This window comes from Pelophylax lessonae (assembly GCF_965119305.1).
Source record: "Pelophylax lessonae genome assembly, chromosome: 12".
Lineage (NCBI taxonomy): Eukaryota > Metazoa > Chordata > Amphibia > Anura > Ranidae > Pelophylax > Pelophylax lessonae.
In genome coordinates, this window is record NC_138779.1 from 162,205,741 (window position 1) to 162,277,829 (window position 72,089).

Genomic DNA, 72,089 nt, shown 5'->3' on the forward strand with positions numbered 1-72,089 from the left:
TCAACTTCGTACTCCATGTCGCCATCCACCATTACTGGTTCCGGAGGTCCAGGGCTTCTGCCGGGGAAGGCGTCGGGAACCGCGGGTTTTAAAAAAGAGTGACATGGAACACAGGATGGATCCGTAGGGTATCAGGTAAGGATAACTCATAGGACACGGCATTGAGTCTTATTTTAATGGGGAATGGGCCGATAAACCTGGAAGCCAACTTCTTGGATGGGCAGGCCAAGCGCAGGTTAGCTGTGGATAAAAAGACCTGGTCACCTGGTTGGAGAACAGTTCTCCCCTCTTTTTCCCATCAAAGATTCTTTTGGACGCTATCTGAGCCTTGGCCAAGGTGTCCTGCAGAAGTTTGTTATTACTCGTGAAGAAGTCAATGGTGACCTGAACTGCGGGCACTCTGGAATCAGATGGGACGTCGGGCAGAACGAAGGATGAAAACCATAATTGGCAAAGAAGGGAGATTGCCCGGTAACGGAATGTCGTGAATTATTAAAGGCAAATTCCGCAAATGGTAGTAATGCTACCCAGTCGTCCTGGACGAAGGTGGTAAAGCACCGGAGATATTGTTCCAGGGTCTGGTTTGTCCTCTCTGTTTGCCCGTTCGTCTGCGGGTGGTAAGCTGAGGACATAGATAATTCAATTTTTAGTAGCTTACACAAGGCCCTCCAAAAGCGGGACGTGAAATGTACCCCTCTGTCTGAGATAATGTTCGTGGGTACCCCGTGGAGTCGCACGATCTCCCTAATGAAGACTTCTGCAGTTTCTTTTGCAGAGGGGGTACCTTTGAGGGGTAGAAAGTGGGCCATCTTAGTAAGCCGGTCTACAACCACAAAAATGGCAGAGCACCCAGCCGAAGGTGGAAGTTCCAGGATAAAGTCCATGGCGATAGTTTGCCAGGGCCAGTCAGGGATTGGGAGTGGTCTGAGGAGACCCCACGCCTTACTTCTGGTGGTTTTACTCCTGGAGCAAGAAACACATGAAGACACATAACTTCTGCAGTCTTTTCCCATCTCAGGCTACCAGAAGGTGCATTGCATGAGGTCAAGGGTCCTATGAACACCAAAATGGCCAGCCAGAGGGTGGTCATGGCAGGCAGCTAGAACCGAAACTCTGACTCCCTCCGGGACAAATATTTTGTCCTTAGCCCACAACAAACCATCCTTGCGTGACAGGGGTATCCCAGGTGGACCGGAAATTTTGGCAGAGGCTTGCTCAAGATGGGATTTCAGGCTAGTGAGCAGGAAGTTTTTCTCTGACAGGATAGTGTCAGGTACCAACTCTTCTTTAGTATTATCAAACATCCGGGACAGGGAATCCGGTTTGACATTTTTCGACCCGGGCCGATAGGTGATATGGAACGAGAATCTGGAGAAGAAGAGTGCCCATCGGGCCTGGCGGGGTCTAAGTCGCTTTGCAGATCTTAAGTACTCAAGGTTCTTATGATCGGTAAATATAAGAATCGGGTGTGATGCTCCTTCTAGTAGATATCTCCACTCTTAGAGAGCGGCTTTGATAACCAGGAGTTCCCGGTCCCCGACATCAGTTTTTCTCCGCGGGAGAGAGTTTCCGGGAAAAGAAGGCTATTGGGTGAGTTAAGTCTCTAGTTCCCTGTCTTTGGGAGATGACTGCCCCGACCGCAACGTCCAATGCGTCTACCTCCAGGAGATAGGGTAAGGCAGGATCCGGGTGACTTAGGATAGGGGCAGAGGTAAAATGTTTTTTAAGAACCGAGAAGGCGGACTGAGCTTCTGGGGTCCACTGGAAGTGGACGTTCTTCTTAGTAAGGTGAGTAATAGGGGCTATGATGTTAGAGAACCCCTTAATGAACCTCCTATAAAAATTTGTGAAGCCAGCGAAGCGCTGTACTCCCTTTTTGTCTGATGGAGGTGGCCAGTCCAGAATTGCAGAGACCTTCTGAGGATCCATCTCTATTCCTTCTGTGGAAATTATTAACCCCAGTAACGGGATACTGTTCTGCTCAAAAACGCACTTCTCGGCCTTGGCGTAGAGACCATGCTGGCGAAGGCGACCGAGGACATTTTGAACGTGCTCGCGATGCTGCTCTAGGGATGTTGAGAAGATTAGGATGTCATCCAAGTGTACGATGATGAAGATATCCAACCAATCCCTGAAGATGTCGTTCACAAAGTGTTGGAACGTGGCAGGAGCATTACAAAGGCCAAATGGCATTACCAGGTATTCGAAATGTCCGAATCTAGTGCGGAAAGCAGTCTTCCATTCGTCACCCTCTCGGATGCGCACCAAGTTGTACGCCCCACGAAGATCCAGCTTAGTAAACAGGATGGCAGATATGAGTCTCTGAAAGAGTTCGGGGACTAGAGGAAGGGGATAACGGTTTTTAATAGTAACTTTATTTAAATCCCTATAATCGATGCAGGGTCGGAGGGTGTGATCCTTCTTCTCTACGAAGAAGATACCTGCCCCTGCTGGAGAGGTAGAGGGACAGATGAACCCCTTCTTCAGACTTTCGTCTACATAGTCCTTTAAGACGTCCAGCTCACGTTCAGAAAGTGGGTAAATCTGGCCGAACGGGATTTCGGCTCCTGGGAGCAAGTCGATGGGGCAGTCATATGGACGGTGGGGGGGCAAGGTCTCTGCTCCCCGTTTGCTGAATACGTCCAGGAAATCATGGTATGCTTTGGGCACCACAGAACATACATCAGGTTCGGATTCAAGACAGAACAGAGTCTTGGGGAATTCAGGAGGAGCGGGTAGACAGGAATTCTTGCAGTAAAGAGATGGGAACTGGATGATGCCTGTGATCCAATTGACTTGCGGGTTATGTGCTTGCAACCACGGTAATCCCAGGATAATGGGAAATAAGGAGGATGTGATAACATCCAGGCTAATCAGTTCCTTATGGCCGGAGGAGGAGACCATAGGAAGGGGAAAAGTTTCTTGGGTCACGGGCCCGGATTTGATGTGGGAGCCATCAGCCAGGAAGATGGTGAGGTCCTGAGTCTTGAGCCGGAGAGGTACGCCATGTTGCAGGGCGAACGAGCGATCAATGAAACAACGGCAGGCTCCCAAGTCAATGATTGCGGTAACTGGGACGAGTCCTTCCGGAAGCTGTAATGACACAGGAAAGGCTAGGTGGGAGGAACTGGCAACAGATGGTGAGGCCGGCATGAACTTATGGTATTTTGCCGGGCAGGAGCGCACATAGTGTCCAGCTTCACCGCAATACAGGCACAGGTTACCCAACTGGCGACGGCGTCTCTCCTCCGGGGACAAAGCAGGCCGTATGATCCCAAGTTGTATAGGTTCAGGCGTATCTGAGGCGACTCCAGCGGGAGCGGGGTTGGTAAGAGCTGACCCAGCAGAAGAAAAGTATGCAGGATGAGCAACTCGTGGTAGCGTCCAGGCTGGTCTGAACGGCTGCGGAGATCATTCTACTCTGCGCTCCCTTAGCCACCAGTCGATTTGAATGGCCTGGGAAATCAAATCTTCCAAGGCATTGGGGACACCTACCCACGCCAGCTCGTCCTTCAGTCCTTCTGACAAGCCGAGACGGAACTGATACCGGAGTGCTGCTTCGTTCCAGGACGTATCGGAACTGAGGCGGCGGAAGTCAGTGACGTAGTGTTCTACGGGCCTGCGACCCTGCTGAAGAACATGAAGCGCAGCTTCTGCGGTGGAGGATCGCTGCGGGTCATCATAGAGCTGTGCCATGGCCTCAAAAAATTACCGTAAGGAGTTTAATGGGGGCTGCCCTCTTCAAGGAGCCGATGAACCCAGGACTGGGGTTCGCCTAGGAGCAGGGAGATAACAAACCCCACCTTGGTGGTCTCCAAAGAAAAGGTTCGAGGTTGCAGGGAGAAATACAGCTGGCAGGCGTTGCGAAAGGCGCGGAATTTACCGCGATCCCCGGAATATTTTTCAGGAGCAGGAACTCGAGGTTCTGGTGGCAGCATCACTACGGTAGGGCCAGAAGCAGGTGCAGAGAGTGCTGCAGCAGGAGAGGAAGCAGATAATACAGGAGGATCCCCCTGAAGTGTCGTAGAGAGCAGCCTTTCCTCTAGCTCTGTGTAGCCGTCTTGAAGCGACTTTACGGTTTGAGATAGGGCTGCGAGGTGTTGGCAGATCTCTTCCAACGGTGAGGCTTCTCTTGCAGGCTCCGTCATGGCTGACTTGTACTGTTAGGGATACAAGTGGTAGCCTGATGGCAGAGGAAGGCCCCACGTGTGCCAGAGGGCGGAGCTTAGACGGGAACCCCCAAGGTAAGTGACACAGGCTAACCTGAGGTGCGGAATCTAAGTATCCACTGGTTTTCGCCAGAGTCTCTAGTGGGGAGGATGGATTTTGCTGCGTGTGGATACCAGGTCGCAAGTCTTCAGGGTCGCCCCACCAAGGGAGAAGCCGGTCATGATCCGAAGGCAGATAAGCAGACAAGGGAGATCCAAGAGAATGGTCAAACAAGCCGGGGGTCAGGACGGGCAGCAGGTCAACAAGGTCAGGAACAAGCCAAAGGTCAAAACGGATATCAAACAGGTAACAGGAAGCAGGCTTCTGGAACACAGGAAGAGCTGCAGACAAGTCAGCAAAGACACAGTGCTTCTGAGCTGTTTAAATAAGGCAGCCTGTTTGCCAATTACTGCAATTAGTCTGCTCTAGGTTAACCCTTTAGATTGCAGATTCATGACAGCACATGACAGCACATCAGTGTGCTCAGGAAGCATTCCTAACAGCGGCCAATACGGAAGGCTTCGTTATATACCCGCAGCAGCACGGGCACCAACTATTCAGCGTATCGGCTGTAAACCTCCGACGGGATACCATCAGCCCCCGGAGATTTACCAGGCTTAGTAGATTTCAAGGCCGCATAAAGTTCATTTTCAGTAAGGGGGGCCCCAAGCACAGCCACGTCCAAGGCAGATAGAGAAGGCAAATCGCAGGAAGCCAAAAAAATCGTCAATTTCTCGTGAGTCAGCCGAGATCTTAGAGGAGTAAAGATCAGCATAAAACTTCCCAAGTACTCTCCGTATGTCAGCCGTGGCGTGCCAGAGCACCCCCTGAGGATCCTTAATCTGGGGTATAAATGCCGCAGGCTGCTGCGAGCGAACCAGCATGGCCAACATATGACCCGTGTTTTCTCCCTTCTCAAAATACCTCTGCTGCAAGAAGAAGTGCTTGTTTTCAGCCTTTTGAATCGAGACCGACTTGGCCATAGATTGGGCAGCCAGCCACGACCTCTGAGTATCATCTGAAGGGTCCCTAACATAAGTTTCCTCCGCTCTAGTCACTACGTCCAACACAGTATTATCCCATTGCCTGGTGTCCGTTTTAATGGCATTAACCGTACGTATAAACTGACCTCCCATGAATGCCTAGACAATCCCGAGTGTGACGCAGAGAAGCACGAAAACTTTCATACCTTACGGTGGCCCATCCACCAGACATCTGTCAGTCCGAGTTCACCCACCAACCGAGCAAGGGGCGTAGCCCCCCCGGCCAGCATAGGTCCACCGGAGTGAGAGGAAAACCTATCCCAGGCAGTAAAGTCCCCCAACATCAGCAGGGGCACATCAGGAAGTTGAGCAATATGTGGCACGATAAGTTTAAGTACCCCTGCAGAATACGGGGGGGGGGGCACAAGTACACACCTAAGGCTTGCTAGTTGGCAGGATAAAACAAACCGGCCCTCAGGGTCAATCACAGACTTTGAGCATAGAAACCGTACCCCCTTCCTAATCAAAATACACACCCCTCTCGAATAAGTGGAGTAAACAGAGTGGAACTGGTGACTAAATATGCTAGGAGCTAGACACGGGGAAGTGGAAGGAGACATATGGGTCTCCTGCAGGCAAACCACATCTGCCTGCAGGCGTTTGATGGTGCGGAGCACCGCCGTCCTCTTTACCGGGTTGCTGAGGCCCCGCACATTCCAGGACATCACACAAATATTATCAGCCATAGTCAAAATGTAGCCATACACGGAGCGTCAGGCAACCCGGCCAGGGAGGCGAAAGAGGGCACCCAGAAAGGGTGAACCCACTACACCCCATCAGCACAGCCCAGCTATATAGAGAGAGCAACAGGAGTAGTCGCCCAGCCCACACAGTACCGGTGCAGCCCCAGCATAGAGAACAGTCAATAGGAACATCCACAGCATAGGGTAAAATAATAGCAGTAGAGCGACAAAGTACATGCAGGAAAAGCAAAAATCGAACCAAAGTCCAGGACCAGAAAAAAAGGCAAAAAGGGGGGAACAAAAAGGCAATACACGTCTGCCACGTGTGAGGGAAGGGACGAGTCAATAAGGCATGTCCAGTCACGACCAAGGGGGGGAAACCGAAGAGGGACCACCGATGCCAGTGTAGTCTCCTCAAAATTAGCAACCATGTGAGAGGTAGCAACCATTAGTGCAGCAGAAGAGCTCCCATCATAACAGGAAAAGTGTGTGTAACATCAAGTGCCAGGTATAGGCAGGAGAACCGAAAGGATCCATGACCGGCCGAAAAGAGTACAAAAGTTCCAAAAAGTGGAAACGATCCTCAAAGGTCTTCTCGCCTGGGGGAAGTGGCCGCCCGCAGGGCCCCACCATTAGCATCCAGCCATTGAACAGCAGCAGAAGGCTTGTCAAAGAACAACACCTCATCCCGGGCCACCACCCAGAGCCTGGAAGGGTACAGCATAGCGTATTGAACATTCAAGTCCCGCAATCTCCTCTTGACCTCTACGAATTTCGCACGCTGTTTCTGCACCACCACAGAGTAATCGGGGAACAGGGAGATCCTTGAGTTGTCAATCTTGAGCCTCCCCTGCATTCCCCTGGCTTTAGTAATTGAGGAATTTGAAGATGAAAGTGCGCGGGGGGGGGCTCCAGGAGGAAGAGGTCACATAGGCACCCTATGAGCACATTCCACCGAAAACATGGAAGTAAAGGATTCTTGCCCAAAAGTAGAGAGCAGCCATTGTTCAATGAAAGCCACAGGATCTTTACCTTCCGCCCGCTCAGGGATCCCAATTGCTCTGATATTACTCCATCTTATCCTATTCTCCAAGTCATCCAGACGAGCAGCTTGCTGGGCTGAGAGCAGGGCAGTATGTTTCACTTTCCTTTGCAAAGGCGCCATGTCATCCTCCAGGGAGCTGACCCTGCCTTCCACTGCCGCTGTCCTCTCCCTCAATTTCTGCATATCATGTCTCATGAACGATATCTCAGCCTTGACCCCCTTTAACTCCGCTGTCAGGGCCGTAATTGAGGTGGTACAGGTGGTAACCGCAGCCATAATGTCCCGCAACGTGGGTTCTGTGTCCGGGGTAGGAGATGATTGCCTCGGGGCCTGGTCTGCATCTGCTGCCTCCCAATCAGCAATCTGGCCGGAGAGATCCCCAAAGGGAACAGTGTAATTCGTGTCTGCATGCGACCCCGATGAGCCGGATCGATGGTCCTCAGATAGAGTTTGGGGGTCCCGGGCAGCAGGCTTAGCAAAAAGCTTTTGAGCAGCCTCCAGATATGTGGCCTTCTGTGCTGCACGCTGCGAGGCGCCGCCATCTTGGATCGGGCCGGCCTGTGCGGATTTCCCTCTTTACCCTTCTTAGACATCACGGAGAGAAGATGGAGGACTCACCGGGTGATCACCGCACTCCAGGGAACACAGGGCACCGAGTGACGGTAGAAATCGGAGCAGGATAAGGAGTTACACAGGATAACTACCAGGATCAACAGCGGAGCTCACAGCATGCACGTCCGCTCACACCCGCAGCTCGGCCACGCCCCCCTGAAAAAAAATTTAGTCAAAATGACTGTATTTTTGTCTTTTAGAGTCTTAAAAGGCTTGTAGGCTTTTTAGACACTTAAAAACCAAAATAGAGTCATTTTGACCCAAAAAATTTTTTGTCAGGCTATTGGTTACCACATGCAGTTATCTTGTCTAAAAAGCGGCTGTTTAAGACTCTAAAAGACGAAAAGATGAAAATTTTGACAAAGAAAAGTCAGACCTTTGGTGACCAAATGTAGTTATTTTGACTAAAAAATGCTTTTTAGACACTTGGAGAACAAAATAATTTAACTTTGACCCAAAAAATTTTTTCAGGCCATTGGTTTACCAAATGCAGTTATCTGGTCTAAAACCGGCGTTTTAAGACTCTAAAAGCCGAAAATACAGTCATTTTGACTAAAACATTTTTTCCAGATCTTTGGTGATCAAATGCAGTTATTTTGACTAAAAAAGGCTTTTTTGGAGACAAAAATAGAGTCATTTTGACCCCAAAAAATTATTTTCAGGCCATTGGTTTACCAAATGCAGTTATCTTGTCTAAAACAAGCGTTTTAAGACTCTAAAAGACGAAAATAGTCATTTTGACCAAAAACATTTTTTCAGGCTATTGGTTACCACATGCTGTTATCTTGAAAGCCAACGAATAAAGGAAAAGCCAAAAGCCTACAGCACCTGGTATTCCCAGCTGGTCTCCCATGCAGGTACTAACCAGGCCCGACCCTGCTTAGCTTCCGAGATCAGACAGGATCGGGCGTGTTCAGGGTGATGTGGCCGTAGGCAATCACCACAGCCACCATCGACCCCTTTGAACTTGGCAATGGCAAGATGGCACCTCAGGAGAAACAAAAAAAAAGCCAACGAATAAAGGAAAAGCCTAAAGCCTACAGCACCTGGTATTCCCAGGTGGTCTCCCATCCAGGTACTAACCCGTATAGATGATCGAACGGTTCGGGTAGACCATCGGTTCGACCCGAACATTGGGTGTTCGAAATTCGGCCGAATTCCGAACTTTTTGCGGTAAAAGTTCGGAATTCGGCCACCAGAACCGCCCAAAATGCACTGGTACAGGAACTGGGCTTTAAAAGAACGTGATTGGCCCAGAAACATCAGCAAAAGCCAATGAGAGGGCAGGAGTCTTCTGGGAACGTGATTGGAGTGACTACGGAGACCAGGTTCCAATCAGAAGTGAATACGCCCACAGTATATAAGATAGCCCCGCCTAACCCCTAGCACAGTGATACAGAGTCTGTTGAAGAGAGTTGAAGCATTTCTCTTACTCCTGCTCTGCTACACTATGTTTTCTGCATTGGCGAGTGCTTCTAAAGCTCCATATAGCAGAATTGCATTCAGCTTACAGCCAGTCAGTGTAGTTAGAAATACAGCAATTGTGCTGGTTTTTTGAGTTAGAAATGAGGAAAGGGATATCTAGTGTAGTTAGGGAACTTTGTACCACAGTAGTTAGATGTAATAATCTAGTTTCTGTAGGGAAAGTGAAATTGAAAGTGTGAGGGTTCTGTGTAGTGAGCACGTTCCACAGTGCTGATATATCTACAGCAGGTATACGTGCTTGCTAGTCAGCAAAATACATTGCCTCAGTGACAACTTAACGCCTGTTCTTGAAAGCATTAGGTCCACTGTGCAAAAGGCTTTGCAACTGTGCGTGACACGCATCTGCTGTGCTGCATTCAGCGACAACTGTGGGTCGCATAGCAGTGTGCGTTTTTCACCGCACAGAGTTGCCAACGCCTCAGTGACAAATATGCCAGGTAGACCAAGAAAAGGCATACGTGGCCCTGCTGCGGAAAGGGGCACAGCTTCTAGGGTGTCTAGAGGCAGGGGTGGACGTAGTGGTCAGTCCTCAGCCAGGCCACCATTTGCATTGTTCTCCGGCAGTGGCCAAGCTATACGTCCACAGTACGTACAGGAGGTGGTGGACTATATTACCAAACCCTCATCATCGGCATCATCTGCAACTACAGTGACCCAGGCAGAGAAAAGTGGTCAGTCTTCTGCAGTTGGCAGAACAAATAGAGATGAATCCATGTCCACCTCACGTCCTCCCTTAGACCCAACTTCAGACATGGCAGAGGAGTCAGCTGAGCTGTTTGACCACAGTGTCGGCCATCTACTCCAGCCTGATGCTCAGTCCTTTATGGAGTCTGATGTTGGGTCTGAGGTTGAGAAGGAGGCAGAGCAAGCAAGAGGGGAGAGCAGACAGCCCGCTCCATCTAAGGCCGCACCTGTTGTCTCCTGGGCCACGCCTGATGCTCAGTCCTTTATAGAGTCTGATGTTGGGTCTGAGGTTGAGGAGGAGGCAGAGCAAGCAAGAGGGGAGAGCAGACGGCCCGCTCCATCTAAGGCCGCACCTGTTGTCTCCTGGGCCACTATACACACCTTAATGGAGGAAAGCTGCGCACAGAGAACAATGAGCTAAAAAGGCTGCTAGTACAAAGTATATCAAACCAAAAAGACAATGTGAAGATGGTACAGCGCCACTAGATAAATTAACTAACTAAAGGAAAAGAGGTGAACCAATGTCCATAAGTCCATATAGAGGAAAAGGAATCAAATGCTGAAAATGTAGCCACAGATCCAACAAAATTCTTGCAAAGGAAGTTTCTTGGCTGAGATCACACAAAAAAGAGGATGTACCCTTACCAGATAGTTGGACCCCCTATTACGGAAGGTCAAACAGGCGTGCGAAATCAGTCACCAGAATTCCTCTCCGAACAACCACAGAACCTCCGGATAAGGACCATGGAACCGGTAGACCTCAATGGACTCCAGGTGTACAAAGGGGATGACCTCCAGAATTTTAGACCCCCCTGTTAAGGAAGGTCCACCAAGCATGAGGTATAGAAACGATCACCAGTGAAGGGTCCACTCCAAATCAGCATCCAATCCACCATGGAATGTTCATACAGGACAGTATAACTTTGTAAACTTCATAAACCCCAAATGCTGGACATTTCCTCTCCTGGCAGCCATGACTCTTCTGGATATTTTGGCCAATTTGTATTGCATCACCCACCAAAATATCCAGAAGAGTCATGGCTGCCAGGAGAGGAAATGTCCAGCATTTGGGGTTTATGAAGTTTACAAAGTTATACTGTCCTGTATGAACATTCGATGGTGGATTGGATGCTGATTTGGAGTGGACCCTTCACTGGTGATCGTTTCTATACCTCATGCTTGGTGGACCTTCCTTAACAGGGGGGTCTAAAATTCTGGAGGTCATCCCCTTTGTACACCTGGAGTCCATTGAGGTCTACCGGTTCCATGGTCCTTATCCGGAGGTTCTGTGGTTGTTCGGAGAGGAATTCTGGTGACTGATTTCGCACGCCTGTTTGACCTTCCGTAATAGGGGGGTCCAACTATCTGGTAAGGGTACATCCTCTTTTTTGTGTGATCTCAGCCAAGAAACTTCCTTTGCAAGAATTTTGTTGGATCTGTGGCTACATTTTCAGCATTTGATTCCTTTTCCTCTATATGGACTTATGGACATTGGTTCACCTCTTTTCCTTTAGTTAGTTAATTTATCTAGTGGCGCTGTACCATCTTCACACTATACACACCTCTTCTTGATGGGCCTTTTTTGAGACATCCCATGCAGACCGAACAGTTGCGATCTGCAAGATTTGTCAGAAGGGTATAAAACGTGGCAAAAATGTCAACCACCTGGGTACAAGCTGCCTAAACAGGCATTTGACAACCCACCACTTGGCCTGTTGGCAGGAGCATTTGAAGAACCCACAAAAGGGCCAAAGATCAGTCAGTCGGCCTCCTAGTCCTCCTCGCGCTGCTCCTCGTGCTCCACCTGCACATCAGTCTGTTCCTGGCCCTGCTATAGTCACTCGTCACCTGTTGGCAGCCTCCATTGACAGGGATGATGATATAGCAGGCAGTGTCGCATCTACCTCCAGCACACCACCAGCTGTAACATCTAGACGCCAAATTTCGATTCCACACATGCTGGAACGAAAACAAATGTATACTCCCCGCCACCCACATACCCAGCATCTAAACAGTAGTTTGGCAAAACTACTGGCTCTGCAACTGTTACCATTTAACCTGGTAGAGTCTGCTCCCTTCCGTGCCTTTGCAAAATGTGCAGTTCCACAGTGGCAGGTGCCAAATCGGCATTACTTTGCCCGTAAGGCCCTGCCATCCCTATACCAACATGTGGAAGGCAATGTAGTGTCGTCCCTGGCCACGTCAGTCAGCCGTAAGATACACCTGACGGCTGACACTTGGTCAAGCAAACATGGGCAGGGACGGTACATTTCTGTCACTGCTCATTGGGTGACACTGCTTGCCAGCGGAAGGGATTGTAGCCAGAGCTCGGTGCTGCAGCCAGGTTGCCCCCACGTCTGCAAACAGCTGGTGGGGTCGCTGATCCGGGTAGATCGATCACTTCTACCCCCTTCTGCTCCTCCTCCTACTCATCCTCCTCCATGCCCTCCTCTGCAGAACGGTCCTTTGAATATGATGAGGTACTACGTAAGCGTTCAAAGGGCTATTGTATGTCTCAGGCCAAAAGGTGTCACGCAGTGCTGCAGCTTGTGTGTCTAGGGGACAGGCAGCATACTGCCCCTGAGATTCTTGGGGCTCTGCAGGCACAGGCCCAGAGGTGGTTGACACCACTCCAGCTGCAGCCAGGGATGGTGGTTACCGATAATGGGTCAAAACTCCTGGCCGCCCTTCGTCAGGGAAAGTTGACCCATGTGCTATGCCTGGCGCATGTCCTGAATCTCGTGGTACAGCGGTTTTTGAACTCATAACCGGGAATGCAGGATGTGCTAAGGATGGCAAGAAGGGTGTGCAATCACTTCAGGCAGTCGTACAGTGCCACTGCACGTTTGGCCGAAGTGCAGCGCGAGTTTCACCTGCCGGTACACCGCCTCATCTGTGACATGCCCACCCGCTGGAACTCCACCTTGGCTATGCTGCAGCACCTGTACATGCAGCAGAGGGCCCTCAATGAATATCTCTGCGAGTACAGCACCAGCACTGGCTCAGCGCGCCTGGGCTTCTTTTCACCACGGCAGTGGCTTTTGATTAAGGATGCATGTGCTGTCCTCTCTGCATTTGAGGAGTCCACAAGGATGGTCAGCCGGGACAGCGCATGCATCAGTGACACCCTACCGGTACTGTTTTTGTTGGAGCACACTCTGCGTGGCATTATGGACAGGGCACTGGAGGCAGAGCAGCAGGAGGAAGAGGAGGACTTCCTTGCCTCTCAAGGCCCCCTTTATCCTGAGAATCCTGACCCCATTATGCCTAGCTCCCAGAGGCCCGAGCAGGATCCAGGGGTGGAAGAGGAGGAGGACGATTCTTCGGGAACTTTTGCAGGCTTTGAGGTGGAGGAGGAGGAGGAAGACATGCGGCAATCTGCAAGGCCTAGTTTGACTCCCTCGATGGTGGAGATTGATTTTGCTGCGTGTTAGTACCAGGTCGCGGTCCTCAGGATTGCCCCACCAGGAGGTGAGCAAGCCAGGGTCCAGTAGCAGATACAGCAGGTCAGGATCAAGCAGAAGCGTAGTCTAGGAATAGCCAAAGGTCGGTAACAAGTAGTTGCAGGTCGGGATTAGGAAAAAGCATAGTCGAGGAACAAGCCAAGTGTCGATAATGGATGGTAGCAAAGATACGGATGGTAGCAGGAGAGACAAGCGAAATATCGGCTGTTGAAGGCACAATATTCTGCCAACCAGGAAGTGCAAAGACATGGCTTAAAACAGGAAGTTCATGGGAGGAGCAAAGGGTTCAAAGTTCAAGGCAATAAAGATTCACAGCAGGGTCATTCAAGGATTTGTCCAATGAGCTGTCCAGCATTCCAGGTGGCTCAGCAAGTAGAGTCATTGGCAGACACACTGGAGGTCCCAGGTTCTCTAATCTTGTTTCCAGTGCACTGCATTATGTCCCCATCATACACATTGGCTGTGCAGTTGATTAGGAGCAAAAGAAAGGAACGTTTGAGCAAAAAAGTCATTTTTGAAGGTTTGGCATGCTATAATAATTCTGGTTCTGGACATGCTACAGAGCTGAAACATCGCAGGTGTAACAGTTAAACCCATGTGGGCTAGTTTTTGGGGACTATACAGGCCGACACTTACTTTTGTATCCTGTGAATGCCTAATGTACCTTCAGCCTCCAAATACTACATACTTACCTCCCACATCTCCGCGCCCTCTAGACTAAACAGTTCCGAAAAGTTGCGATTATGCCAAATCGGAGTCTGAGGAAGGTAACCCGTTATCTGCAACATCCCCTTGACACAGCGCCACACCATGCGAATCAAGGCGAGTGTGGGTAACCGAGTCCCCATATTGGAGAACCCCGCTTCAAGGTGTACAAGGACAGGGTGAGGCGAGTCAGTAGGGACCAATAAGGACCCAATAGGATCGAATGGATCCAAAAGACCCCAGCCCCCCATATGCTGAACCTGGAAGGCTAGAAAATATACTCTGGGGTTGGGGACTGCCAAGCCACCACTATCCTTGCCCATCTGAAGGGTAGCCAATTTAATCCTAGACACTTTTTTGCACCAGATCAGTTCTCGGAACTGGGAGTCAATCCTATAGAACCATTTCCTGGGTATCCAGATTGGGGAGTTGTGCAAGACATAAAGAAGTTGAGGAGCCCACACCATCTTAATTAGATTGACTCGCCCAGCCACCGACAAGGGAACTTTGCAGCAGAGGTACGAGGTTCAGTGTGATATACTGGGTAGGATCAGGAGACACCTGGATCCCCAAATATTTGAAGCAGTCAACCACTCGCACTGTGGATGCACAGTCTGGAAGAGGCTGAGTTATGGGATCAAGGGGCATTAAAAATGATTTATCCCAATTTATGGAAAATCCCGACAGGGACCCAAAATAGTCAATAAGGGACATTACCGCCCGCAAGGATTCCCCTGTATCACCTAGGTAGAGCAGTGTGTCATCCGCATAGAGTGAGATAACATCTGCATGGGAGCCCCTTCTGAACCCCACTATGTCAGGGGAGGACCGAATCCGCGCCGCTAAGGTCTCCAGTGCCATGGCAAACAGCAATGGAGATAGTGGGCAGCCCTGTCTAGTCCCCCTGTGCAAACAGAAGGGTCCAGAAAGCTCCCCTTTCACCCTCAGTCTGGCCGTGGGGGCAGCGTACAGTACCCGCACCCAGTTCAGAAAGTTCTCTCCCACACCAAAGCATTTGAGAACTTCCCATAGGTACACCCATTCAACTCTATCGAATGCCTTAGCGGCATCTAGCGAAAAGACTGCCCAGTTCCCAGGGTTGTCTACTGGGATCTGAAGGTTCAGAAATAGTCGGCAGGGATTAAGTGCCGTCGATCTGGTCAGGATAAACCCCGATTGATCCCTATGGACAACCCCCTGGACAACAGAGGACAGCCTAGTGGCCAGTATCTTAGCTAGAATTTTAACATCCGATGTGAGTAGAGATATGGGCCTTTAGGAATCCGCCTAAAGCGGATCCTTGCCGGGCTTCAGCAGGAAAACAACTATAGCTTCGGACATAGAGGCAGGAAGGTGGCTGTTAGGGATACAAGAGGTAGCCTGATGGCCAGGGCCGGTTTTAGATAAAGTGTGGCCCTGGGCAAACCTAAAAGTGGGGCCCCAAATTTTTTTATATTCTACCAAAAATATAGGCGCATTTAATCAAATTTAGCCAAATAAAACATACAACTACATGAAAATATACTTTAATTAAATAACATTAAATAGAATAAATAAGAAATCAAGTGAGCTTTGCACACCTTCACAAATCAGATCACCCCAATTTCTACACCTTCACACCTCAGACCACCCCAATTTCTGCACCTTCACGCCTCAGACCACCCCAATTGCTGCACCTTTACGCCTCAGATCAGCCCCTGGTAGGCTGGCACTGGCAGCAACAATTTTATTCAAATCAGGATTTCTTCTGCAAATAGCCTGGCAGGCTGGCACTGGCAGCAAATATTTTATTCAAATCAGGATTTCTTCAGCAAATAGGCTGGCATCAGAGTCAGACAATTACCAAAACCAATGTCATCATGACACATGATCAAAAAATGAGGAAAAATAAGGATTTCTTCTGCAAATAGCCTGGCAGTGACATCATCAGATCAGACAAGGCACTGGCAGGCATTGTACTAGACTAGTACTATGCCTGGCTGCCAGTGCCAGGCCAGCCTATTTGCAAAAGAAATCCTGATTTGAATTAAATTGTTGCTGCCAGTGCCAGCCCAGCCTATCAGCAAAATAAATCCCTAAGTAGAAGTCACTCCTCTCTCCAGTCCTCCACTTACCTTGGGTGTGCTGTGCGGTGTGGCTGCAGAGTGTTCCCGCTGGACATAGTACAGGAGATGGTCAGAGACTGAGGACATGATACAGGAGATGGTCAGAGACTGAGGGCATGATACAGGAGATGGTCAGAGACTGAGGGCATGATACAGGAGATGGTCAGAGACTGAGGGCATGATACAGGAGATGGTCAGAGACTGAGGGCATGATACAGGAGATGGTCAGAGACTGAGGGCATGATACAGGAGATGGTCAGAGACTGAGGGCATGATACAGGAGATGGTCAGAGACTGAGGGCATGATACAGGAGATGGTCAGAGACTGAGGGCATGATACAGGAGATGGTCAGAGACTGAGGGCATGATACAGGAGATGGTCAGAGACTGAGGGCATGATACAGGAGATGGTCAGAGACTGAGGACATGATACAAGAGATGGTCAGAGACTGAGGGCATGATACAGGAGATGGTCAGAGACTGAGGACATGATACAGTAGATGGTCAGAGAGTGCAGACGTGATACAAGAGATGGTCAGAGACTGCAGACGTGATACAGTAGATGGTCAGAGAGTGCGGATGTGATACAAGAGCTGGTCAGAGACTGCAGACATGATACAAGAGATGGTCAGAGACTGCAGACATGATACAAGAGATGGTCAGAGACTGCAGACATGATACAAGAGATGGTCAGAGACTACAGACCTGATACAAGAGATGGTCAGAGACTACGGACCTGATACAAGAGATGGTCAGAGACTGAGGACATGATACAGGAGATGGTCAGAGACTGAGGACATGATACAGGAGATGGTCAGAGACTGAGGACATGATACAGGAGATGGTCAGAGACTGAGGACATGATACAGGAGATGGTCAGAGACTGGGGACATGATACAGGAGATGGTCAGAGACTGAGGACATGATACAGGAGATGGTCAGAGACTGAGGACATGATACAGGAGATGGTCAGAGACTGGGGACATGATACAGGAGATCGTCAGAGACTGAGGACATGATACAGGAGATGGTCAGAGACTGAGGACATGATACAGGAGATGGTCAGAGACTGAGGACATGATACAGGAGATGTCAGAGACTGAGGACATGATACAGGAGATGGTCAGAGACTGAGGACATGATACAGGAGATGGTCAGAGACTGAGGGCATGATACAGGAGATGGTCAGAGACTGAGGGCATGATACAGGAGATGGTCAGAGACTGAGGGCATGATACAGGAGATGGTCAGAGACTACAGACATGATACAGGAGATGGTCAGAGACTGAGGACGTGATACAGTAGATGGTCAGAGAGTGCAGACGTGATACAAGAGATGGTCAGAGACTGCAGACGTGATACAGTAGATGGTCAGAGAGTGTGCGGATGTGATACAAGAGCTGGTCAGAGACTGCAGACATGATACAAGAGATGGTCAGAGACTGCAGACATGATACAAGAGATGGTCAGAGACTGCAGACATGATACAGGAGATGGTCCAGAGACTGCGGATGTGATACAAGAGATGGTCAGAGACTGCAGACGTGATACAAGCGATGGTCAGAGACTGCAGACGTGATACAAGAGATGGTCAGAGACTGCAGACATGATACAGGAGATGGTCAGAGACTGCAGACATGATACAGGAGATGGTCCAGAGACTGCGGATGTGATACAAGAGAAGGTCAGAGACTGCAGACATGATACAAGAGCTGGTCAGAGACTGCAGACATGATACAGGTGATGGTCCAGAGACTGCGGATGTGATACAAGAGAAGGTCAGAGACTGCAGACATGATAGAAGATAGAAGGACACTAGGGGGGCTGGAGAGCACAGGGAAAGCAGATAGCACTGGAGGAGCTGAAGGGCAAGGGGGGGGGGACTGGAGAGAATTAAGGGGGGGGTTTGGAAAGCATTGCAGGGGGGTTGGAAGGCGCAGGGTGTGGATAGCACTGGGGGGGGGGTGGTGGGCAGGGAAAACCAGGGGGATGGAAAGCATGTGGGGGGGGACTGGAGAGCACTGGGGGGGACTGGAAATCACTTAGCCAGGGAGCACAGGTGGGTGGAGAGCACTGGGGGAGCCAGAGAGCATAGGGGGAGATGAAAAGCACTGTGGGGACTTGAAGAGCACGGGGGGGGGGCTAAAGAGTACAGGGGGTTTAAGAGCACTGGGGGAGGGGGGCTAAGATCACTGGGGAGGGGGGCTACGATCACTGGGGAGGGGGGCTACGATCACTGGAGAGGGGGGCTACGATCACTGGAGAGGGGGGCTACGATCACTGGGGAGGGGGGCTACGATCACTGGAGAGGGGGGCTACGATCACTGGGGAGGGGGGCTACAATCACTGGAGAGGGGGGCTACGATCACTGGAGAGGGGGGCTACGATCACTGGGGAGGGGGGCTACGATCACTGGGGAGGGGGGGCTACGATCACTGGGGTGGCAGTAAAAGAAGTTGAATAGGAGGGGGATGGGACAGCTCAGCTGCATATAGAGAAATTGATATTTCCATATCTCTCCTGCAGCCGCAGAATGCCTGCAGAAGGGAGGAGAAGAATCCATCCATCCAGCGGCATAAGGAGACATCAAATCCTCTCTATATGCAGCCGAGCCGCCCATCCCCCCTCCTATTCAGCACAGGCTGCAGTGGCAGTCACTTATCTTCTCTCCCCGCAGCCGCCCCCCCGCGAGCAGACCGAAGTCGGGCTGAAGGAGCTCCCATCTGCAGCGGCTTCAGTGATCATCGGCGGCCGCGCGGGAAGGAACACACAGACACACACTGACTACTTGACTTCCGGACCGGCTCCTCGGCCAATCAGCCTTCTGCTCAGGGGGGGGGGTGTGACCCACACCCCCCCTGAACAGAAGGCTGATTGGCCGCGGAGCCGGTGTAGCTGGCAAGTACACCGGCCGGCCGCCGCCCGCAGTGAGGGAATGTCTTCTAGTGTCTGTGAGTGAATCTGATGACTCTGAGCGCCGCGGCCCACCGGGACACTACCCGGTCTGCCCGGTCCGGCCCTGGCTGACAGTGACACGGGGCCCCTGGACATTTGGGGCCCTGGGCATTTGCCCAGTTTGCCCCCCCCCTAACGCCGGCCCTGCTGATGGCAGAGGAAGGCCCCACGTGTGCCAGAGGGCGGTGCTTAGACGGGAACCCCCAAGGTAAGTGACACAGGCTAACCTGAGGTGCGGAATCTAAGTATCCACCGGTTTTCACCAGAGCCTCTAGTGGTGAGGATGGATTTTGCTGCGTGTGGATACCAGGTCGCAGTCCTCAGGGTCACCCCACCAAGGGAGAAGCCGGTAAAGATCCGAAGGTAGATAAGCAGACAAGGGAGATCCGAGAGAATGGTCAAACAAGCCGGGGGTCAGGACGGGCAGCAGGTCAACAAGGTCAGGAACAAGCCAAAGGTCAAAATGGATATCAAACAGGTAACAGGAAGCAGGCTTTAGGAACACAGGAAGAGCTGCAGACAAGTCAGCAAAGACACAGTGCTTCTGAGCTGTTTAAATAAGGCAGCCTGTTTGCCAATTACTGCAATTAGTCTGCTCTAGGTTAACCCTTTAGATTGCAGATTCATGACAGCACATCAGTGTGCTCAGGAAGCATTCCTAACATTACCCCCCCCCCCTTAAGGGCAACCTCCGGGTGCCCAACAAACTGCTTTTCTGAGGATGGGCAAGAAAAAACGACTGGATCAGGTCTGCGGCATGAATGTTACTCTCAGGTTCCCAGGAATTCTCTTCCGGCCCATAACCCTTCTATTTAATAAGGAACTGAAGCTGGTTACCTCTTTTCCGGCAATCAAGTACAGCCTCAACTTCGTACTCCATGTCGCCATCCACCATCACTTGTTCCGGAGGTCCAGGGCTTCTGCCGGGGAAGGCGTCGGGAACCGCGGGTTTTAAAAAAGAGTGACATGGAACACAGGATGGATCCATAGGGTATCAGGTAAGGATAACTCATAGGACACGGCATTGAGTCTTATTTTAACGGGGAATGGGCCGATAAACCTGGAAGCCAACTTCTTGGATGGGCAGGCCAAGCGCAGGTTAGCTGTGGATAAAAAGACCTGGTCACCTGGTTGGAGAATCAGTTCTCCCCTCTTTTTCCCCATCAAAGATTCTTTTGGACGCTATTTGAGCCTTGGCCAAGGTGTCCTGCAGAAGTTTGTTATTACTCGTGAAGAAGTCAATGGTGACCTGAACTGCGGGCACTCTGGAATCAGATGGGACGTCGGGCAGAAAGGAAGGATGAAAACCATAATTGGCAAAGAAGGGAGATTGCCCGGTAACGGAATGTCGTGAATAATTAAAGGCAAATTCCGCAAATGGTAGTAATGCTACCCAGTCGTCCTGGACGAAGGTGGTAAAGCACCGGAGATATTGTTCCAGGGTCTGGTTTGTCCTCTCTGTTTGCCCGTTCGTCTGCGGGAGGTAAGCTGAGGACATAGATAATTCAATTTTTAGTAGCTTACACAAGGCCCTCCAAAAGCGGGATGTGAACTGTACCCCTCTGTCCGAGATAATGTTCGTGGGTACCCCGTGGAGTCGCACGATCTCCCTAATGAAGACTTCTGCAGTTTCTTTTGCAGAGGGGGTACCTTTGAGGGGTAGAAAGTGGGCCATCTTAGTAAGCCAGTCTACAACCACAAAAATGGCAGAGCACCCGGCCGAAGGTGGAAGTTCCAGGATAAAGTCCATGGCGATAGTTTGCCAGGGCCAGTCAGGGATTGGGAGTGGTCTGAGGAGACCCCACGCCTTACTTCTGGTGGTTTTATTCCTGGAGCAAGAAACACAGGAAGACACATAACTTCTGCAGTCTTTTCCGATCTCAGGCCACCAGAAGGTGCATTGCATGAGGTCAAGGGTCCTATGAACACCAAAATGGCCAGCCAGAGGGTGGTCATGGCAGGCAGCTAGAACCGAAACTCTGACTCCCTCCGGGACAAATATTTTGTCCTTAGCCCACAACAAACCATCCTTGCGTGACAGGGGTATCCCAGGTGGACCGGAAATTTTGGCAGAGGCTTGCTCAAGATGGGATTTCAGGCTAGTGAGCAGGAAGTTTTTCTCTGACAGGATAGTGTCACGATTACTGGGTCAGGCTCAGAGTCCAGTCGCAGAAAGCAGCAGCACAACCGTGGTCAACAAGCAGGGTCTGGTACACAAGAGATCAGCCGGAGTGAGGGAGCAAGCAGAAGAGTAGTCGTAGTCTTTAGCCGAAGGTCGGTACACAAGCAGTGAAGGGCAAAATGGCAGCAGGCAGAGGCGTAGTCCTGGAACGTAGCTGGAGGTCGGTACACAAGTGGAAGATTCAGGAGGATGAAGCACACAAAGCTGGATCTTGGCAAAGCACAATAATCTGGCATCAGGAAGTTTCCAGATCAGGCTTAAATAGGAAGTACAAAGGAGTGGCCAAAGGTTCAGAGTTCACAGGAGGCTGGGCAAGGAACTAGGCAGGAAACTGGACAAGGTCTAGGTCACCACATAGATCTAGTATGCATAGATATCAGCTGCTGGATAGCTCAGCAAGAAGAAGCACTGTCAGAAGCAACTGAGGACCTGGGTTCGAATCTGGGCCCTGACAGTATGCCCCTCCTTCTAGGATGACCACAGGGCATCTCAGGACCAGGCTTAAGTGGAAACCTTTGATGGAACTCCCGAACCAGTCTCGGAGCATGGACATGCTCAGCAGGTTCCCAAGAATTTTCTTCAGGTCCGTATCCTTCCCATTTCACCAGGTACTGCAACTTGTTCCTGTGGATCCTGGAGTCAATTATTCCTTCTACAATAAATTCCTCTTCACCCTCAACAACCACAGGCAGGGGAGGAGGAAGGACTCTCCCAGGGAAGGAATTTTCATGGAAAGGTTTAAGTAAAGAAACATGAAAAACAGGATGGACTCTCATACTGTCAGGAAGTTTCAAGCGGAAAGTAACTGCATTAACTTGTGCCAAGATTTGAAAAGGTCCTATATACTTTGGCCCCAACTTAACAGATGGTACCTGAGTCCTGAGATTCTTTGTGGATAACCAGACCTTGTCTCCAACACGGAAGGACGGTATTTCTCTTCGACGTCTATCAGATGCTTTCTTGTAAGCCTCCTGTGCCACCTTCAATGTTTCAAGCAATTTTCTTCGAGTTTCCTGTAAAAGAGATAACCTCTCATTAACAGCAGGAATTGGTGTAGCAATAGGGAGGTCAGGAATGCAAACTGGATGGTACCCTGTATTCACATAAAAAGGACTAAGAGATGTGGAGCTGTGCTTAGAATTATTGTAGGAAAATTCTGCTGTTGGCAGATAATCTACCCAATCATCCTGCAAATAGCTAACAAAACAGCGAAGATATTGTTCCAAAGTCTGATTTGTTCTTTCTGTTTGGCCATTGGATTGAGGATAAAATGCAGAGGAAAGATTGACTGTGACACCCAGGGACATGCAGAAACTTCTCCAGAATTTGGAAGTAAATTGAACCCCCCTATCTGAGACCACATCATCCGGGATTCCATGTAGTTTAAATACTTCCCGGATCATTAATTCAGCAGTTAGTTCCGCATTGGGTACCCCCTTAGTTGGGATGAAGTGAGCCATCTTGGTGAAGCGGTCGACCACTACCAAGATGGTGATCATTTCCTTCGAAAGAGGGAGTTCAACCACAAAATCCATAGAGATTGATCCCCAAGGCCGTGATGGAATTGGAAGAGGTTGAAGCAGTCCGACAGGGGAAGATCGGGGTGTCTTATGACGTGCACAAGTTGGACAAGAAGCAACATAGTTCTTAACATCTTTCTTGTAACTAGTCCACCAGAATGAACGAGACAACAGTTCAGCAGTTTTAAAGGCCCCAAAATGTCCTGCAAGCTTAGAGTCATGAACCAGTCTGAGGACTTCTAGCCGCGCACTTTGAGGGACATAGAGGCAATGGTTCTGAATCCAAAAGCCATTCCTGAAGGTGAGACTCAGGTCCTTGGGTGGAGGTTTAAGGAGGGGATCAGAAGAGTAGCCATCTTTAAGCAAGGTCAAAAATTCTTTGGGATTAGTGGCTCCTAAAAAGTTCTTTTGAGAAAGAATGGTGCAGTCAGAGTTGCTTTCTTGGGGGGATTCAGACAAACTCCGTGACAGGGCATCAGCCTTGCCATTTCTTGAGCCAGGTCTATAAGAAACAATGAAATTAAACCTGGAGAAGAATAAAGACCAGCGTGCTTGTCGGGAGGACAGTCTCTTTACAGAACGGATGAACTCTAAGTTCCGATGATCGGTAAGAACAGTCACTAAATGCTCAGCCCCTTCCAACAGATGCCTCCATTCAGAGAAAGCTTCCTTTATCGCCAGCAGTTCTTTATTACCAATGTCATAGTTCCTTTCAGCAGAGGACATCAACCGGGAAAAGTAAGCACAGGGATGAAGCTGCATCTTTTCACCTGTACGCTGAGAAAGGATAGCTCCAACAGCAGAATCTGAGGCATCAACTTCTACAACAAAGGGCAGTTCAGGGTCAGGATGTACTAGAATTGGTGCAGAGGTAAAGAGTGTCTTTAGTTTACAGAAAGCAGCTTGTGCCTCTGGTCCCCATGTGAAGGGACATCCCTTCTTGGTTAACTGGGTAATTGGTGCAACCACCTTGGAAAAGTCCCTTATAAACTTTCTGTAAAAGTTGGCAAATCCCAGAAATCGTTGAATTTCTTTAACATTCCTAGGGGCAGGCCACTCCACCACTGCTTTAATCTTATCAGGGTTCATGCTCAACCCTTCAGGGGAGATTATGTACCCCAGGAACTGAATCTTGGTCTGTTCAAATTCGCATTTCTCCAATTTGATGTACAGCTGATTCTTCCTCAGGCGGTCAAAAATAATGGATACGTGTTTGCGATGTTCCTGTAGAGAATCTGAAAAGATAAGAATATCATCTAAATAAGCAATCACAAATTGATCCAATAGATCTCGCAGCACATCATTTATAAAGTGTTGAAAGGTTGCTGGAGCATTGCAAAGACCGAAAGGCATGACCAAAGACTCAAAATGTCCATATCTGGTTCTGAATGCAGTCTTCCATTCATCACCCTTACGAATGCGAATGAGGTTATATGCACCCCGTAAATCCAATTTAGTAAAGATCTTTGCAGAACAAAGTCTTTCCAAAAGCTCGGGGATTAGTGGGAGGGGATAGCGATTTTTGATTGTGATTTTATTTAATTCCCTATAATCAACACATGGTCTCAATGTCTTATCCTTCTTTTCAACAAAGAAGAGACCTGCCCCAGCAGGAGAGGTTGAGTGTCTTATGAACCCCTTTGCCAGGTTTTCATCCAACCACTCCCTTAACACCTTTAATTCAGGTTCAGACATAGAATAGAGGCGGCCAAAAGGAATCTCTGCCCCAGGTAAAAGTTCAATAGGACAGTCATAAGGGCGATGTGGGGGTAGCTGATCAGCATTCTTCTTATCACACACATCATGAAATTCCCTGTATTGAGGTGGCAGGCCTTCATATCCAGGAACCATGTGTTCCTCTACCCGGAGATTCTCGATATGGGAGGAATCAGGTTGACAATGTCCTTTACAGTACTCTGAGGCAAAAGTTAAAACACGTGTTTCCCAATTGACAGAGGGGTTATGAATCGAGAACCAGGGGATACCTAGAATGATAGGAAACTTTGGTGATGAAATCAACTGAAAACATATGGTCTCCTGGTGATCAGGCTCAAAAAACAGACTAAGAGGAGCAGTCTCATGGGTAACTGGCCCGGAGGATAGAGGGGAACCATCAACAGTCTCCATATCTACAGGTAAGGATTTATTCCTTAATTCAATATGATGGTCTTGAGCAAATCCAATATCCATAAAATTTCCCCCCGCTCCAGAGTCCAACATGGCAGAGCAGGAGATGTCATTAGCCCCATCAGAGAGTCGAATGGGAATTATAAAGTGAGTGGGCGGAGCTTGTATAGGATTGCTTTCTTCAAGTATTGGAGAAACTGACTGAGCGATGGAACTAATTTGTTCAATGTCTTTCACATCAGTTGCAGCAACTGTTCTCCTTAGCTTATTTGGACAGTTAATAGCATAATGTCCAGAGTCCCCACAATAAAGGCATAAATTTTCACTCCGACGTCTTTCCTTTTCCTGAATAGTGATACCCCTTCTAACGGAATCAATCTGCATAGGTTCAGGGTTACTGGAATCATGAAAAACCTGAGAACTCTTCCGAGCAGGTTGACTAAAAGAAAAACGCATACCCTCAGTATTTCCCAGTATTCCCAGTCTTTCTTTTCTCCTTTCAGAGAGTCTCTGGTCAATACGGATGCACAATTGGATAAAGTTCTCCAGATCATCAGGGGTATCACCTCTAGCCAGTTCATCCTTTATTTGCTCAAAAAGCCCCTGACGAAATTGGCTTCTTTGTGCTGCTGGATTCCAGGTTGTATCTGCGATCCAGCGCCTGAATTCAGTAGTGTATTCAGCCACGGAGCGTCGTCCTTGACGCAAATTATGCAGTTTGGCCTCAGCAGTAGCACATCGATTTGGATCGTCAAAAACTTGGTCCATAGCTTTAGTAAAGGTGTGGAGGTTATTTAAAATTATGTCATCCTTTTCCACATAGGGAGAGGCCCAAGATAAAGCTTCCTCTGTCAGGAGATTGATAATAAACAGTACCTTCTTTTTTTCAGGAAAAAATGCAGCAGGCTGCATTTGAAAATAAATGCGACACTGATTAAGGAATCCTCTGTAAAGCCTTCGGTCTCCATTGAATTTTTGTGGAAGAGGCATTCGAACACTGGGCTCAGGACTTGCGCCATTTAGGGAACTAAGATCCAACACCTGTTTCTCTAAGTCCTGAATTGCCTCTTGTTGATCTTTCACCACATTTTGCAGTTCTTTAAATTTTGCCTGATAAGTGACACCAAACTCTTGTAATTCAGAAATTTGCTGAGTGATATTGGCAAGGGTAGCTGCTACTGCGGACTCCATTGTGGCCAGATTATTCTGTCACGATTACTGGGTCAGGCTCAGAGTCCAGTCGCAGGAAGCAGCAGCACAACCGTGGTCAACAAGCAGGGTCTGGTACACAAGAGATCAGCCGGAGTGAGGGAGCAAGCAGAAGAGTAGTCGTAGTCTTTAGCCGAAGGTCGGTACACAAGCAGTGAAGGGCAAAATGGCAGCAGGCAGAGGCGTAGTCCTGGAACGTAGCTGGAGGTCGGTACACAAGTGGAAGATTCAGGAGGATGAAGCACACAAAGCTGGATCTTGGCAAAGCACAATAATCTGGCATCAGGAAGTTTCCAGATCAGGCTTAAATAGGAAGTACAAAGGAGTGGCCAAAGGTTCAGAGTTCACAGGAGGCTGGGCAAGGAACTAGGCAGGAAACTGGACAAGGTCTAGGTCACCACATAGATCTAGTATGCATAGATATCAGCTGCTGGATAGCTCAGCAAGAAGAAGCACTGTCAGAAGCAACTGAGGACCTGGGTTCGAATCTGGGCCCTGACAGATAGTGTCAGGTACCAACTCTTCTTTAGTATTATCAAACATCCGGGACAGGGAATCCGGTTTGACATTTTTCGACCCGGGCCGATAGTGATATGGAACGAGAATCTGGAGAAGAAGAGTGCCCATCGGGCCTGGCGGGGTCTAAGTCGCTTTGCAGATCTTAAGTACTCAAGGTTCTTATGATCGGTAAATATAAGAATCGGGTGTGATGCTCCTTCTAGTAGATATCTCCACTCTTCGAGATCGGCTTTGATAGCCAGGAGTTCCCAGTCCCCGACATCATAGTTTTTCTCAGCGGGAGAGAGTTTCCGGGAAAAGAAGGCTATTGGGTGAGTTAAGTCTCTAGTTCCCTGTCTTTGGGAGATGACTGCCCCGACCGCAACGTCCAATGCGTCTACCTCCAGGAGATAGGGTAAGGCAGGATCCGGGTGACTTAGGATAGGGGCAGAGGTAAAATGTTTTTTAGGAAACCGATAAGGCGGACTGAGCTTCTGGGGTCCACTGGAAGTGGACGTTCTTCTTAGTAAGGTGAGTAATAGGGGCTATGATGTTAGAGAACCCCTTAATGAACCTCCTATAAAAATTAGTGAAGCCAACGAAGCGCTGTACTCCCTTTTTGTCTGATGGAGGTGGCCAGTCCAGAATTGCAGAGACCTTCTGAGGATCCATCTCTATTCCTTCTGTGGAAATTATTAACCCCAGAAACGGGATACTGTTCTGCTCAAAAACGCACTTCTCGGCCTTGGCGTAGAGACCATGCTGGCGAAGGCGACCGAGGACATTTCGAACGTGCTCGCGATGCTGCTCTAGGGATGTTAGAGAAGATTAGGATGTCATCCAAGTATACGATGTTGAAGATATCCAACCAATCCCTGAAGATGTCGTTCACAAAGTGTTGGAACGTGGCAGGAGCATTACAAAGGCCAAATGGCATTACCAGGTATTCGAAATGTCTGAATCTAGTGCGGAAAGCAGTCTTCCATTCGTCGCCCTCTCGGATGCGCACCAAGTTGTACGCCCCACGAAGATCCAGCTTAGTAAACAGGATGGCAGATCTGAGTCTCTGAAAGAGTTTGGGGACTAGAGGAAGGGGATAACGGTTTTTAATAGTAACTTTATTTAAATCCCTATAATCGATGCAGGGTCGGAGGGTGTGATCCTTCTTCTCTACGAAGAAGATACCTGCCCCTGCTGGAGAGGTAGAGGGACAGATGAACCCCTTCTTCAGACTTTCGTCTACATAGTCCTTTAAAACGTCCAGCTCACGTTCAGAAAGTGGGTAAATCCGGCCGAACCGGATTTCGGCTCCTGGGAGCAAGTCGATGTGGCAGTCATATGGATGGTGGGGGGGCAAGGTCTCTGTTCCCCATTTGCTGAATACGTCCAGGAAATCATGGTATGCTTTGGGCACCACAGAACATACATCAGGTTCGGATTCAAGACAGAACAGAGTCTTGGGGAATTCAGGAGGAGCGGGTAGACAGGAATTCTTGCAGTAAAGAGATGGCAACTGGATGGTGCCTGTGATCCAATTGACCTGCGGGTTATGTGCTTGCAACCACGGTAATCCCAGGATAATGGGAAATAAGGAGGATGTGATAACATCCAGGCTAATCAGTTCCTTATGGCCGGAGGAGACCATAGGAAGGGGAAAAGTTTCTTGGGTCACGGGCCCTGATTTGATGTGGGAGCCATCAGCCAGGAAGATGGTGAGGTCCTGAGTCTTGAGCCGGAGAGGTACGCCATGTTGCAGGGCGAACGAGCGATCAATGAAACAACGGCAGGCTCCCAAGTCAATGATTGCGGTAACTGGGACGAGTCCTTCCGGAAGCTGTAATGACACAGGAAAGGCTAGGTGGGAGGAACTGGCAACAGATGGTGAGGCCGGCATGAACTTATGGTATTTTGCCGGGCAGGAGCGCACATAGTGTCCAGCTTCACCGTAATACAGGCACAGGTTACCCAACTGGCAACGGCGTCTCTCCTCCGGGGACAAAGCAGGCCGTATGATCCCAAGTTGTATAGGTTCAGGTGTATCTGAGGCGACTCCAGCGGAGGCGGGGTTGGTAAGAGCTGACCCCGCAGAAGAAAAGTATGCAGGATGAGCAACTCGTGGTTAGAGATGTATAGAACTGTTCGCCGGCGAACAGTTCCCGGCGAACTTAGCATGTTCGCGTTCGCCGCTGCCGGCGAACATATGCGATGTTCGGTCCGCCCCCCATAAGACATCATTGAGGCAAACTTTGACCCTGAACTTTACAGTCAGCAGACACATTTCCAGCCAATCAGCATACCTCCCTCCCACACCCTCCCACCTCCTATAAATAAGCAAGGGCAGCATCCATCTTAGATCATTCTGAAGCAGTGTGTGTAGTGAGAGTAGGGAGAGAGCTGCTGCTGCTGCTGCTGCTGCTGCTGCTGTTAAGCTAGGGACAGTTAGTCAGTGTTCCTGGTCTTGCAGTGTTCTTGGTCCACTACTGCTGTAATATCAGCACCCCAAAAAGCCCTTCTAAGGGCTGGTATTTGTGTTTTTTTTTTTTTTATATATATATATATATATATATATATATATATACCTAGCGTCCCCAAAAGCCCTTTTAAGGGCTGGTAATTGAGTTGTTTCTTCTTATATATATATATATCTATATCTATCTAGTGTCCACAAAAGCCCTTTTAAGGGCTGGTAATTGAGGATTTTTTTTATTTATATATATACATATATATATATATATATATATAGTGTCCCCAAAAGCCCTTTTAAGGGCTGGTAAGGTAATAGAGTTTTTTCTTTATATATATATCTATTGTACACTGCAGTTGCCTGCCCGCTGTGTGTGAGAGGCCACAGACCTACCACAGACTGTACTGTGTGCACACCACACTCATTTCGGGTGGCACAGGCACAGTACCTTGCATTTTAAAAAATATTTTTTTTTTCCTCTGTCATAATTGCAGTGAGTGCTGTGTCAGGTCCACAGAGTGCACTGTACCCACTGCAGTGCACTGCCCACCACTGATATATATACGGTGGCACAGCATCTTGTTGCAATAAATTGAAAAAAAAAATATTTTTTATTATTGCAGTTGCCTGGGCTGCCAGTTACTGTCAGGTCCACAGAGTGTACTGTGCCCACTGCAGTGCCACTGTGTGCCCACCCACCACTGATATATAAGGTGGCACAGCAGCTTGCAAAGTAAAAAAAAAATATATTTTTTAATTGCAGATGCCTGGGTGCCAGTGACTGCTGTCAGGTCCACAGAGAGTGTACTGTGCCACTGCCCACCCACCACTGATATATAAGGTGGCACAGCAGCTTGCAAAGTAAAATAAAATATATTTTTTTAAAATTGCAGTTGCCTGGGTGCCAGTGACTGCTGTCAGGTCCACAGAGAGTGTACTGTGCCACTGCCCACCCACCACTGATATATAAGGTGGCACAGCAGCTTGCAAAGTAAAAAAAAATATATATTTTTTTAAATTGCAGTTGCCTGGGTGCCAGTGACTGCTGTCAGGTCCACAGAGAGTGTACTGTGCCACTGCCCACCCACCACTGATATATAAGGTGGCACAGCAGCTTGCAAAGTAAAAAAATATATATATTTTTTTAAATTGCAGTTGCCTGGGTGCCAGTGACTGCTGTCAGGTCCACAGAGAGTGTACTGTGCCACTGCCCACCCACCACTGATATATAAAGTGGCACAGCAGCTTGCAAAGTAAAAAAATATATATATATTTTTTAAATTGCAGTTGCCTGGGTGCCAGTGACTGCTGTCAGGTCCACAGAGAGTGTACTGTGCCACTGCCCACCCACCACTGATATATAAAGTGGCACAGCAGCTTGCAAAGTAAAAAAAATATATATATATTTTTTAAATTGCAGTTGCCTGGGTGCCAGTGACTGCTGTCAGGTCCACAGAGAGTGTACTGTGCCACTGCCCACCCACCACTGATATATATGCCTGCAAGAGAAAAAGCCAGCCGCAGAGAAGCCGTATTCCTGAAAATATAAGAAAAATGCTGTTTTTTAGGGGTTCTGGACATGCTACAGAGCTGAAACTTGACAGGTACACTTTTTAGACCCCCCAGACACTAAATACAAAAAATGACATGCCTGCCTAAAAAAATGCCCGCTAAATGCCTGCAAGAAAAAAAGCCAGCCGCAGAGAAGCCGTATTCCTGAAAATATAAGAAAAATGCTGCTTTTTAGGGGTTCTGGACATGCTACAGAGCTGAAACTTGACAGGTACACTTTTTAGACCCCCCAGACACTGAATACAAAAAATGACATGCCTGCCTAAAAAAATGCCCGCTAAATGCCTGCAAGAAAAAAAGCCAGCCGCAGAGAAGCCGTATTCCTGAAAATATAAGAAAAATGCTGTTTTTTAGGGGTTCTGAACATGCTACAGAGCTGAAACTTGACAGGTACACTTTTTAGACCCCCCAGACACTAAATACAAAAAATGACATGCCTGCCTAAAACAATGCCCGCTAAATGCCTGCAAGAAAAAAAGCCAGCCGCAGAGAAGCCGTATTCCTGAAAATATAAGAAAAATGCTGTTTTTTAGGGGTTCTGGACATGCTACAGAGCTGAAACTTGACAGGTACACTTTTTAGACCCCCCAGACACTAAATACAAAAAATGACATGCCTGCCTAAAAAAATGCCCGCTAAATGCCTGCAAGAGAAAAAGCCAGCCGCAGAGAAGCCGTATTCCTGAAAATATAAGAAAAATGCTGTTTTTTAGGGGTTCTGGACATGCTACAGAGCTGAAACTTGACAGGTACACTTTTTAGACCCCCCAGACACTAAATACAAAAAATGACATGCCTGCCTAAAAAAATGCCCGATAAATGCCTGCAAGAGAAAAAGCCAGCCGCAGAGAAGCCGTATTACTGAAAATATAATAAAAATGCTGTTTTTTAGGGGTTCTGGACATGCTACAGAGCTGAAACTTGACAGGTACACTTTTTAGACCCTCCAGACCCTAAATACAAAAAATGACATGCCTGCCTAAAAAAATGCCCGCTAAATGCCTGCAAGAGAAAAAGCCAGCCGCAGAGAAGCCATATTCCTGAAAATATAAGAAAAATGCTGTTTTTTAGGGGTTCTGGACATGCTACAGAGCTGAAACTTGACAGGTACACTTTTTAGACCCCCCAGACACTAAATACAAAAAATGACATGCCTGCCTAAAAAAATGCCCGATAAATGCCTGCAAGAGAAAAAGCCAGCCGCAGAGAAGCCATATTCCTGAAAATATAAGACAAATGCTGTTTTTTAGGGGTTCTGGACATGCTACAGAGCTGAAACTTCACAGGTACACTTTTTAGACCCCCCAGATGCTAAATCCAAAGAAATTTTTTATTTTTATTTTTTTTTTAATTTTTCCAATAATTGGCTCTCTATCAAAAAATTATAATTTTTAAGAACTTTTTTTTGCGTGATCCCTCTCCGGCATGCCACAGTCCAGGTGTTAGTCCCCTTGAAACAACTTTTCCATCACTATTGTGGCCAGAAAGAGTCCCTGTGTGTTTTAAAATTCGCCTGCCTATTGAAGTCTATGGCGGTTCGTTCGGTTCGCCGGTTCGCGAACATTTGCCGATGTTCGCGTTCGCCGTTCGCGAACGGCGAATTTTAGGTTCGCGACATCACTACTCGTGGTAGCGTCCAGGCTGGTCTGAACGGCTGCGGAGATCGTTCTGCTCTGCGCTCCCGTAGCCACCGGTCGATTTGAATGGCCTGAGAAATCAAATCTTCCAAGGCATTGGGGACACCTACCCGTGCCAGCTCGTCCTTCAGTCCTTCTGACAAGCCGAGATGGAACTGATACCGGAGTGCTGCTTCATTCCAGGACGTATCGGAACTGAGGTGGCGGAAGTCAGTGACGTAGTGTTCTACGGGCCTGCGACCCTGCTGAAGAACATGAAGCGCAGCTTCTGCGGTGGAGGATCGCTGTGGGTCATCATAGAGCTGTGCCATGGCCTCAAAAAATTACCGTAAGGAGTTTAATGGGGGCTGCCCTCTTCAAGGAGCCGATGAACCCAGGACTGGGGTTCTCCTAGGAGCAGGGAGATAACAAACCCCACCTTGGTGGTCTCCAAAGAAAAGGTTCGAGGTTGCAGGGAGAAATACAGCTGGCAGGCGTTGCGAAAGGCGTGGAATTTACCGCGATCCCCGGAATATTTTTCGGGAGCAGGAACTCGAGGTTCTGGTGGCAGCATCACTACGGTAGGGCCAGAAGCAGGTGCAGAGAGTGCTGCAGCAGGAGAGGAAGCAGATAATACAGGAGGATCCTCCTGAAGTGTCGTAGAGAGCAGCCTTTCCTCTAGCTGTGTGTAGCCGTCTTGAAGCGACTTTACGGTTTGAGATAGGGCTGCGAGGTGTTGGCAGATCTCTTCCAACGGTGAGGCTTCTCTTGCAGGCTCCGTCATGGCTGACTTGTACTGTTAGGGATACAAGTGGTAGCCTGATGGCAGAGGAAGGCCCCACGTGTGCCAGAGGGCGGAGCTTAGACGGGAACCCCCAAGGTAAGTGACACAGGCTAACCTGAGGTGCGGAATCTAAGTATCCACCGGTTTTTGCCAGAGCCTCTAGTGGGGAGGATGGATTTTGCTGCGTGTGGATACCAGGTCGCAGTCCTCAGGGTCACCCCACCAAGGGAGAAGCCGGTCACGATCCGAAGGCAGATAAGCAGACAAGGGAGATCCGAAAGAATGGTCAAACAAGCCGGGGCTCAGGACGGGCAGCAGGTCAACAAGGTCAGGAACAAGCCAAAGGTCAAAACGGATATAAAACAGGTAACAGGAAGCAGGCTTCAGGAACACAGGAAGAGCTACAAACAAGTCAGCAAAGACACAGTGCTTCTGAGCTGTTTAAATAAGGCAGCCTGTTTGCCAATTACTGCAATTAGTCTGCTCTAGGTTAACCCTTTAGATTGCAGATTCATGACAGCACATCAGTGTGCTCAAGAAGCATTCCTAACAGCGGCCAATACGGAAGGCTTCGTTATATACCCGCAGCAGCACGGGCACCAACTGTTCAGTGTATCGGCTGTAAACCTTCGACGGGATACCATCAGACCCCGGAGATTTACCAGGCTTAGTAGATTTCAAGGCCGCATAAAGTTCATTTTCCGTAAGGGTGGCCCCAAGCACAGCCACGTCCCAGGCAGACAGAGAAGGGAAATCGCAGGAAGCCAAAAAAATCGGCAATTTCTCGTGAGTCAGCCGAGATCTTAGAGGAGTAAAGATCAGCATAAAACTTCCCAAGTACTCTCCGTATGTCAGCCGTGGCGTGCCAGAGCACCCCCTGAGGATCCTTAATCTGGGGTATAAATGCCGCAGGCTGCTGCGAGGGAACCAGCATGGCAAACATATGACCTGTGTTTTCTCCCTTCTCAAAATACCTCTGCTGCAAGAAGAAGCGCTTGTTTTCAGACTTGGCCATAGATTGGGCAGCCAGCCACGACCTCTGAGTATCATCTGACGGGTCCCTAACATAAGTTTCCTCCGCTCTAGTCACTGCGTCCAACACAGTATTCTCCCATTGCCTGGTGTCCGTTTTAATGGCATTAACCGTATGTATAAACTGACCTCCCATGAATGCCTTAGCCGCATCCCACACCACCCCCACCTCTGCGGATTCCAAATTGTCAGCAAAAAAGGACGTTAGTTTGGGTGGCAGGGGATCAGAACTAGGAAAGAGCGTCAGCCAGAATGCATTGAGTTTCCAAAGGGATTTCCCCGCCACGACCACCAGAGGCAGTAGCGAACCATTACCCAGCCCCAGATCTATCCTAGACAATCCCGAGTGTGACGCAGAGAAGCACGAAAACTTTCGTACCTTAGGGTGGTCCATCCTCCAGACATCTGTCAGTCCGAGTTCACCCACCAACCGAGCAAGGGGCGTAGCCCCCCTGGCCAGCATATGTCCACCGGAGTGAGAGGAAAACCTATCCCAGGCAGTAAAGTCCCCCAACATCAGCAGGGGCACATCAGGAAGTTGAGCAATATGTGGCACGATAAGTTTAAGTACCCCTGCAGAATACGGGGGGGCACAAGTACACACCGAAGGCTTGCTAGTTGGCAGGATAAAACAAACCGGCCCTCAGGGTCAATCACAGTCTTTGAGCATAGAAACCGTACCCCCTTCTTAATCAAAATACACACCCCTCTCGAATAAGTGGAGTAAACAGAGTGGAACTGGTGAATAAATACGCTAGGAGCTAGACACGGGGAAGTGGAAGGAGACATATGGGTCTCCTGCAGGCAAACCACATCTGCCTGTAGGCGTTTGATGGTGCGGAGCACCGCCGTCCTCTTTACCGGTTTGCTGAGGCCCCGCACATTCCAGGACATCACACAAATATTATCAGCCATAGTCAAAATGTAGCCATACACGGAGCGTCAGGCAACCCGGCCAGGGAGGCGAAAGAGGGCACCCAGAAAGGGTGAACCCACTACACCCCATCAGCACAGCCCAGCTATATAGAGAGAGCAACAGGAGTAGTCGCCCAGCCCACACAGTACCGGTGCAGCCCCAGCATAGAGAACAGTCAATAGGAACATCCACAGCATAGGGTAAAATAATAGCAGTAGAGCGACAAAGCACATGCAGGAAAAGCAAAAATCAAACCAAAGTCCAGGACCAGAAAAAAGGCAAAAAGGGGGGAACAAAAAGGCAATACATGTCTGCCACGTGTGGGGGAAGGGACGAGTCAATAGGGCATGTCCAGTCACGACCAAGGGGGGGAAACTGAAGAGGGACCACCGATGCCAGTGTAGTCTCCTCAAAATTAGCAACCATGTGAGAGGTAGCAACCATTAGTGCAGCAGAAGAGCTCCCATCATAACAGGAAAAGTGTGTGTAACATCAAGTGCCAGGTATAGGCAGGAGAACCGAAAGGATCCATGACCGGCCGAAAAGAGTACAAAAGTTCCAAAAAGTAGAAACGATCCTCAAAGGTCTTCTCGCCTGGGGGAAGTGGCCGCCCGCAGGGCCCCACCATTAGCATCCAGCCATTGAACAGCAGCAGAAGGCTTGTCAAAGAACAACACCTCATCCCGGGCCACCACCCAGAGCCTGGAAGGGTACAGCATAGCGTATTGAACATTCAAGTCCCGCAATCTCCTCTTAACCTCTACGAATTTCGCACGCTGTTTCTGCACCACCACAGAGTAATCGGGGAACAGGGAGATCCTTGAGTTGTCAATCTTGAGCCTCCCCTGCATTCCCCTGGCTTTAGTAATTGAGGAATTTGAAGATGAAAGTGCGCGGGGGGGGGGGGCTCCAGGAGGAAGAGGTTGCATAGGCACCCTATGAGCACATTCCACCGAAAACATGGAAGTAAAGGATTCTTGCCCAAAAGTAGAGAGCAGCCATTGTTCAATGAAAGCCACAGGATCTTTACCTTCCGCCTGCTCAGGGATCCCAATTGCTCTGATATTACTCCGTCTCATCCTATTCTCCAAGTCATCCAGACGAGCAGCTTGCTGGGCTGAGAGCAGGGCAGTATGTTTCACTTTCCTTTGCAAAGGCGCCATGTCATCCTCCAGGTAGCTGACCCTGCCTTCCACTGCCGCTGTCCTCTCCCTCAATTTCTGCATATCATGTCTCATGAACGATATCTCAGCCTTGACCCCCTTTAACTCCGCTGTCAGGGCCGTAATTGAGGTGGTACAGGTGGTAACCGCAGCCATAATGTCCCGCAACGTGGGTTCTGTGTCCGGGGTAGGAGATGATTGCCTCGGGGCCTGGTCTGCATCTGCTGCCTCCCAATCAGCAATCTGGCGGGAGAGATCCCCAAAGGGAACAGTGTCATCCATGTCTGCATGTGACCCCGGTGAGCCGGATCGATGGTCCTCAGATAGAGTTTGGGGGTCCCGGGCAGCAGGCTTAGCAAAAAGCTTTTGAGCAGCCTCCAGATATGTGGCCTTCTGTGCTGCACGCTGCGAGGCGCCGCCATCTTGGATCGGGCCGGCCTGTGCGGATTTCCCTCTTTACCCTTCTTAGACATCACGGAGAGAAGATGGAGGACTCACCGGGTGATCACCGCACTCCAGGGAACACAGGGCACCGAGTGACGGTAGAAATCGGAGCAGGATAAGGAGTTACACAGGATAACTACCAGGATCAACAGCGGAGCTCACAGCATGCACGTCCGCTCACACCCGCAGCTCGGCCACGCCCCCCCTGAAAAAAAATTTAGTCAAAATGACTGTATTTTTGTCTTTTAGAGTCTTAAAAGGCTTGTAGGCTTTTTAGACACTTGAAAACCAAAATAGAGTCATTTTGACCCAAAAAATGTTTTGTCAGGCTATTGGTTACCACATGCAGTTATCTTGTCTAAAAAGCGGCTGTTTAAGACTCTAAAAGACGAAAAGATGAAAATTTTGACAAAAAAAAGTCAGACCTTTGGTGACCAAATGTAGTTATTGTGACTAAAAAATGCTTTTTAGACACTTGGAGACCAAAATAATTTAACTTTGACCCAAAAAAATTTTTCAGGCCATTGGTTTACCAAATGCAGTTATCTGGTCTAAAACCGGCGTTTTAAGACTCTAAAATCCGAAAATACAGTCATTTTGACTAAAACATTTTTTCCAGATCTTTGGTGATCAAATGCAGTTATTCTGACTAAAAAAGGCTTTTTAGACACTTGGAGACAAAAATAGAGTCATTTTGACCCAAAAAAAAATTTTCAGATCACTGGTAACGAAATGCAATTATCTTGTCTAAAACCGGCTTTTTAAGACTCTAAAAGACAAAAAGACTCTAAAAGAAAAAAAGCCGGTTTTAGACAAGATAATTGAATTTCGTTACCAGTGATCTGAAAATATTTTTTTGGTCAAAATGACTCTATTTTGGTCTCCAAGTGTCTAAAAAGACCCTTTTAGTCAAAATAACTGCATTTGGTCACCAAAGGTCTGAAAAAAAAATTTAGTCAAAATTATTGTATTTTCGTCTATTAGAGTCTTAAAAAGCCGGTTTTGGACAAGATAATTGCATTTGTTAACCAATCGCCTGAAACATTTGTTTGGGTCAAAATGACTCTATTTAGGTCTCCAAGTGTCTTAAAAGCCTTTTTTAGTCAAAATAACTGCATTTGGTCACCAACGGTCTGAAAAACTTTTTTAGCCAAAATGACTGTATTTTTGTCTTTTAGAGTCTTAAAAAGCCGGTTTTAGATAAGATAATTGCATTTCGTAACCAGTGATCTGAAAACATTTTTTTGGTCAAAATCACTCTATTTTGGTCTCCAAGTGTCTAAAAAGCCCTTTTTAGTCAAAAAAATGCATTTGGTCACCAAAGGTCTGAAATAAAAATTTATTCAAAATGACTGTATTTTCGTCTATTAGAGTCTTAAAAAGCCGGTTTTGGACAAGATAATTGCATTTGGTAACCAACCGCCTGAAACATTTGTTTGGGTCAAAATGACTCTATTTTGGTCTCCAAGTGTCTAAAAAGCATTTATTTTTTTGCATTTAATCACCAAAGGTCTGAAATTTTTTTTAATATTTATTGAGTATAAACAGTACATTGAATAAATAACATGAACGGTAGACATAATCAGTTACAGAACCAGTGTTTGGAAAAATACAAATATATAAAGGATATAACAGCAACAGTACAGGAAAACGTCATCTATAAACCATTGCATTCAGGTGAAAATTACAGCCAAGTAAACAAACCTGAGCATGTGCCCATGTGCATAAGAGAAGGATAAATAAAAACATACAGTTATTCCCTCCCAATAGTAATAGGACCATGAACATCTAGCAATATAGCACACACCTCCGTAAAGTAGCAAAAACCCACCTGAAGTACTAAGTGCAAAGGAGAAGGGAAGGGAAAAAAGGAAAACAGTGGCAGAAAACTTAAAGGGAGGGGGAAGGGGGGAAAGGAAGGGAAAGGATGGGAGGACTCTGCACGCTAGACCTTCTCTAGAAATGCTACCCTATCCAATGAGCAGCCGATCCATAACCAACTGGGGGGAGCCAAGGCCGGGTCATCCAACCAAGGTTTCCATAACGAGGCAAATTTCTTGTGAGCATTTCAATGCTGGTATGGCTTTTCCCTGATTAAAGAGGCATTGACCTGTGTTATCCACTGGCCCCTGCTCGACACCCTGGAGGTGATCCAAAATCGATGATCGATGAGAGGCAAAGATCCCACGTCTGCCCATCTATGGGTCCAAGATCCCCCCTCCCACCCCGCACGAGCAGGGAGGGAAGAGGGGTCCTGCACGGATCCCAACAGAAGGACATAAACCTGTGAGATCATACCCTTCTTGTCCGAGACCCGAAACACCTCACCCAACAGGCAGTGAGTGTCGGGTGTCAAAGAAGCCAAGCCTGCCTGGGCCATCATCGCGTGTCTCAATGGTAGGTAGCGAAAGAAACAGTGCCTAGGAACATCAAACTCCCTCTGTAAGTCTTGAATATATTTCAGTACCCCAGCTCTGAACAATTGTGCTATAAAATATACACCATGGGCCTCCCACATCTCCGCGTCCTCTAGACGAAACAGTTCCGAAAAGTTGCGATTATGCCAAATCGGAGTCTGAGGAAGGTAACCCGTGATCTGCAACATCCCCTTGACACAGCGCCACACCATGCGAATCAAGGCGAGTGTGGGTAACCGAGTCCCCATATTGGAGAACCCCGCTTCAAGGTGTACAAGGACAGGGTGAGGCGAGTCAGTAGGGACCAATAAGGACCCAATAGGATCGAATGGATCCAAAAGACCCCAGCCCCCCATATGCTGAACCTGGAAGGCTAGAAAATATACTCTGGGGTTGGGGACTGCCAAGCCACCACTATCCTTGCCCATCTGAAGGGTAGCCAATTTAATCCTAGACACTTTTTTGCATCAGATCAGTTCTCGGAACTGGGAGTCAATCCTATAGAACCATTTCCTGGGTATCCAGATTGGGGAGTTGTGCAAGACATAAAGAAGTTGAGGAGCCCACACCATCTTAATTAGATTGACTCGCCCAGCCACCGACAAGGGAACTTTGCAGCAGAGGTACGAGGTTCAGTGTGATATACTGGGTAGGATCAGGAGACACCTGCATCCCCAAATATTTGAAGCAGTCAACCACTCGCACTGTGGATGCACAGTCCGGAAGAGGCTGAGTTATGGGATCAAGGGGCATTAAAACTGATTTATCCCAATTTATGGAAAATCCTGACAGGGACCCAAAATAGTCAATAAGGGACATTACCGCCCGCAAGGATTCCCCTGTATCTCCTAGGTAGAGCAGTGTGTCATCCGCATAGAGTGAGATAACGTCTGCATGGGAGCCCCTTCTGAACCCCACTATGTCAGGGGAGGACCGAATCCGCGCCGCTAAGGTCTCCAGTGCCATGGCAAACAGCAATGGAGATAGTGGGCAGCCCTGTCTAGTCCCCCTGTGCAAACAGAAGGGTCCAGAAAGCTCCCCTTTCACCCTCAGTCTGGCCGTGGGGGCAGCGTACAGTACCCGCACCCAGTTCAGAAAGTTCTCTCCCACACCAAAGCGTTTGAGAACTTCCCATAGGTACACCCATTCAACGCTATCGAATGCCTTAGCGGCATCTAGCGAAAAGACTGCCCGGTTCCCAGGGTTGTCTACTGGGATCTGAAGGTTCAGAAATAGTCGGCGGAGATTAAGTGCCGTTGATCTGGTCAGGATAAACCCCTATTGATCCCTATGGACAACCCCCTGGACAACAGAGGACAGCCTAGTGGCCAGTATCTTAGCTAGAACCAGATACCTCCAGCCATCAAATACTACGTTCTCTGCTGTCAGTTAAACCCATGTGAGCTAATTTTTGGGGCCTATACAGGCCGACACTTCTGTATACTGGAAATGCCTAATGTACCTCCAGCCATCAAATACACTAGGTTCTTTGCTGTCAGTTAAACCCATGTGAGCTAATTTTTGGGGCCTATACAGGCCGACACTTCTGTATACTGTGAATGCCTAATGTACCTCCAGCCATCAAATACAGTAGGTTCTTTGCTGTCAGATAAACCCATGTGAGCTAATTTTTGGGGCCTATACAGGCTGACACTTCTGTATACTGTGAATGCCTAATGTACCTTCAGCCACCAAATACTACATTCTTAACTGTCAGGTAAACCCATGTTAGCTAATTTTTGCGGCCTATACATGCTGACACTTACTTCTGTATACTGTGTGAATGCCTAATGTACCTCTAGCCATCAAATTCTATGTTCTTTGCTGTCAGTTAAACCCATGTGAGCTATTTTTTGGGGCCTATACAGGCCGACACTTACTTCTGTATACTGTGTGAATGCCTAATGTACCTCCAGCCACCAAATACTACGTTCTTATTGTCAGGTAAACTGATGTGGGCTAATTTTTGGGGCCTTTTACAGCCGACACTTGCTTCTGTATCCCGTGAATGCCTAATGTACCTTCAGCCACAGAATACTACATTCTTAACTATCAATTAAACCCATGTGGGCTAATTTTTGGGCCCTCTACAGACACTTACTTCTGTACCCTGTGAATGCCTAATATACCTTCAGCCACCAAATACTACATTCTTAGTTGTTAGGTAAACCCATGTGGGCTAATTTTTAGGGCCTTTTATGGCCGACACTTACTTCTGTATCCTGTGAATGCCTAATGTACCTTCAGCCACCAAATACTACATTCTTAACTGTCAGGTAAACCCATGTGAGCTAATTTTTGGGGCCTATACATGCCGACACTTACTTCTGTATACTGTGTGAATGCCTAATGTACCTCTAGCCATCAAATTCTATGTTCTTTGCTGTCAGTTAAACCCATGTGAGCTATTTTTTGGGGCCTATACAGGCCGACACTTACTTCTGTATACTGTGTGAATGCCTAATGTACCTCCAGCCACCAAATACTACGTTCTTATTGTCAGGTAAACTGATGTGGGCTAATTTTTGGGGCCTTTTACGGCCGACACTTGCTTCTGTATCCCGTGAATGCCTAATGTACCTTCAGCCACAGAATACTACATTCTTAACTATCAATTAAACCCATGTGGGCTAATTTTTGGGCCCTCTACAGACATTTACTTCTGTACCCTGTGAATGCCTAATATACCTTCAGCCACCAAATACTACGTTCTTAGTTGTTAGGTAAACCCATGTGGGCTAATTTTTGGGGCCTTTTACGGCCGACACATATTCTTTGCACTGGCACTTTATTTTGCACATATCATAAAAGTTACCCCACGGTCTGGATACACTGTTGGTTTTACTTTATATATAAAAGGTAGCACCATTTCCAACTACCTTCCCCCCATATGATACTTGACCCCTAATGTTTTAGGGGTTGGTTGGTGGCTGTAACCTATTTTTATGCAATAAAGTCTCTGAGAATGTATCCATAGCGCTGGTCTTTCTCCTCACCTGCATTTCATTTTACGGCCGACACTTACTTCTGTATTCTGTGAATGAAAAAAAACTTTTAGTCAAAAGGGCTGTATTTTTGTATTTTAGAGTCTTAAAAAGCCGGTTTTAGACAAGATAACTGCATTTTGCTCTCCAATGGCCTGAAATTTTTTTTGGTCAAAATGACTCTATTTTGGTCTCCAAGTGTCTAAAAAGCCTTTTTTTAGTCAAAATAAGTGCATTTGGCCACCAAAGGTCTGAAATTTTTTTTAGTCAAAATGACCCAATTTTTGTCTTTTAGAGTCTTAAAAATCCGGTTTTAGACAAGATTACTGCATTTTGTCTCCAATGGTCTGAAAATTTTTTTGGGTCAAAATGACTGTATTTTGGTCTCCAAGTTTCCAAAAAGACTATTTTAGTCAAAATAACTGCAATTGGTCAATAAAGGTCTGAAATTTTTTTTGTCAAAATGACTATTTTTGTCTTTTAGAGCTTTAAAAAGCCGGGGTTTAGACACGATTTGTCTAAAACCGGCCATTTGGGCTACAATGGCCTGAAACATTTTTTTGGTCAAAATGACTCAATTTTGGTCTCCAAGTGTCTAAAAAGCCTTTTTTAGTCAAAATAACTGAATTTTGTCACCAAAGGTCTAAAAAAAATTTAGTCAAAGTGAAAAAAATGTTTTGGTCAAAATGACTCTATTTTTGTCTCCAAGTGTCTAAAAAGCCTTTTTAAGTCAAAATAACTGCATTTGGTCACCAAAGGTCTGAAATTTTTTTTAGTCAAAATGACTGTATTTTTGTCTTTTGGAGCCTTAAAAAGCCGGTTTTAGACAAGAGTTGTCTAAAACCGGCCATTTGGGCTCCAATGGCCTGAAACATTTTTTTTGGTCAAAATGACTCAATTTTGGTCTCCAAGTGTCTAAAAAGCCTTTTTTAGTCAAAATAACTGAATTTTGTCACCAAAGGTCTAAAAAAAATTTAGTCAAAGTGACTGTATTTTTGTCTTTTAGAGCCTTAACCACTTGCCGACTGCCGCACGACTATTTACGTCGGCAGTCAGCCCCTCACAGGCAAAGTGACGTTGATCTACGTCACTAGTCTGTGAGGGTCTAGGGAGCGAGCGCGCGCCCTCGGAGGCGCGCTCCCGCGTGGTCACGGACCCCCCCGCGCGTGTGACCGGCGGACCCGATGTCCACCGGTCACTCGGCGATCGTCGCTGCAGAGGGAGAAAGTCAGGCGGCTGATGTAAACAAGCCACCTGTCATTCTCCCCTGTGTAGAAACAGTGATCATACGGTTCTACTATGTAGGACCGTTGATCACTGTTCCTACAGCTCAAGCCACAGCCAATCACAGTTAGAATCACGCCCCTAGGGACACACACAGCCCCTCCCTCTCAAAAAAAGTTAACCCCTTCACTGCCAGTGTAATTTTACAGTAACAGTGCATATGTATAGAACTGATTACTGTAGAAATGTCACTGGTAACCCCAAAAGTGTCAAAAATGTCAGTCAAGGGTCCGATCTGTCCACCGCAATTTTGCAGTACCACAAAAAAATCGCAGATCGCCGCCATTACGCATTAAAAAAAAACAACAAAAATGACAAAAATATTTCCCTTTGTTAGTAAACGCGATAACTTTTGCGCAAACCAATCAAAATACGCTTTTTGCGATTTTTTTACCACCTCTTCCCCTTTAGTGAACTGGTTTAATAATGGGAAGGAATAAAATTCATGAGATTCGCACTGAGCTGGGAAGGCCGGAGCATCCCTTGGTAGGAAAAACCCTCACCAATAAACGTGTCTCTTAGGGAGGAGGGAAGGGGGGGAGAAAAAAGGGGAATTTTTTTTTTTGTTTGGATAAATTGGGTGGTATTTCACTCATAGCACAAATAAGAGGGGGGGTCGATGGTTGACTTAGAATTAATTGGATTTTCTTTTTTTTTAGAAAACTGGGTGATATTTTACTCACAGCACAAACATGGGGGGGGGGGTTGATCCTGGGAAAATATTATTTTTTTTTTCTTTCCTTTTGTTTTGTTTTTTTTTTTTAGAAAACTGGGTGATATTTTACTCACAGCACAAATAAGAGGGGGGGGGGGTTGATATAGAAATTTTTATATACACACCACGCGACTAATATGCAAACAAAATCTCGAGGGGTATCGATACTAATAGATAGGAAAACTCCATGGCTGTTGGAGGAGAAGTTAAGCGATGATATTGGCAGATTCTTGTTCTTAAAGGGAAAGATAGGGGAAACCCAGTTAACCTTGGCCACTTTATACGCTCCTAATAAACATCAGGATAGGTTTGTAGCTAAAACACTAAACACGCTTAGAAAATTTACACAAGGGCAATTATTGCTAGGAGGCGATTTTAATATGCCTCTGTCTCCAACGGTCGATACCTCTAGGTCTAAATCGACCATTTCTGCAATGGCTTGGAGACGGATGCTGAGGACTCTATACAAGGAACAAATGATAGATGTATGGCGTATTCAACACCCGACGGAAAGGGAATTTACATTTTATTCAAGTTCACATGGGAGTTATTCGAGAATAGATTTCTTTCTGGTCCCCCACACTCATCTCCAAGCGGTTAAATGCACTGATATAGACAACATAACATCGTCAGATCACGCAATGATCTCAATGATTTATAGTGTCACAACAATTAATTCAATAAAACAGAGATCTTGGAAATTAAACAAGAGTCTTTTGCAAAAAGAAGAGGTGAGGGTGGAGGTACAGAAGGAGCTTAGGGATTATTTCGATGTTAACGATCAGCCAGGATGCTCTATAGGAATATTGTGGGAAGCCCATAAATCAGTGATAAGAGGAGTTCTGATTAACCACTTGCCTACAGTGCACTTTCACCCCCTTCCTGCCCAGACCGATTTTCAGCTTTCAGCGCTCTCACACTTTGACTGAGAATTACTCAGTCATGCAACACTGTACCCATACAAAAATTGTGTCCTTTTTTTAAACAAATAGAGCTTTCTTTTGATGCTATTTGATAAATACTGGGTTTTTTATTTTTTGTGCTATAAATAAAAAAAGACTGAAAATATCGTGAAAAAACAAATTTTTCTTTGTTTCTGTCATAAAATTTTGCAAATTAGTCATTTTTCTTCACAAATTTTGGCCAAAATTTATACTGCTACTTATCTTTGGTAAAAAAAACCCAAATAAGTGTATATTATTTGGTCTTTGTGAAAGTTATAGAGTCCACAAGCTATGGTGCGAATCATTGAAAATTGATCACACTTGATCACACCTGATGTACTGAAGGCCTATCTCATTTCTTGAGACACTAAAAAGTCAGGAAAGTACAAATACCCCCCAAATGACCCCTTTTTGGAAAGTAGACATTCCAAGGTATTTAATAAGGGGCATGGTGAGTTTTTTGAAGTTGTAATTTTTTCCCACAATGCTTTGCAAAATTAGTTTTTTTTTTTTTTTTTTTTACAAATTGCCGTATTGACAGGTTATTTCTCTCACACAGCACATGTATACTTGCAACTACACCCCAAAACACATTCTACTACTCCTCCTGAGTATGGCGATACCACATGTGTGAGACTTTTTCACAGCCTGGCCACATACAGAGGCCTAACATCCAAGTAGTACCGTCCGGCATTCTAGGAGCACAAATTACACATATCATTTCCTGACAACCTATCGCACTTTTGAAGGCCCTGGAGCACCAGGACAATTGAAACCCCCATAAAATGACCCCATTTTGGAAAGCAAACAGCCCAACGTATAATTTTTGAGGCATAATGAGTCTTTTGAATGTCATTTTTTTCCACAAGTTTTTGGAAAATGTGGAAAGAAAATGAAAACACATTTTTTTACACAAAGCTGTCCATTTATGCAATATTTCTAACACATAGCATGTACATAGCAAACATTGCACCCCAAAATACATTCTGCTATTCCTCCTGAGTATGGCGATACCACATGTGTAACACTTTTTCACAGCCTGGCCACAAACATAGGCCTAACATCCAAGTAGCCCTTTTCACAAAGTTGTCCATTTATCCACTTTAAGACTGGGCCTATTTTTGACACTTGGTGTTTACAAGCTAAAATCATTTTTTTTGCTAGAAAACTACTTGGAACCCCCAAACATTATATATTTTTTTTTAGCAAAGACCCTAGAGAATAAAATGGAGATCGTTGCAATATTTTTTATCACACCATATTTGCGCAGCAGTCTTCCAAATGCGATTTTTTTGAAAAAAAATTCACTTTTTTGAACTAAAAAATAAGAAAGCAGTAAATTTAGCCCAATTTTTTTCCGTAATGTGAAAGATAATGTTACGCCGAGTAATTAGATACCCAACATGTCATGCTTCAAAATTGCGCATTCTCACAGAATGGCGCCAAACATTGGTACTTAAAAATCCCCATAGGCAACATTTTTGAAAATGAAGACTCTAAAAGACAAAAATAGTCATTTTGGCTAAAAAAAGGTTTTCAGACCTTTGGTGACCAAATGCATTTATTTTGACTAAAATAGGCTTTTTAGACACTTGGAGACCAAAATAGAGTAATTTTGACCCAAACAAATGTTTCAGGCGATTGGTTACCAAATGCAATTATCTTGTCCAAAACCGGTTTTTTAAGACTCTAATAGACGAAAATACAGTCATTTTGACTAAATTTTTATTTCAGACCTTTGGTGACCAAATGCATTTTTTTTGACTAAAAAGGGCTTTTTAGACACTTGGAGACCAAAATAAAGTCATTTTGACCAAAAAAATGTTTTCAGATCACTGGTTACGAAATGCAATTATCTTGTCTAAAACCGGCTTTTTAAGACTCTAAAAGACAAAAATACAGTCATTTTGGCTAAAAAAGTTTTTCAGACCTTTGGTGACCAAATGCAGTTATTTTGACTAAAAAAGGCTTTTAAGACACTTGGAGACCAAACAAATGTTTCAGGCGATTGGTTAACAAATGCAATTATCTTGTCTAAAACCGGCTTTTTTTCTTTTAGAGTCTTTTTGTCTTTTAGAGTCTTAACCACTTAAGCCCCGGAGGATTTGGCTGCTAAAAGACCAGACCCCTTTTTTCAACTTGGCACTTCGTGATTTTAACTGATAATTGCGCGGTCATGCAATGCTGTACCTAAACAAAATTTACGTCCTTTTTTTCCCACAAACAGAGCTTTCTTTTGGTGGTATTTGATCACCTCTGCGCTTTTTATTTTTTGCGATATTAATAAAAAAAGAGCGAAAATTTTGCAAAAAAATGACATTTTCAACTTTGTCTTTTAAAAAATATCCAATATACTCAATTTATGTCATTTTTTTTGGCCAAAATATATTTAGCTACATGTCTTTGACAAAAAAAAAATCAATGAGCGTATTTTTATTGGTTTGCGCAAAAGTTATAGCGTCTACAAACTATGGTGTAAATACTGAAATTTACAAAGCTTTAATTTCTGACTGCCTATCTCATTTCATGAAGTGCTAAAATGGCGGGGCAGTACAAAACCCCCCCAAACTACCACTTTTTGGAAAGTAGACATCCTAAGGAATGTTCTGAGAGGCATGTTGAGCTCATTGAATATTTTATTTTTTTGTCACAGGTGTTTGAAAAATGACTAAAAAAAATTTTTTTTTTTTTTTTTTTTTACACAAAGTTGTCATTGAAATGATATATTGCTCACACATGCCATGGGTATATGTGTAATTACACCCCAAAATATATTCTGCTGCTTCTCCTGAGTACAGGGATACCACATATGTGAGACTTTTTGGGAGCATAGCTGTGTACGGGAGCCCGAAAACAAATCACCACCATCAGAATTTCAAAGGGCGTACATTTTTCATTGCATTTTCTCACTACCTATAACGGTTTAGGAGGCCCTGAAATGTCAAGATACCACAAAACCCCCCCAAATGACCCCATTTTGGAAAGTAGACACCCCAAGCTGTTTGCTGAGAGGCATGGTGAGTCCATGGAATATTTTATATTTTGCCACAAGTTTCGGGAAAATTACAATTTTTTTTTTTATTTTTTTTTTTACACAACGTTGTCACTAAAAGAAACATTTCTCACACATGACATGGGTATATGTGGAATGACACCCCAAAATACATTCTGCCGCTTCTCCTGAGTATGGGAATGCTCCATGTGTGAGACTTTTTGGGAGCCTAGCTGTGTACAGGACCGCGAAAACCAATCAACACTCTCAGGTTTTCTAACGGCGTAAATTGTTCATGTCACCTCTGCACTACCTGTCACAGTTTTGGAGGCCCTAAAATTCCAAGATAGCACAAAACCCCCCCAAATGACCCCATTTTGGAAAGTAGACACCCCAAGCTATTTGCTGAGAGGCATGGTGAGTCCATGGAATATTTTATATTTTGCCACAAGTTCCGGGAAATATATATATATATATATATATTTTTTTTTTTTTACACAAAGTTGTCAGTAAATGATATATTGCTCACACATGCCATGGGTATATGTGAAATGACACCCCAAAATACATTCTGCTGCTTCTCCTGAGTACAGGGATACCCCATGTGTGAGACTTTTTGCCAGTCTAGCCGCGTACAGGACCCGGAAAACCAATCTGCACCTTCTGGCTTTCTAAGGGCGTAAATTGTTGATCTCACACCTTACTACCTATCACACTTTTGAAGTCCATAAAAGGCCAAGATGGCACAAAACCCCCCCCCCCCCAAATGACCCCATTTTGCAAAGTAGACACTCCAATCTATTTGCTGAGAGGCATGGTGAGTATTTTGCAGCTCTCATTTTTTTGGCAAATGAAGAAAAAACAGGAAAATGCATTTTTTTTCCTCTTTTTTCAATTTCCAAAAGTTTGTGACAAAAAGTGAGACCTGCAAAACACTCAACATGCCTCTCTGCAAATAGCTCAGGGTGTCTACTTTCCAAAATGGGGTCATTTGGGGGGGTTTTGTGCTATCTTGGAATTTTAGGGCCTCCGAAACTGTGATAGGTAGTCAGGAGTGAAATCAACAATTTACGCCCTTGGAAAGCCTGAAAGTGGAGGTTGGATTTCGGGGTCCTGTACTCGGCTAGACTGCAAAAAAGTCTCACACATGGGGTATCCCTGTACTCAGGAGAAGCAGCAGAATGTATTTTGGGGTGTCATTTCACATATACCCATGGCATGTGTGAGCAATATTTCATTTACTGACAGCTTTGTGTAAAAAATATATATATATATATATATATATATATATATATATATATTTCCCGGAACTTGTGGCAAAATATAAAATATTCCATGGACTCACCATGCCTCTCAGCAAACAGCTTGGGGTGTCTACTTTCCAAAATGGGGTCATTTGGGGGGGTTTTGTGCTATCTTGGAATTTTAGGGCCTCCGAAACTGTGATAGGTAGTCAGGAGTGAAATCAACAATTTACGCCTTTGGAAAGCCTGAAAGTGGGGACTCGGCTAGACTGCAAAAAAGTTTCACACATGGGGTATCGCTGTACTCAGGAGAAGCAGCAGAATGTATTTTGGGGTGTCATTTCACATATACCCATGGCATGGGTGAGCATTATATCATTTACTGACAACTTTGTGTAAAAAAATAAAATAAAAATAAAAATAAATTATTTTCCCAAAACTTGTGGCAAAATATAAACCATTCCATGGACTCACCATGCTTCTCAGCCAATAGCTTTGAGTGTCTACTTTGCAAAATGGGGTCATTTGGGGGGGTTTTGTGCTATCTTGAAATTTCAGGGCCTCTGAAACTGTGACGGGTAGTCAGGGGTAAAAACAGCAATTTACGCCATTAGAAAACCTGAAGATGTGGATTGGTTTTCGGGGGCACGTACACAGCTAGGCTGCCAAAAAGTCTCACACATGGGGTATCCCTGTACTCAGGAGAAGCAGCAGAATGTATTTTGGGGTGTCATTTCACATATACACATGGCATGTGTGAGCAATATATCATTTAGTGACAACTTTCTGTAAAAAAAACAACAAAAAAAAAAGAAATAATAATTTTCCCGACACTTGTAGCAAAATATAAAATATTCCATGGACTCACCATGCCTCTCAGCAAATAGCTTTGGGTGTCTACTTTTCAAAAAGGGGTCATTTGGGGGGGTGTTTGAACTGTCCCGGCATTTTATGCTCAATCTTATCCACACATCACCCACTCTTCTAACCACTTGAAAACCAAGCCTTTTCTGTGCCTTTTTGTTTACATGAAAAAATATTTTTTTTTACTAGAAAATTACTTTGAACCCCCAAACATTATATATTTCTTTAAAGCAGAGGCCCTATAGAATAAAATGGTGGATGTTGCAAATTTTTTTGTCACACGGTATTTGCGCACAGATTTTCCAAACGCAATTTTTGCGAAAAAAATACATTTTTTTTAATTTATTGCACACATACACTATATAATTCCAATTTTTTTGGTAAAATTTAAAAGATGATCTTATGCCGAGTTCATAGACACCTGACATGACATGCATTAAAAATTGCGCACGCCTGCGCAGCGGCAAAAACGTACGTACATTTTTAAAAAACCTTTAAAAGTCTCTACAGGCTACCACTTTAGACTTACAGAGGAGGTCTACTGCAAGAATTACTGCACTCGATCTGGCGATCGCGGCGATACCTCACATGCATGCTGAAATTGCGGTTTACATATGACACTAGACCAACGCTTGCGTTTGCCATTGCGCGCAAGCACGGGGCACTCGATCTGGCGATCGCGGCGATACCTCACATGCATGCTGAAATTGCGGTTTACATATGACACTAGACCAACGCTTGCGTTTGCCATTGCGCGCAAGCACGGGGGGAAAGGGGGGGGGCTCGATTTTTTTTTTTTTGCTTTTTTATGTTATTTTGACACCTTTCCTTTAATTTTTTTTTTAAATCATTTTTATTGCTATCACAGTGAATTTAGATATCCCCTATGATAGCAATCTGTAGTGACAGGTACTCTTTTTTTAAAAAATTGGGGTCTTTTATACTCTAGATCTCTCCTCTGACCTTAACGCTTCTGACCACGCCAAAATTGGTGTGATAAAATACTTTCCCAATTTCCCAATGGCCCTGTTTATTTCTGGCGAAAAAGAAGTCATGAAATGCTCGTAGCCTCCGGCATCTTAGGCCATAGAGATGATTGGAGCCATTCTAATCTTCAATTAGCTCTATGGTTAGATAACTGAACCACCGGCTGCACTCTCGGGTTAACCGGTGGGACAGGAGAGCCCGAGAAAAACCACGGAAGGCTGCGGAAGGCGGCGGTGGGGGGGGCCCCTCCCACTGCATGTAAAAGCAGTCTAGCGGCCAATTACCTGCTAGGATTGCTTTTACATGTAAGCCGACCGCTGGCTGTAAAAAACGATACCAAGATGATGCCTAAATCTGCAGGCATCATCCTGGTATAACCACTCAAAGTCCAGCAACGTACCAGTACATTGCTAGTCCTTGTTTGGCTTATAGGTTTTTTTTTTTTTCATGCAGCCTGTGGGCTGAACGGAAAAAAAGAGAACCTATCAGAAATCAGCACAGGAATAATGCGTAGTATTACTCATCATTAACCGCCCAAACAACCACCCACTGAATTTAATGATGGGTATACACGACACTATCCACGTATACCAAAATAGGATTTTAACTGCAGTGCTGAAATCAGAAAATCACCACAGCTGCTATCAGCAAAGGTATCCATATATGCTGAGCGCAAACACTGTTTGTGTCAGAATATATAAAATCAATGCGTGGTAACCGACGAGTACCTGCAAGAGAAACAGGTCACAAAAGAATGAAAAAACAAAGTACATTAAAAAAAAGTACATTAGGAAGAGTAGGACATATAAAATGACTGACAACAACAAAAGTTTTTGGATTCTCATCATTAACCGCCCAAACAACCACCCAATGAATTTAATGATGGGTATACACGGCACTATCCACGTATACCAAAATAGGATTTTAACTGCAGTGCTGGAATCAGAAAATCACCACAGCTGCTATCAGCAAAGGTATCCATATATGCTGAGCGCAAACACTGTTTGTGTCAGAATATATAAAATCAATGCGTGGTAGCCGACGAGTACCTGCAAGAGAAACAGGTCACAAAAGAATGAAAAAACAAAGTACATTAAAAAAAAGTACATTAGGAAGAGTAGGACATATAAAATGACTGACACAACAAAAGTTTTTGGATTCTCATCATTAACCGCCCAAACAACCACCCACTGAATCTAATGATGGGTATACACGGCACTATCCACATATACCAAAATAGGATTTTAACTGCAGTGCTGAAATCAGAAAATCACCACAGCTGCTATCAGCAAAGGTATCCATATATGCTGAGCGCAAACACTGTTTGTGTCAGAATATATAAAATCAATGCGTGGTAGCCGACGAGTACCTGCAAGAGAAACAGGTCACAAAAGAATGAAAAAACAAACAAAGGACATTTAAATGTACAGTAAGAAGAGTAGAAGGACATATAAAATTACTGACACAACAACAGTTTTTGGATCCTTTTATTTTTCTTTCTAACTGTTCCTTTATTTCTTGATTTGGGAGGGACTGCGATCTTCTGCGATCTTCTCTTCCAGCTTGGGTCTCTCAAAATGTCGATGGACATCCAACATCCTTCAAAACCCTGTGTTTGTGTGCCCTACACTGTGTTGTGCTGTACCCTACACTAATACTCCACTAGTGTATGGTAGCGCTCAAAACATTCCCCGATGCAGAGACCAGGTTGGTCAGGACATTTGGGACAATAATAACGGGTGTCACGCCTAAATCCGCGCCTGCTACAGACACGACATCTTCTTTGGGGCCATCTTTGGGTAGGGGTACTCGGGAGGACATAAGAAAAATGCCTCTCATGCAGCCGGCTCACTGCATCTGGAAGGGGAAGTTGGGCAGGCATGCCTCCTGGGTACAGGTAGGCAAGGATGATCTCTTCCTGGAATTCCTGGAAAGATCCAGTTCGTCCTGACGCCCTGTATAGGACAAAGGCATTCAGCATCGCCAATTGGAAAAGGTAAACAGACACTTTTTTGTACCAGCGTCTGGCTTTACGGGCAACTAAATACGGCGCCAAAAGCTGGTCGTTAAGGTCCACCCCTCCCATGTTAAGGTTATATTCGTGGACACAGAGGGGTTTCTCCACAACGCCAGTTGCCGTAGTGATTTGGATTGTCGTGTCTGCGTGAAGGGAGGACAGAACATAAACATCCCGTGTATCCTTCCACTTCACCGCAAGCAATTTGTCCGTTTTCAAGCAGGCTCTCGCCCCCCGACTAAGACGGGAATCTACAAGCCGTTGGGGGAAGCCCCGGCGATTAGGTCGCACGGTGCCACATGCGCCAATTTGTAATTCGAGCAGGTGACTAAATAGTGGCACGCTTGTATAAAAGTTGTCCACGTACAAATGGTACCCCTTTCCGGATAAGGGTGACACCAAGTCCCAAACGATCTTACCGCTGCTCCCTATGTAGTCTGGGCAGTTAGGGGGCTCCACAGTGCTATCTTTTCCCTCATAGACCCGGAAACTAACTGTATAGCCTGTGGCCCTGTCACACAATTTATACAGTTTGACCCCGTATCTGGCACGCTTGCTGGGGAGGTACTGTTTCATAGCAAGGCGGCCAGTAAATTTAATCAGGGACTCGTCAACGCAGACAACTTGTTCGGGGGTAAACAAGGCTGCAAACCGCTGATTGAAGTGGTCTATGAGGGGCCGAATTTTGTGGAGCCGATCGTATGCAGGGTCTCCCCGAGGACGACAGATTTCATTGTCGCTGAAATGCATAAATCGCAGAATTTGCTCATATCTCGCCCTGGACATGGAGGCAGAGTACATGCGCATATGGTGAAGTGGGCTAGTGGACCAATATAGCCGCAATTCACTCTGTTTAGCTATGCCCATGTGGAGGGAAAGGCCCAGAAAGATCTTAAATTCGGAAACCGTTATAGGTTTCCAGCCGAATGGTCTGGCAAGGGGCGAATTTGGGTTGGCGGCGATGAACTGTTGTGCATATAAATTTGATTGATCCACAATAGATCTGAAAAGATCTTCCGTGAAGAACAGCTCATAAAAGTTCAGGGGCGTAAAACCAGCTGTCTCCACGTGGATTCCAGGTTGGGCGGTGAATGGGGGAAGTACTGGCGCTGTAGAATCAGTGGGTTGCCAATTGGGATATGTCAGCGCATCAGGGAGGGCACTATGGGCTCTACGGGCCTGTCTTCGAATACGCGGTGGCTGCGGGCCACTACTTGTGCTAGCCACCGCACCAGCTTCAACTGCACTTAGGGGACTCGCCACATTACCAGGTCTTACTGCAGTGCTGGTTGTACTAGGTCCAGGGTGTACTAGGCCGCTGGCGCTTGCCAGGTCACCAGAAGGATGAGCGGCACTAGTACCCACACTCTGCTCCATACGAGCACCCTGCGATTCCTGCATCTCAACAACACCAGAATGGGGTCGGGTACGCCTGGGTCTAACAGGGACCCATCTGTCGTCGGAGCTATCTGTCAGGGAGCCGCTGCTGTCATTTGGTTCGTATACTGACCCTGATTCTGCCGGTGAGGCTTCCCCATCGCTCTCACCTGACATGGTCATTATACTGTAAATAGCTTCATCACTGTACGAACGTTTAGACATTTTGGTAACTAAATTTACCCGTACAGTGATGCGACTCACAGGTAATAAAAGCACCTGGTTGTCGAAGACTATTTCAAGCGCTACCAAAAAAACTGCTAATGCTAGCAGGGATCAGGCCTGACTCTGCTAACACAGCGGTTTTGTGTCTTGTGTTTTTTTGTAAGTGACAGTAATCTATTGATTACTACACTTACCTGGGTGAAAGGGTTAAACGCAGGTGCTGGCAGGAATCAGTGCTGACCTTGCAAACACTGCGTTTTGGGAACCCTAAACTATGGGGGCGCTAGTATAGTTCTGATCAGATCAGATATTGATCTGTTCAAACACTATACTAGAAATGGAAGTGTATGTGCGTGCGTGCGTGTGTGTGTGGTAATCAAGGGGTTATTTCTAAACTATGCGCTGGGGATCTGGGGGGGTGGCGGGGACCCTAAACCTCCTTTGGGAAAGAAACTAGCTAGCTAGCGCAACCTCAAGTCACAATGACACTAATACAAAATACAGTAAAAACAGTATATTATGTGTGTATTAGTGCTAATGTGACAGAGGGTGTAGGGGTTAACGGGATGTGATCAGGGGGGGATCAGGGGTTTAAATCTTTATTGGAAGGGGCTGGCGGGTATCCTACGGATAAAAGAAACGGTGGCAAGCGCTAAACCTGATCACAAGTCACACTTATACGGGTATATAGAAAAGGCTATATACTGTATACAGTGTGCGTTGTGGCAGGGGGTGTAGGGGTGATCAGGAGGGGATCAGGGGGTTAAATCTTTATTGGGCGGGTGGGGGGGACCCTAAACCTCCTTGGGACAGAAACTTAGTCGCCTGCGCTAATTCTGATCACAATCACACTAATACAAAAATACAAAAACACAGTATATTACGTTTGTATTAGTGCTGATGTGACAGAGGGTGTAGGGGTTAACTAGCGGTGATCAGGGGGGGATCAGGTGGGATCAGGGGCTTAAATCTTTATTGGGGGGGGTGGTGGGTAATTCAAGTGGAAAAGGGGGGGTCGCAAGCGCTAGACCTGACCACAAATCACACTTATACGGGTATATAGCAAAATGCTATATACTGTATATGGTGTGTGTTATGGCAGGGGGTGTAGGGGTGATCAGGGGGGGTCAGGTGGTTAAATCTTTATTGGGCGGGTGGCGGGGACCATAAACCTTCTTGGGACAGAAACTTAGTCGCCTGCGCTAATTCTGATCACAATGACACTAATACAAAAATACAAAAATACTGTATATTGCGTTTGTATTAGTGCTGATGTGACAGAGGGTGTAGGGGTTAACGGCGGTGATCAGGGGGGGTTCAGGGGGGATCAGTGGGTTAAATCTTTATTAGGGGGGGTGGGGGGTAATTTGAGTGGAAAAGGGGGGGGTCGCAAGTGCTACACCTGTTCACAAATCACACTTATACAGGTATATAGGTAAATGCTATATGCTGTATATAGTGTGTGTTGTGTCAGGTGCTGTAGGGGTTAATTGGGGGGGCGATCGGGGGTGAAATGTGCCTAACTAGCTGTGTGTGGTGTGCTTGGTGCAATTACTCACAGTAAGATGTGCTCTCCTCTCACGCTGGATCCAAAAAGACCGTTGTGAGGGGAGGGCACATCTCCTCTAAGCCTGTGTTTACATTTCACAGGCTTAGAGGATGATCTGATTGGGCAGGACCGATCAACAGGTCCAGACCAAAAATGATTGGCCTGGACCTGATGACTGATCGGTTCTGAACCCAATCGAGTCATCGGCGGCGGCGGGGCGTGGGAGCGCGCACAGGGCCGGCAAAAAGTGCTGACGTAGGCCTACGTCAGTTTGCCTGGCTGGGGCTGAGTGCCGACGTAGATCGTCGTGCGCCGGTCGTTAAGTGGTTAAAAAGCCGGTTTTAGACAAGATAATTGCATTTCGTTACCAGTGATCTGAAAACATTTTTTTGGTCAAAATGACTCTATTATGGTCTCCAAGTGTCTAAAAAGCCTTTTTTAGTCAAAATAACTGCATTTGGTCACCAAAGGTCTGAAAAACTTTTTTAGCCAAAATGACTATTTTTGTCTTTTAGAGTCTTAAAAAGCCGGTTTTAGACAAGATAATTGCAATTCGTAACCAGTGATTTGAAAACATTTTTTTGGTCAAAATGACTCTATTTTGGTCTCCAAGTGCCTAAAAAGCCCCTTTTAGTCAAAATAACTGCATTTGGTCACCAAAGGTCTGAAAAACCTTTTTTCAGTCAAAATGATTGTATTTTCGTCTATTAGAGTCTTAAAAAGCCGGTTTTGGACAAGATTAATTGCATTTGGTAACCAATCGCCTGAAACATCTGTTTGGGTCAAAATGACTCTATTTTGGTCTCCAAGGGCCTGATTCATAGTACGGCGAATTGGCGTTTCGGCGGGATTTTGCGAACCGGCGATTGTTTAAGTCTGAAATTGGTATTCAAAGAACGGCGGGCGGAAAATAGCGCCTAGTGTGAGATTCATTAAGATGCAATATGGTCAGAGCGCGACTTAAAACCACGCCAGCTAAAAGCTCGACTAAAGTTTAGCCAAATTTTCCCCTGTACCCCCAAAAATCCCAAATCACTGTGGAAGGTGTGGAAGTCAATTTGGAGATGACTTGCGTTTAAAAAATGTCAAAAACTGACTTAGAAAGAGAGATATCTGCGAAAGTGTAGAAAGGTTAAACAGCTCCTCCAGCCCCGAGCTGCGAACGCGCGAATGTGCGCATGCGCAACGCCAAATAGGCTCAAAAAAGTTTGCCAGCGCGATTTTGGGCCAATTTGTTTTTGAATACCGCTTGGAAATCCGCTGTCTCGCCCATAGAAAATGGCAAAAACCGGCGGAATTGGAAAAACATGCACACTTCCAACAAGGGATCCCTTAGTAAACACCATCACATTCCATACACCTTTCCTGCTAACTCAGAAATCATAACAGTCAAATCTACAGTGTTTATATAGAACCTCCACATTATCGGAAAAAACCCACAAAATATTACATTGGGGAACGGGTCGTCAGATAAAACAAAAATAGATGGAAAACATATTTCAAAGAAAGATTATTAGCATTTCACACATATCAAGGAAATGTCACAATTTTGACAATATTTTATGTGTTTCAAAAGAATTTTTTTCGAAATATATTGCAAATACTATATTTTCTTCCATATGGGTATGGCCAAGTGTTACCATTTTACTACACATTTAACTGAAGGTATATATATATATATCCCTCATACTTGGCTAATTAGCAAAGTATGCCCAACAAACAAATAGAGCTTTAGCTCACAATATTGCTACATATTGACTGGCATCTTTTGTATTTTGTTCATGTCTTTAGATTAAAAGTTTGCTGATACACATGCCTTTTTCAAACATGAACAAAATTAATGATGTCAACATTTGGAGGATTGGAGATATCCAAGTGTTGCCCATACAGAGGGCTCCTTCTGGATTCGAACTTACAAACCTACAGCAGGAAGGCAGACTCCCTAATCATTGTGCTATTTCTCAGTGAGCGTTGGGTGTTTTCCTCATGCCGGCAAAATGCTCACATGGGAACAGGGGCCATTGAACTGAATAGGATTGGATTTTGTGGCTGTTTTGGGAGTTGATCCTTGAGCTGTACAAATCCCCCTCAAACGCCCCCAAATGGACTACGTTCACATGTACATGTTTGTGGTCTGTTTTTGGGGCTTTTTTAGGTGATTTCATATAACAATGCCTGCCCAAAAAATCCATGTCAAAACGCCTGGGAATACGCCAGCCAAAACGCCCATAAGAACGCCTGATATAATTGCCACGCCAAATTTAGGGATGTTCATGAGTGATGAGTCAGATTGTTGGCTTACATATCTGGTCAATCGTCACAATCTCACTTCCCAAATACCAAAAGGTGTGTTTCAATTGTTTCCCTAAATATATATTTCTCTCTCTCTCGCTCTCTCATGTAATTGTATATATATGTATGTATTCCTGTATCTAAACATTCTAAATGATGACTAGCAAACTTGAAGAGAGAATTTTATCAATTCACATATATACACACCTACATACATACATACATGGATTTGGGCTGTTTAGGTCTCTCTCCTCCTCCTCATTTCTATTTCCCTTGTTTTGGCAACTGAGCATGCTCCAAAACACACAGGACACACACAGTTAATTTTTTGACTGGGCGTTACCATTCTGGGTGTGTGTTTGCTTTGATTATATATAGCTCACTCAGACATCAGGAAAGATTTGACCTACGAAGGGGTCCAATATATTTGTGTGTCACATGCTTTATGGTTAACATTTGTGGGCCTTTGTTATTTATGGAGGTGAGATTTGGCTGTGTTGTGTGTTGACTCTCTGTAAGTATTTATTGCTGTTAACATAATAGTGTATTGTTCTGTCAATCTGCACATGCATCTGTTGATTATGGGCTCTTTGTCGATGTATATGGTCTAAATCTTGTACAAAGGTTGTTTTTGTTTGAAAAATACAAATCAGTGGCTTCAATGGGATACTGTGGAGACTGTGCCAAAAATATGTCATGTGAAATGTTTGAGCTGTGTATTTGTGTAATAAACAGCATGTTTCCAATCTTTTTTTCAAATGTCTTCATGTGTCTAAATAAAGTTTTCTGGTGTCCACAAATGTATGTATTTGTATTTCTTTTTGTAAGTTAAATATGCTTAATGGTTGTGTATGTTGACTATTGTTCGCGAATTCGCTAATATACAAACCCGCGTTCTCACATTTCTACATTATACATTGAAACCGGAAACGAAACTTTTGGTGCGTGCACACGTTTCCGGAAATTGTCCAGGCCCTCTCGCAAGTGTGTGCATCATGGCTCCTGCGCTCTATACTGCCGAAATAGTGGCATTTGTGTGTAAGGTAAGGAGGGGGTGTGAATGTGCGGGGTGCGGAATGGGGGATGGTGGCTGGGGGGATGGGTGGGTCGCTCGCTTATCTAGCGGGTGTGCAATAAACTTTTGGTCTGCTGATCTGCGCATGCACTTTCTGCCTATTAGACGTGATCTAGAAGCTTCCTGTTATAGAAACTTCCTAGATGTGAACCTGTTCCCTATACATGTATATATGTATATGTGTATATGTATATATGTATATATGTATATACACACACACACACACAAAATATATATTATAGAAAATATATATATTAGAGACAATATATATATTAGAGACAATGTATATATATATATATATATATATATATATATATATATATATACTATGTATATATTATATACAATATATACATTATATACAATATATATACATTATAGAATATGTTATATACCATATATTAGTGTATATAATAGGGAACAGGTTCACATCTCTGAACTTTCTATATAGATATAGATAGGCATACCCTGCTTTAAGTACACTCACTTTATATACACTCGTGAGTAAGGACACAGCTTGTTCAGCTTGGCATGACACTGCTCACAAACCATAAGTGACAGGGATAACAAACTTAGGGAGCAACGAGAGGGTACCCAGGACTGCAACATATCCATTTTGTGGCTGGCCAGCTTGCCTAGGTAATCTATCATGTCATAGTCCTGGATCCCCTTAACATGCTCCCACATGGTTTGGGAGCAAGGCCATGTCAATGTGGCCAAAATTTACAATGGAGCTGGTGTATTTTCATGCATTGAGAAAAGAAAAAAGGGATTGCTTCACTTTAAGTACATTTTCAGTTTACATACATGCCCTGGTCCCATTGTGTACTTAAAGTGGGCTATGCCTGTATATAGATAGATTTGATTAGTTTCAACTTTTACACAAAATGAAACACAATTATCTGTGACAGATTGCTCTAACGCTTTGGAATCTGTCTAGATAAAGACAAATGTATTGACCCTTTTCATATATGCAAGATTAGAAACATTATATTCCCTAAATACATAATGCCAAAAATTATTGCCTTACATACATCCATACACACTGCAAGCTCTGCACCGTTTGTCTTGTCTGACACTCTTACCATCATAAGCTGGATCTGCACACAGCAGCTAATTGGTTCACCTGAGATGGAATCAGTGATCACAAAAATCTGGAATGGTCATGTCTTCAAAGGATTGCCTTGAACAAATCACCTCTAAAAGAAACACATGAGTGTATAATCACTTGTCTTAATGGATCACATTCCCAACACACCCATCTCACACTGCCATATGATAATGAATGGGGGTGTCCATTGCAAGTTAAATACACCCCCAGATCCCATTGCTTTGTTAATTGACAGATCTAACTGGAATCTGATGGCACTGCTGTGAACCACTATGCCATCAAATTCTGCTGGGGACCTTTAAAAAGGATTATGTGTGATTGTGTGGATAATTATGCCACCTTAAATTCGCATCTCCCACATACCATGTGCAACTCTTGCAGGAATTGCGAATCAAGGATAATTCAGCACAGCATAATGAACAGACACATTGAGGAGTGTAGGAGCACAGCGTCAGATTCCCCAATCACACTATGGGGTTTTAACTCCTCCATAATTTTGCCACTTTGGAAACCAAGTGCTTACTTGATGTATACTTTTTAGACGGAACTCCAATTTCTAATAGGGTGATATCATTGCATGAGATTTCCCCTCACTTCCTGTCTTAGTGTCACCAAGACAGGAAGTGAGGGGAATATCACTGTGGGGAAATAGCTTGCAATTGTTGCCTTATAATGTCCATAGTATATATAAAAGGAAAGAATTGCTGGCTATATCCCCACGGGAGATTCCCTCACTTCCTGTCCTGGTGACACCAAGACAGGAAGTGCGGGGAAATCTCCTGCAATGATATAACACTGTTACATGTTCTAGTTATGTAGCAAACTTAAGAATATACAAAGCAAACATCTTTTTTTTCCCATTTTGGCAAAATCATGGATTAATTAAAAAACTATCTTTGTTTGTCCCGTGGCTTGCAGGAAAAACATTTTGCCTTGATTCCACCATCAACACAGACAGGGGAAACACTCCTGCGGAGCCATTGTGTTCTCCCGGTGCTGCCCCTGCCAGGAAAACACAGTGATTATTGCTAGTGGCTACAAGAGATGCTAGCGATAAGTGTGTGTAAAATCTGACAGACTGGTTGTACGTTGTCCTCAAGGTGATCGATCAATCAACTTGGGTACCTTCAGCCTGGCCATACATAGTTTAAATCTGCATCTCAAATGAAGCAATCCCATTTACATATAACACTCCATAAAGGAGAATGGAGGGGTTTATCAGGTCTGTGTCAAAAATTAACAGCCACACCCAATCAGACAGCTCATGTTAAAAGGGAACTGAAAAGCAATCTGCATGGCTTGCTTTTCCAAGCATTGGCTAGTTGAGTGAGCCTGGACTAATAACAGTCACTGTAATGCTACCCATACTGCTGTCCTTTTAACATGGTGACAAAAGTTGATACCTATGCTACATGTGTGTAAAGTTACTTTCACCCTGCTAAATGGACAGCAATAAGGTTGTAAATACAGTGACTGCCTGTCCCCCCCTGATGGCGGCCCTGGGTGTGTCATGAAAGGCCAATTGAGAAAATGGCTATATCATGTAGAGGAAATCACCAGTGTGGGGCAACCTATGTCATGGAGGTAGATTTGGACATCGATGTATATGTATCACCAGAAATGGAATTCTTTGTTCTACAATATCTCAAAGACGACCTAGCATGTTATTTGAAGACTGTACTATTTTGGACATACTTGGACTCAAACATACACTGCTCTTTCCACAGCTCCTCCTCCTCTGGGGGTATGATACCATTAATACACATCTTCACCAAAAGCACAAGATGATGTGTCGTGTCCGGATGAGGCTGCAGCGGAGATTCCAGTTTCAGGCTGAGATGGTGGATCTGCAGCGGGCCTGGAGTGATGCCAAAAGGCGCTCACCCAGGCTCCTGCTAAAGGCTGTGGAGCAAATCTCTGGTAAGTAAAAATATACATTACATGTGACCAGATAGGTTACAATTTTTTGGGTAGGTGGACATGTGTTTAGCTATGCAACAACACTAATACCAACACCCCCCCCTCCCTCTCGCTCCTACCTTTCCTACCTCCATCAAGTGTCTCTTCACAACCTTTAATACTACTATGTACATTCGTATTTTTTATGTTTCTTTTTTTTCTTCTGCTTCTAGCCAAAGCGGACGGCCGGCACCCTCTTGTGCTTTTGGTGAAGAAGGGGAGGAGGAGGACGGCCACACTCCAATATGCCTTACGAGACAGCGAGCCATTTCAGCAGCTGCAAATTGTGGATCGTAAGTAGAAAATAAAAATGGTAGAAATTTCAAATCTCTAATCACATTTTACAGAGCCCCCTTTACATCGGAGTCTCCAGACTTACTACACTGTAAGAGGGAAGTGTGAAGACTCTGATGTAAGGAGGGTTCTGGGAACCATTATTTGAGGGGGAAGCTGGGGACTCTGGTGTAAAAGGGAACTCTGTGGTCCCCAAAGCTCCCCCATACATCTGAGCTTACAGAGACCCTCTTACACTTCCCTTCCTCAGTCCACCACAGTCAAGGGCACAACAAGTCCCACTGCAGAAGGCTACCTGCTTGGACTTGTAATGCTCTCTGTAGGGGAATGAGGAACTACTGCCTGCTATGCTAAGACTTGTAGTGCCCTCTGTTAGGGACTAAGGATTCCTCAGTCCTCAACATTCTAGGGCACTATAAGTCTCAGCATAGTGGGCTGTCATACCTCAGTCCCTCACAGCTCGGGTCAAAAACAACACAGTTAAACATCTAAAGGACAACTCCAAACAAAACTACCAATAATGGACAGAGTCCATATGCTCTATAATGTCAAAGACCCGCTACCACTCACCTTCCACCTCCGGTGCTGTCATTGTGTAGGGCAAAGGGCTCCATCTACACCATGTTTGGCTTTCAGGTCAGATAGGCAGGACTTGCTCAGCTCCACTCTCTTCCCTGGCAATTGACTCTGGCGTCATTGTGGATCTTTCCTCCTCTAGAAAACACCCAGGGGCCCTCTCCTTGTCCCCCAGCCACCCAGGGCCTTCTTCTCCTCCTCCTCCACCAACCATTTTCAGACTCTTCCAACTTCCCTGGGGCTACTCAACCCCTTTGCATAGTGGACACCACAAATCTATGACCAGCCTGCAAAATATCAAGTCTGGGCCTGGTTACCTGTATGTTCCGGGTCCAGGGCGGAGCTCTCCTCCCAGAGCAACAACTGATGATAGCAGAGTGAGTTGACCGGCCAGTCACTTCCTACTGGTGCAGGTACACACCTACCGATTCCTCAACATCTTAGGATAACATGATCAGACGGCCAATCCCCAGTCAGAGAAGGAGGAGTAAGTGTCAGCGGACAACAGACACCTGGCAGACGCAGTGAAGGGACTGCAGCACACTGCTGCAAATTTTAGATCCGAGGATTGAAAGCAATCTTTTACTTGGGAGATTTCCCTGACTGCGCCCTTCGAAATGTTGGTGCTCCGCCACTGGCCGCAAGGCCCCTGTAGGTGCGAGGCCTTAGGCGACCGCTTAATTTGCATGGTGCCCTCCTGTTTTAAAACATGCTCAATGCATCTCATTGGTGTAAGTGCACTTCTATGTTCTGAATTGTAGGGGCATTGAGTATGGTGCTAGCATGATGAGAGGTTACTGTCTATTTGTGTCCATAAATAATATATAATGTATTATTTTTGTTGTTTATTTTTTGGTTTATTTTTGTAGAAACCAGTAATGAGGATCTGGAGCCTCACACTTCTCAGGCCCAGTGTAAGTAATGTGGATGTGCTGTTGTGTTGTGTATTAGGTCAAACTTGGAGGAATGATTGTTTGTTTTGTTTTCTTTTGTGGTTGATGTAACTTCAGCAAGAGAGGAGCCTCAGGCAGGGCCAAGTCGCCTGGATCCGGGCCAGGAAAAAAATGTTGGACAAGAAGAGGCCAATTGGTTGGACTCGGATGAGGACCTGGGCTCTCCTCAAATGGGAAGTAAGTATTCTACATGTGTTTGTGTGTTCAATGTGTCCTGGGAAATATAAGGGCTGTAATATATATATTTTGCCATTGGGGTTATGTAGCAGCTGACATTGAGGATGTTTGTTGTGGAGGACTGGGGAAGAGGGGCCGCTGTTTACCCAGTCCAATGTAACTACTACCTTCAATGTTTCCCAACTACTTTCTGTGTGCCTTTATCAAATAGCTTTGGTTCAAGGATTGTATTTGTGTCTTTGTGTTTCTAGGAGATACGACGCCATCCCCCCATGAAGGGACACCATCCCCCCATGAAGGGTCTCCCCCATCCTCCCCCACTCCAGGCTCCCCTGAACTAGTCTGTAAGTACCTAAAATTAGATTCTCACATGAATTGTGTGTGCTAGGATGATGTGTATCTAGGATAATCTAAGTTGGAGTCAAAGCAAGTGTAGTTTTGCTATATGTGACAGGAAGGTTGGTCATGAAACACTCTTGCTTAACCTTCATGTTTGAAAGGTGGTTTTGGGGAGCATTACAGGACATGTTATCTTTTGTAAGTTATCTCAAGCCACCCTATTCTAAATTGGTGTTAGTTTCTCTACATTGGAAATGGTCTGCTTTGTACTTGTTATTTAACAAAAAAACCCCTTGAGGAATGGTTGGGACTTTAGAGGTAACTATATTAGACTCTCATGACAGAGATATATAATTAAAAATGTGTCTTTATTTTGAAAAAGTAGAATGATTAAAGAACCATCAAAACAGAAGGAACATATATTTGGACAGTATACATGGACATTTATACAAACAGTCACAGGTTACAGCAGAATCCAACGCGTTTCAAATGCAGTATAATACATGAATCTTCCTCAGGGAATCTGCATATATTCCTGAAAAAGTAACCACATACAGAATAAGTCCCAAAAAGAGGGGCATAGTTCAGTATATACAGTTTACAGATATATAGATATATATATAATCTTGCAATTGCGACCATGTAGTCTCGAGAAGAAAGAAAAAAAAAACAAAAAAACCCACAAAACCCAGGAAAGAGGGGAGGAGGGGAGGGAGAAGGGAAGGAAAGGAGAAAAAGGAGAAAAATTCCCAGATGGAGTACCACTGATTAGGAGATCACATACCTGCAAAAAATGGGAAAGCCCAACAACCCTGTCCCAATGGGGATATGTTCCGTTCCCACAAAGTGAAAGCTAGAGTCAGGTGTGTGTATTATTGGCCTTAACCTAGAAACAATGGTAAACAGTCAGAAAACTACTATGTAGAGTTCAAGCTGCACTATACCAAAAAATATTTCAAACAATTCACCTGGTTCGATGATTAATCACAAATAAAAAAGTGAAGAAAAAAGGGAGTAAAAAGTTTTCCCTGAAATAAAAAACACAGGGGGGAGGAAAAAGGATATTGTTCCTGGAAAGTTCCAATTGATTATTCCATAATATGAGTATCTCCAAAATTTGATAGATCCTATATTAGGAAAGGAAAAGGAAAAGCTAAGCCATACATAGATGTTCGTGACCGTCATATGAAATATGGTGGACACATTTCATATGGGGTACCTTACCTCAGTAGCGGTGAGTCATTGTGATATTTCCATCAATTCAATATATATGTATAGTCCCTCGGGATATATACAAGCAAAAGTATATTCCAGAATCCTTGGTGAGAAGTGCACCATTACTTGCCTAAGATGAATGTAAAGAAAATACATACATCTATGTCAATATATATAGAAATCTCGGCTTAGAGTACGTAATAAATATTTCCAATAAAATAAAGGAAAATATAATACCATTAAATGTAGGGAAGGCAGTAAATCATGGAGTCACGCTGTCCACCAAGGCTAACAAAATCCAGTTCTATGGTACCTTGATAGAGCCGCAATGGCGTCCACCACGTGTGTCCTAATAGACTGAAGGGAGGGAAGAAAAAGCCTCCTTAGCCAGAATCAAGAATAAATGTAACAGTCAGGGTCCTAAGAAAGGTACTTACTATCGTGTAAAAGGTTTCGAGGAACACCAGTCCTGAGGTGACTTCGGAGAGATAACTCTCCGGACTGACTCTCGGCGTGTCCTTAAATAACCCAAGGGGGGCCAGTAGTCTCGCGGTAAACATCGCGAGATTTGTGTGTAATGATGTCGTCATTTCCGTCTATCGCGGGATAGCCCGCGGGTTTATTCGGAATGACATCACTTCCGTTTTAGATGTCCAAGTTGCGGAGCGCTGTATGAAGCCAAAACTAGTGACTACTTCCGCCCTTACTCGGTATTGGACATTATTGTATGTCCACCCGAGATCACGGCGGTTCATAGGCACAGCAAGATGAACAAGGAAATAGATTTTAAGTGAAACCCGATTGAAAATATGAGGATATAAATTAATGGTTATATCTCACATGAAAGATCCAATTGTAGTACAGGTTCAACTAAGTGGAGAAAAAAAACCCTTTTTAGGCGGGCACCACTTGGGGAAAAAAAGGGACAATCATTATCAGATATAGCCCCGGCATGGGTAGTGGCGTTAGACCCCCGAAAACTATCGGGGGTTCAGACCTGGAATCCCTGGAGACAGTTGTCTCCAGGGATTTATCATTCTGAAAAACGCTTCTTTCTCCAGATGTTCAGGGTCCACATCCGAAGTTGGGGACACCCTTGGAGATGTCTCACCCATGCCGGGCTTCCACTTGGGGATGATCCCCCCACAGGGATCAGGAAATAGCAGTCCCACTGTGCTCGTGGATCCACCTGGTGGAAGGAAGAAAAATAATAATAATAATAAAAATAAATAAAAATAAATATAAAAATAGATATAAAAAATAAATAAAATTAAAAAATAATGATCATAAAAATAAGAATGGTGAAATAAAAAAAAAAAAAAAAAATGATAATGTAAATAATAATAAGAAAAATAAATATGAAAAAAGGGGGGAGAAGGAAAAGAAGAGAAAAAGAGGGGAAGAGAGGAAAAAAAAAAAAAGGGGAAAGAAAAAGGGGGAGGGAAAGGGAAGGGGGGGGGAAAAATTACAAAGGGAAAAATTCCCTCGAGGAACAGGAAACCTCCCCATAATTGTCAGGGAGGACATGAATCGCACATGCAATCATACAATTCTCTAGTTCAATTATATTTTAACATTATACAATGCATGAAAAATATTTCCTTGTTATTTCATATTTATCCCACTCCGAGAGAATGTATATTTCTAAATAGAGTATAATATTTATTCATTAACATATACCATTGAGATGAAAGGGAGAGGGAGGGGAAACTAAAAAGAACCCTCAAACAAATGGAGAAATTGGGGGAGGGGAGGGTTTCTAGTGTGTAGCCTTAGATGGTAACAAGGCTTTATTAAAGGCATACATAGACCAGCAAAAAGAAAGGAAAGAAACAAAAAGGTTTATAATGATGGAAAGGAACAGAGTACCATCTAATCCGTCTTCCCGGAGGAAAACCCTTCCAAGAAAGACCTATAACTTTCCATTTCGTTCAGACCAGGGGGGGTGGTCGCCCCAAGCCTGACAATCCAGCGCATTTCGCGCTGGAGCAGCTGCTTGTTCCAATCACCCCCCCTGGTCGGAATGTGCACCCTTTCCAAGGCAAGAAAAGTCACCACTGGGGTCCTGTATTTATGGGCAATAGCCATGTGTCGGCCAAGTGGCAGATACAAGTCTCCAATGTTGAGGCTTTGCATGTGTTTACTGATGCGTTTACCCATTTCCTGCTTGGTCTTTCCGACATAGAAAGCCTTGCATTCGCAACGCATCAGATACACAACCCCCTTGGTTTTGCAGTTCACAAAATGTCGGGGGTGAAAAATTTCCCCATTAGGGAGCCTAGTTGTTTTGCATCTAACTATCACCTTACATTGGTCACAGTGGCCACAGGGAAATGTCCCTTTATCTCGACAGGGATCCTCTCTGTTTGCACCTTTATACTCGCTCTGGACTAATGTGTCCCTCATAGAGGTGGCTCTTCTGTAGGTGATAGCTGGGGAGGGTGTCACTATCTGTTGAAGGATAAGGTCCTCACTAAGTATTGCCCAGTGCTTTTTCAAGATGTCATAAATTTTCTCATGTTCCGTAGAGTAGTTGAGAATTACTCTAGGAGGATTCTTAACAGGTACTTCATTAGATTTCGGGTTTTTGAAGAGCAAATCCTTTCTCTCCATGGTCTGGACTCTGTTATAACTTTTCCTAAGACATGTCTTAGAGTATCCTCTTTCGAGGAGTCTCTCTGTTAGTTCATTAGCCTTTTCCCTATAAACCTTTTCGGAAGAGCAATTTCTCTTAATTCTTAGATATTGTGAGTATGGAATAGATTTCTTAAGGGGCTCTGGGTGGAAGCTAGCTGCATGAAGCAGCGTGTTTCCCACTGTGGATTTTCTAAATAAAGATGTTGAAATCTGGCCCTCATCACCCTTGGTGATGGTGATATCCAGAAAATCCACCGATTTCAGGTCATATTGCATGGTGAAAAACAAATTAATATTGTTGTCGTTTAGCTTCACAAGACATTCTTCTAGTAGTTCCGCAGGACCGTCCCATACCAGGAAGATGTCGTCGATGTACCTCTGCCACAATAAAAAGTGGCAGAAGTACATCGACAAGTCTTCACTGGTAGTAATCATATGCTCCCACTCCCCCAGGTACAGGTTGGCGTAGGATGGGGCACAGCAAGTCCCCATCGCTACACCCTGTACCTGGAGGTAGTGGGAGCCTTCAAAAGAGAACACATTGTGTTCCAGAATGAACCTCAAAATATCAAGGATAAAATTGTTGTAGTTTAGTTCCTGTAGTCCTCTCTGTTTCAAAACTTTTTTGATAACAGAGAGACCTTTCTCGTGAATTGTATAGACATTCGGCATCTATGGTTACTAGAAGGGCATTACAAGGTACAATAACATTTTCTAGAATTTGAAGCATGTGAATGGTATCTTTGGTATAAGATGTCAGGCCAGTAACATGCGGTCTTAGATGAGCGTCTACCACCCGGCTTGCTGTTTCGGTAATGCTACCATTGCCTGAAACTATCGGACGGCCTGGTGGATTTCTTAGGTCTTTGTGGACCTTGGGCAGGCAATAGAATGTGGGGATACGGGGATATGGCGTCCTCATGTATTCCCATAATTCTGTCGTGATTGTGCCTGTTTCCCTAGCTGAGTCAATGATGGCGTAGTACTCTTCATTGAAACCTTTGATAACGGAAGTTGATATTTGTTTATAGCAAGTTTCGTTATCAAGAAGTTGATGACACATTTTTTCATAGTCAGCATTGTTCATCAGAACAATATTCCCTCCCTTATCACTGGGTTTAATAGTGATGGCGTTGTTTTTTTGAAGGGTTTTGAGGGCTTTACGTTGATTGGGGGGGAGGTTGTCTCTCGTTGGGTTTATGTGCAATTTATCAATATCCTTTGAGACCTGACGAACAAAGAGGGATATGGTGGGGTTTTGATTGAGTTGGGGAAATTTTGGAGATTTCCTCCTAAATTGTTTGGTGGAAATGTTATCCTTACTTTGAGTTTGTGTGGGTTCATCATCCGAAGAACTGCTGAGATTTTCCCAAATCTCCTCATTATCATAACCACTCTCCTGCAGAAGTAAATTCAAGTCCCGAAGGGCTCGATATTCTGCTGCTTTCAATTTAAAGTCAGGTCTCTGTGATTTATCTGTTTGTTTTAGGTATTTACTTTTAAAGAAGATGTCCCTTGCAAATAAATTTATGTCTTTTAGGACATTAAACTTATCCGTTGGTTGACTAGGACAAAAAGATAAACCCAACATTAAGAGTTCCTCCTCCTCCGGGGTAAGATTATGAAATGAAAGGTTAATAATGGTTAATCCATTTTCTCGGTTACCCTTACTGCAAAGGAGTCCATGCTGGCTTGTGTTTTGACCGCTTGTCGAGTATGGGGTTTCCCTAAAAAAGGCCCCTTATTGCTTGTGCCTTGTGCTTTAGTTGTTATTGCTCCATCTGCCTGAATCATAGTAGGATCTTGACTAGCATGGGAGGCACCCATGGTCTCCTTAGTTGTGCCATCATTGTTTCTAGGTATTGATGTTGATCCTCGAGGGGTATTAGTTCTGTTTTTAGTTTTATCCTTCTTTTTACCCCGTTGGGGGTAATCTGCTCGAGAGCGGCCTCGTGAGTCGATTTGGGAAGAATTTGAGGCAGAGGAGTCAGAGGAGTGATGGTCACTCCTGTTGTATTCACTCCTACGTCTCATATTTCGTTGTCCTTGATTCCATCTATATGCCTTACCCTCATTGAATGCTATTCTGTCCCTCCAGTATTTTTTCTCCTTCCTTTGCAGGATTGACCTGTTATAATCCTCCAGGTATAATTTTAATTTACTCTCTTGTTCTATATAAAGTGGGGAGGTTTTAAGCGGAGTTAGTTGTTTATTAATAGCAGAAACTTCAGTTTCTATATGTTTTAATTGTTTTAAATATTCGGCCTGAAGAAGAATCATTAAATTCTTTGAGCATTCGTTAAGAATTCTCTCCCAGTCCTGTTTGAGATCTGGTGAGATATTTTCCAAAGTAGGGAAGATCTGAATCCTTAATCCTAAAGGATTCAGACCTTCCTTCAAATATTTATCAAAAGTTTTAATATGCCAGTGCAATGCTGACTTTTTTTCCAAGAACCGTTTCAAGGTGGAAAATAGAGTAAAGATATCTGATTCTATTTGTTCCTTTTGCTGAAATTTGCTTTCAATGTCTAACATTAGCTCCTCCCACCCATCTCCCTGAAACCCTCCCATCTAAGGTATATGTGTTACACACGCTCTGTGGAGAGCGTGTGAAGGAATATGCAGAGGAAACTTAGTGGTGAAGACCGTTTACCTCCTAAACCTTTTGTTATTAGTGAAAAATATTGATAAATTATATCTCGAAGCGTGGGTGACCTGGAAAATACCTACAAAAAAATGGGGGTAGGGTGTGTTATCCACCCAAATCCTGAACTATAAATATATGTAGGTAGTTGCCAAGTACTGTGTTACCATAATCCCTATAGAGTTATTTAACAAAAAACCCCCTTGAGGAATGGTTGGGACTTTAGAGGTAACTATATTAGACTCTCATGACAGAGATATATAATTAAAAATGTGTCTTTATTTTGAAAAAGTAGAATGATTAAAGAACCATCAAAACAGAAGGAACATATATTTGGACAGTATACATGGACATTTATACAAACAGTCACAGGTTACAGCAGAATCCAACGCGTTTCAAATGCAGTATAATACATGAATCTTCCTCAGGGAATCTGCATATATTCCTGAAAAAGTAACCACATACAGAATAAGTCCCAAAAAGAGGGGCATAGTTCAGTATATACAGTTTACAGATATATAGATATATATAATCTTGCAATTGCGACCATGTAGTCTCGAGAAGAAAGAAAAAAAAAAAACCCACAAAACCCAGGAAAGAGGGGAGGAGGGGAGGGAGAAGGGAAGGAAAGGAGAAAAAGGAGAAAAATTCCCAGATGGAGTACCACTGATTAGAAGATCACATACCTGCAAAAAATGGGAA